Source organism: Numenius arquata, chromosome 33, assembly GCF_964106895.1.
Source record: "Numenius arquata chromosome 33, bNumArq3.hap1.1, whole genome shotgun sequence".
NCBI lineage: Eukaryota > Metazoa > Chordata > Aves > Charadriiformes > Scolopacidae > Numenius > Numenius arquata.
Window position 1 is genome coordinate 254858 of NC_133608.1, and position 66363 is coordinate 321220.

Genomic DNA, 66363 nt, shown 5'->3' on the forward strand with positions numbered 1-66363 from the left:
AGGCGAGATGATGGAGACCCAGCGAGTCGGAGAAATCTGGTTTTAGACCCAGGAAAACTTCCTTATCTGCCTTCGCGGCAGCAGCAGCTTCAGGTGGAAGAATTGCAGAAGCTCGAGGTGCTTCGAGGGAAAGAGAACTCGTGTTCTGCAGAAACGGGGTCCGGCTTCCCGGTGTCTTTCCCCGTTCCGGAACGGCTCTGTGCTGGTGGGCAAGTGGAAGCCCTAGCTGAAGGACCCAGAGCACGCGAGCTTCGCCCACGTACCCTGTTCTACGACATCCAAAATCTGGGTTACACCCAAAACCACCGTGAAATAAAAATGACAAAAATCGGTGCTTCTTGCAGCTGCCAGAAAACAAATGACCATTTGGGGACATTTTCTGTCCGAGATTGGAGTCGCCTCCTTCCTGGCTACGTCTCTCCAGCCCGGTGTCTGCCTTTCCTCTACTTCTCACCTCGTCCTTCGTGCTGAGCGGGGCACGTTCCAGAGAGAGAGCACCATTGGGTTTGTTCCTTATCGCTCATATGGGGTTTTTAAGGGATAAAAAGCAAATCCGGGGTTAGCCCAAAGCCTGCCAGGTAACTCACAGCAGCCTTTTCTCCAGCCGGCGTGGAAAATACAAATTGGACGGTATTTTCACCCCGTGGCTCTTCCTTCGTTGGGATTTCAGTCCTCTCTCCCTTTCCGTTGCTGTGATTTCTTATTCTTCAGGGGTTTTTTCCTATAGGTATGTCCCCGGGTTTTGCTCCTCTGCTTTCTCCGTCGACCCCGCGCTCTCGGGAGAAGGCTCGGGGGCGGCAGAGGCCTCATCGACCTTAAACTTTGAGACGATCCTGGCGGTTTCCTGCGTCATCTCGAAATGTTTGAGCTGCTGCCTCCCTCCTGGGCGCTGCCTGACGGCGTCGCTGGAGCCGTTCCTGCTCCTGCCGCTCTCCTCCGGCACATCTTTGGTGGCGGAGCCGCCGTCGGCCGGGTTGCCTTCTGCCCCAGCCTCCATTGCCGCGTTGGTTAACGCGGTGGTGGCCCTCAAGGGCAAACTGGAAGATTTGGGAATGACTGGCTTGGTTTTTGCCGGCGCTCGGATGTATTTCGCAGGCTGGCGGCTGAAATGGCACCGGGGCTGAGCTCCCGGGGCTGTGTCCGAGTCGCTGTCTGTCTTCTCCTGCACGGAGTCCTCCAGCTCCTCCGGCTCAGAGCCCACGCTCGCGTTCAGCTCTGGACAAAAAAAAAAAAAGAAATGAAAAAAATTAGATAATTGTCTTAGAACAGCGAGACAAGGCTATTACCACAAACCATTTGGGCTGCTGACTTCTTTTCTGGTTAGAAAGGATGCTGAAAAACCTCCAGCGTTAACAGGCTAGAACGCCTCCCTCTGAGGCTGAATTAACCTCATAAATTCAGCAAGATCCACCCTTGAAAGAGGTAGAAGATGTGAATCGGGATCCTGTTCTTAAAGCCCTCCTGGGGGCGTTAAAGCCGGGCGAGCGGGGTCAGGAGCTGAGGCAGCAGCGGGGGGGAAAAAACCTTCCTGAGAAGAGCAGGAAAAGGGTTTTCGTGCCAGCTGCGTGATGCGGAGGAGGGCGGGAGGTGTGAAACCCGGCAAAGAGGGTACCCCACAACCTCTAACCCCATCCCCATCCCTGCTTTATTTACCTGGGGCATCCACGCTGGACGGGGTGCGGGCTCCCTCCGGAGCCGGCTCGCTGATGGCTTCCCTGGAAGAGGAGCTCTCGGAGGCACAGTCCGCCTTTAAACCGTGCTTGGGGGAGAAATTCTGTTGGGGAAAAGGAGAAGGGGAAAAAAAAAAAAAAAAAACAACAAAGCCATGGGTGTTTATAAAGGACTCTTAGTCGAGGTGAAGAGACCGTCAGCTCCCAGTTCACCCTAAATCCCGTTAGAGGAGGCGACCGCTTGAGCTGAAAATGCCTTGACTTCTCTTAGACTGTCTGTAATGCCGGGGGGGGGACAGGGAGGGGGCTTGCAGAAGGTGACACGAGAGAAAAATCGTTAGTCAAGACCTGCCAGCTCCAGCGTCCGTGCCCTAAATGCCACAAAACTCACCCCAGAAAGCAGCTGTGGGTTGAGACCGATTCCCCCGCGTCCCGCGGGACACTCGAGTAGCCCGTTTGGGAGCAAAAAAGGGGAAACATTAATTATCAACATCAGTTATCGTCAGACTCAAAGGGGGGAGGATTGAGCGAAGGACCCGGGAGTCGCAGCCGGGATGGAATGGGTGTGGAATTGGATGAGGATCAGGTCGGGGGGGGGCTTTGCCTGTTATTAATGGCAAAACAGGAGTGCCCTTAGGAGCAGCTCCCCTTTTTACCGGTTTGTGACACTTTCTGTGCAGAAACAGGTAAAAAAAAAAAAAAAAAGCTTTGAAAACACTCAAAAGCAAGTCGTGCGTGTTTCTGAAAGTGCTTTCTCTGAGGGGTTAGTAATCCCGGCGGGTTTCTGCCCACGCAAAGTGAATTTTGGCTACCCCTGGTGATTTTATTTCCGCTTTAATCGTAGTTATTCCGATCCCTGCTTCCTCGGGGAGCCGGACACGCGGAGGAAGCGGCGCTGCCGGGTGTCAGGCCGTGAACGTGGTCACTGCAGACCCACAGTCGTGTCACAAGCACCCGGGACTCAAAAGCAGGAGGCAGAGAATCCCCGGACCCGGGTCTCACTCCCTTTGGCTTAACTTTAGGAAAGACATTTTCCTCTTCCTCATCAAACAACTGCGAAAAGCGGGGAAAAAACCCCTCCGTCTTCTTAAAGTGCCATGAAATACGGTGAGGAAAGAGCCGTGGGGCTGGGGAAGATGCAGAAGGGTCAGTAGGAGGGGGTGGGAAAACCGGGGTCCGCAGCAGCTGCTTGGGGGTGCAGCAGGATGGATGGGGTCTAGGTTTTTGGGACGGCCGGGATCTAAAGCCTGGAGCAAAACCACCGTCCAGAGGCGTCTGAGAAGCTGCTGAGCGATCTGCAGCTTAGAATTTCAGTTTTTCTGGTTCTCCCGCTCCACGTGCAGCAGGCTCCCTGCCCCTTCCTCTGGGAATAAACCTCTTGGTAGGAAACTGTTTCATTATCCGTGGAAAAAGAGGTTGTCTTTAATTGCTATCCCACCTTCCCGTCCCCACAGCAGGGTGAGTAAAGCCCGGCTCAGTGGCTGGGAGCTCTACCTCTAGCGTTAAACTCTGGCTTGTGTTTGGGCTCTGAGGTCCTTCATCCTTTTCTGTCGCCGCTTCTTGCGAGGGATTTTCGCATCCGAGGGATAAGGAGGGGGGCAGGTCGTCCATCCCAAACACCCGCTCGTAGTTCTGAATGAGAAACTCCACGATCTGGGCTTGATATCCGGAGTCAACAAGACAGGACATGGAGACGTCACTCCCCGAGCCCGGCCGGATCAGGGTTGGCCCAAACACTATGCCCAGGTTGTTTGGGGACATCTTGTTCTCTTCGTACTTCTCTGCCACCCTGGGGAAGGGAAACAGGACCGTTAGGGGCTGCCCAGCTCTCCCCAAACCCCCATTTCCCAGCAGAGAGAGAGAAACCCTGTTGACAGTAGGATGGCCACGAGCCAGCAATGTGCCCTGGTGGCCAAGAAGGCCAATGGCATCCTGGGGGGCATCAGGAAGAGTGTGACCAGCAGGCGGAGGGAGGGAGGTCATCCTCCCCCTCTGCCCTGCCCTGGGGAGGCCCCATCTGGAGCACTGGGACCAGTTCTGGGCTCCCCAGTTCCAGAAGGACAGGGAACTGCTGGAGAGGGTCCAGCAAAGGGCTACAAAGATGATGAGGGGCCTGGAGCATCTCTCTGCTGAGGAAAGGCTGAGGGACTTGGATCTGTTTAGTCTGGAGAAGAGAAGACTGAGGGGGGATCTGATCAACGCCTCCAAATACTTGAAGGGTGGGTGTCAGGAGGATGGGGCCAGTCTTTTTCCAGTGGTGCCCAGTGACAGGACAAGAGGGAACGGGCACAAACTGGAACATGGGAAGTTCCACCTAAACATGAGGAGGAACTTCTTGACTTTGAGGGTGTCAGAGCCCTGGCAGAGGCTGCCCGGAGAGGTGGTGGAGTCTCCTTCTCTGGAGACATTCCAACCCTCCCTGGATGGGACCCTGTGGGACCTGCTCTGGGTGCCCCTGCTGTGGCCGGGGGTTGGAGGAGATGATCTCCAGAAGGTCCCTTCCAACCCCATAGCATTCTGTGATTCTGTTTATAGGGAACAGAGCTCTGATCTGTGTGTGGAAACGCTGGAGAAGGATCTGGGAAGTTGCTGGGATCTGGCTGGATGGTGCAGCCCCAATGAGAGCGGCTGCTTCTGGTGACCCATGTTCAGAGCTGGGTGAGAGGGGCTTGACTTGTGTTATTCCTTGACCTCTTTCCTTTCCTTCACCACTTTAACTATGAAGCATTATCAGTGAGGACCTTCTGGTCCTTCTCGGTCATTAAGGCTGTCTCCTAATTGCTGCAAGATGGTCTTTTCCATGAAGGAATGTTTTACCCTCCTCACAACTGCCTGCTTGGCTCTACATCAGCCCCCTCCCAGCTCAAGGAAGCCCAGATGTTCTCCTCAAACACATCTGGTGCTCTGCTGGCAGCGGGGTCTCAATGGGGATCTCCTACAAGAGCTCAACAGGGATCCTGTGGGGACAGGCTGAGAGAGCTGGGGGGGTTCAGCCTGGAGAAGAGAAGGCTCCGGGGAGACCTTGGAGCCCCTTCCAGTCCCTCAAGGGGCTCCAGGAAAGCTGGGGAGGGAGCAGGGATGAGAGAGGGGAGCCATGGGATGAGGGGGAAGGGTTTTAAGCTGAAAAAGGGGAGATTTAGGAAGAATTTCTTTGCTGTGAGGGTGGTGAGAGCCTGGCCCAGGTTGCCCAGAGAAGCTGTGGCTGCCCCATCCCTGGAGGGGTTCAAGGCCAAGGTTGGATGGGGCTTGGAGCGACCTGGTCTGGTGGGAGGTGTCCCTGCCCAGGGCAGGGGGTGGACTAAATGGCTTTTAAAGGTCCCTCCAACCCAAGCCAGTCTGTGACTCGATGATCTCCTGTGGCCGAACCTGTCCCGAACCGTCATGACAACCATTGCGTTCCTCACCGGTAGAGGTGTGCGATGAGGTGCCGCAGAGTGTTGTAGTTGCTTCCAGGCAGTTTGCTCAGCAAGTCCTTCATGCTCTGGATGGGATCCAAAGGGAAGCCCCCGCAGTCCGTCTTCTCCTCCCCGGATTTTTGCAGATCTTTGGCGAGCGCAATGAGGTCGTTATAGAGGTGGGACAACAGCACCGGCACCGAAAGCTGCAGCAAGAGTGGAGGAAGACACCAATGTTTACTTCATCCTGCTGATCCGGCCCTGAGGAACGCGCTCGGCTGAGGTTTGGTACCCACTTCCTTCAGGAAATGCTTCAGGACGCCGGTGATGTCGTGGGGGGAGTGCTCGGAGAGCTCCACCAGGCTCCGGCCGTTCTCAAACGCCTGGCACAGCTTTTCCACCCGGGCTTTGGATCCACTTATCCGATAGATGCCCTGCGTGGATGAGAGCGGGGAGAGAGGTCAGGAGGCTTGGAGACGGAGAAGACCCAGAGAAGAATAACTGACCGCTCACCTGCACCCCGAGGGCACGGGCTTCGATTTCCGAGGTGCATTTCACCACGACAAAGGGAACTTCCTCTGGGAAGTCTCGAGGAACCTGCGTGAAGTCGATGCCGAAAAGGGGTACTCGGTTGGGCAGCTTCTTGTGGCCGCAGGTGATGAGCAGGTTCTCGAGGCACTTCTTGTGGCAGGCCAGGCAGCACTGCAACGGCAGAACCTTCCTGAGACACGCTCTGGTTGTGGTCCAGCATCGCAGCGGTGGCTGAACCTGGAGGACTCCTCCTCTTCCCTCAACCACCACCGTCCCACCAACCCCAAGAAGGTTGTCGTGGGGGAGTGAGGGTCACTCCAAGACAGAAAAATGGGCTTTGCGTAACGCAGAGGAAGGAAAAAGCACTGAATTTTGCAGAGGGGCCCCTTGTTCCCGCAGACCTTCAGCGGGAGACGATGGTCGCCCCAGGCTTCCACCTCTCCCAGCCCTCACCTCCTCGCACTCGAAGCCGCTGACCATGAAGGTGTCGCACTCCCTGCACTTGGACGGTCCCCGCAGCTTCCTGAGCCGGTGGGTCTGGGCCGCGCTGGAGAGGAGGATGTTCTTGAACTGCTGCTGGGACGAACCGTTTTCTGCAGAAGCGGCACGGAAGGGTGAAAAGGAAGCCATACGTGAGCACGGTTTCCACCTTTTGAGTCAAAAAAATGCGGGTGGCTCACCGTTTTCAAACGTCTGCAGGGAATCTCGCTCTTCAAAATCATCTGAGGAGGACATGGTGCCGGTGGACGGAGCCTTCAACAGCCTCCTATTAGAGTTTCCTTGAGGAGAGAGAAAATAATAAAGAGCTTTCTCATCCTCGTGGTGCACCAAGTGGGTCAGTGTGGGCTTTATGCCTCTTTCGGGTTTTTTGGGGCGATATTAGGCAAGAATTTTTTTGCACCTCTCACCTGGGCTAGAAGTGGGAGAGTCCAGGGATCGGGATTCACAGCTCCCACCGAGGCTTTCTGTGTCGCTGCAGAGGGATCTGTTGGCACCTGCGGAAGGTGGACACGGTGACGGACCACCCCAAGCCCTCCTGGGGTGCTTCAACATGGGGGTGACCGACCATCCCAAGCCCTCCTGCGGTGCTTCAACGTGGGGTTGACCAACCATCCCGAGCCCTCCTGGGGTTCTTCAACGTGCGGTTGACCAACCACCCCGAGCCCTCCTGGGGTGCTTCAACGTGGGGGTGACCGACCACCCCGAGCCCTCCTGGGGTGCTTCAACGTGGGGTTGACCAACCACCCCGAGCCCTCCTGGGGTGCTTCAATGTGGGGGTGACAGACTGTCCTGAGCCCTCCTGGGGTGCTCAACTTGGGGGTCAAGTCCAACCTGAGCTCCCAAGAAAATCCATAAATATTTTCTCCCAGCTTGAGCTGTGTCCTAAGCACAGCCCTGAGAAGGCGAGAACCTCTCCTGCCTCTTTGCCTAATAATCTAAATTAAACTACGGGGAATGGAGGGAAAATTGGGGCGTCTTTATGGAGTTTAACCTACTCTGGTCACCATTGGTGGGGAGCTGCCTCCTGGCTGTCTCCTCGGGTGTGCTCATGTCCCTCGCTGCAGAAGAGGCTCCGGAGGAATACAAGGCCACCTTCTTTCTGCTGCTGGGAGGGGACCTGGAAGGGGTCACAAACAATTTTCCAGCAGGGAAGACTAAGGGAAAAATATTGCGTGACGGAGGTAGCTTATAGGTGTCAGCTCATTTTTCCAGGAGACTATATAGAATAAAACCCCTGCACAAACCTAGGAAAACAAACTTATTCAATATAATTTCACCTTTTCCATCTGCAGGAGAAGTTTAGAGTTCAGGCAGCGCCCACATGAGAAAAGAGGGACCTAAATCTTTGGCAAATGATAAAAATAATGGAATGGACAGAACTGCTGCCCTGGTTTTACTGCTGTGGGTCCCGTGCTCGGCAGGAGGCACCAAGAGCATCCTTAGAGATGGGTTCTTCGTTAGTGGAGCCACCCAGAGAGAAAAGATCCTGGTATCTGAGGCCCTGGGCTTTTCTGTAATTAGCAATCACAGAATGCTCTGGGGTTGGAAGGGACCTCTGGAGATCATCTCCTCCAACCCTCTGCCAGAGCAGGTCCACCCAGAGCGGGTCCCACAGGGTCCCATCCAGGTGGGGGTTGAATGTCTTCAGTCATGGAGACTCCACCACCTCTCTGGGCAGCTTCTTCCAGGGCTCTGACACCCTCACAGGAAAGAAGTTCCTCCTCATGTTGAGATGGAACTTCCCCTGTTCCAGTTTGTGCCCGTTCCCTCTTGTCCTGTCACTGGGCACCACTGGAAAAAGACTGGCCCCATCCTCCTGACACCCACCCTTCAAGTATTTGGAGGCGTTGATCAGATCCCCCCTCAGTCTTCTCTTCTCCAGACTCAACAGACCCAAGTCCCTCAGCCTTTCCTCAGCAGAGAGATGCTCCAGGCCCCTCATCATCTTGGTAGCCCTTTGCTGGACCCTCCCCAGCAGTTCCCTGTCCTTCTGGAACTGGGGAGCCCAGAACTGGTCCCAGTGCTCCAGATGGGGCCTCCCCAGGGCAGAGCAGAGGGGGAGGGTGACCTCCCTCTAGCCACCTGCTGGTCACACTCTTCCTGATGCCCCCCAGGATGCCATTGGCCTTCTTGGCCACAAGGGTCCACTGCTGGCTCGTGGGCATCCTGTTGTCCCCCAGGACTCCCAGGTCTTTCTCCTCAGAGCTGCTCTCCAGCAGGTCACCCCCAACCTGTCCTGGTGCAGGGGATTGTTCCTCCCCAGGGGCAGGACCCTACGCTTGCCCTGGTTGAATTTCATCAGGTTCTTCTCTGCCCAACTCTCCAGCCTGTCCAGGTCTCACTGGATGGTGGCACCTCCTTCTGGTGTGTCAGCCACCCCTCCCAGTTTGGTGTCACCAGCAAAGGTGCTGAGGGTCCACTCCATCCCTTCACCCAGGTCATTGATGAATATATTGAAGAGGACTGGACCCAGTACTGACCGCTGGGGAACACCCATGGGCCTCCAACTGGTCTCTGTGACCTGAGCTCTGTCTTTCAGTGTCAATCACGATGCTGACTTCATAACTATGTTTTAACCCTTTTTTTTGTTTGTTTGTTTGTTCTGGGCAATAGTTTTGGGACCTTTCAGCTCGGATGGAAGTTTCCCACATTGTATTTTTTCATTTTTACCTCTGTCCTCCGTAAGCGAGTGGCTCGAACTCGAACACTTCCATGTGAATGTCTTTCTTCTGCAGAGCCTGAATGAATTCCAGGTATTTCTCGCCCGCTTTGTAGGGCTTGCAGACCTCGGAGAGGTGCTGGTACCCCACTGGAATCTGTTCTGACTGCGTCTGCCGCTGCTTGAACATCCGTAAAGTCACCTGACCGGGGAAAGAAAATGGAAAAATAACATTATCGGTCAAAGCCCGGGTGCTTTTTCCTCCCCTGGATCTCAAAATCTCTGGTTTTTCATCGCCTAAACTCAGCGTCCTCTTTTGTTTCTGCTTGTTGATAGTTCTACTTATCAAAAATATTTGTCGCTGTTTCTTTTTCTGGGATTTTCCCCCCCACCCCTCCCTCCCTAGACTTGTTCTGTGGACATCTGTGTCCTCAAAGCAGGAGTAATTGAAAATGTGATTTGTTTGCGATTTGATTGAAATGTGAAAATGTAATTGAAAATGAGGTATTTCTTTTTGGTAGCGGGTCGGTAACAAACGCGACGTCCGGGGACGCTCCCCGAATTGCAGCTGCTGGAGAATGGTCAGTTATAGGGTGGTTCAACGGGAAAACGGTGAAGAGCCTGGAGGTCTGATCCCAAAGAGCAGCTTCCCTGAAACGAGGATCAGAGGAGAAATTAAAAGGTTTGCACCTACCCACGTCAGCACCTCATCCCCTTGGAAAATGAGCTTCCGGACGTGGGAGACGATCCGCGCTCGTACTTTCTCCAGCTCTTGGCGCCGGAAGTTGGCGTCGCTGATGCACGTCTTGTACCAAGCTTCGGCCTCCTGAAGCTGCGAGTCACCAGAAAGGGAGGGAAAAAAAAAAAAAAAAAGAGGAGAAAATCAACCGGGATGGGTGGGAAGATGCGCCTGGGATGACTGGGAATAAATCCCGGCAGCCTGGTGGGAGCTCATCACCTTGGCTTGTGCCTCCTCGTAGGAACGGCGTCGCTTCTCCAGCTGCTTGTTGGCGCTGCCGGGGTTGGTGGTGGCCGCGCTCTGGAATTCCTCCTCGGCTTTGGTGCTCAGGTGCTTTGCCTTCTCCAGCTCCTCGCAGCGCTGGAGGTACTGCAGGCGGGACTTGCGCAGGGATGACAAGGATTCGTTCTGGAATGGGAGAAGGAAGAGGTTTGGGAAGCCCGATGAGGTGGTGGGAGGAACGAACCAAGGCGGTAACTCTGCTAATGAGGAAAATGCTGGTCTCTTGGTTCCAGTGGACGTCATGGTTCAAGTGGACGTCATGGTTCAAGTGGACGTCACGGTTCCAGTGGATGTCACGGTTCCAATGGACGTCATGGTTCCAGTGGATGTCATGGTTCCAATGGAGGTCATGGTTCCAGTGGACGTCATGGTTCCAGTGGATGTCATCTTCCAGCGTCAAACCCTTCCCCCTCGTCCCATGGCTCCCCTCCTTCATCCCTGCTCCCTCCCCAGCTTTCCTGGAGCCCCTTGAGGGACTGGAAGGAGCTCCAAGGTCTCCCCGGAGCCTTCTCTTCTCCAGGCTGAACCCCCCCAACTCTCTCAGCCTGTCCTCACAGCAGAGGGGCTCCAGCCTTCCCAGCATCTCCGGGGCCTCCTCCAGCCCCGCTCCGACACCTCCGTGTCCTTTCTGCTACTGCTTGTTCATAGACACTTATTTCCAGCATTTTGAGCTGTGTCAGACCCGTCTTTTGGCCTCTTACCATTCTCTTCTGCTCCTTTGTCCACTGATCTTTGAATTCTTTCCTCCACTTCTCAATTTCATTCTTCTTGGCTGAGAGAGGCTACAGAGGAATAATAATTAGGGCAGCAACAGCTCCTCATCAGGCAGGAAAAAGTGTCTGACAGCCGAGGGCGTGACATTAGAGAGCAAAATTTCCAAAACGCATCTTTTTCCCTTAAACTTGGTGTGTGTTTCCTTCTCCCTTCCCCTCCGCCCCCTCAGAAAAGGATCAATGACCTCGTCGGGTCTCTGCGATGTTCCCGTTGGCCTCGGGTCCCTGGGGAAATCCCGTACCTGGTAGAATTCCTTCTGTTGGAGCAACCCCACCGTCTCGCCCGCTGAATTCCCAACCTTGATGTCGTGTTCCAGGACCATGGTGTAGAGCGACCGGAGGGGCATGTTGTGCTGCAGACAAAAAAGCAAGTATAAAATGATGGATAATCGCCACGGATTTCCTAAATTTAAGGGCTTTTGGCAGCTACAACCAAAATCAATGACAGGAAGATGAGTGACTACACAGGTTAAATGAGGTGGGGTTATTTCTATATATTCCTATTTCTCTATATTTCTATTTCTTCCTCTATATTCCTAGTTCTCTATATCCTTATCTATTTCTCTATATCCCTATATATTTCTCTATATTCCTATTTCTTCCTCTATATTCCTATTTCTTCCTCTATGTTCATTCCTCTATATTCCTAGTTCTCTATATCCCTATTTCTTCCTCTATATTCTTAGTTCTCTATATCCTTATCTATTTCTCTATATCCCTCTATATTTCTCTATATCCCTATTTCTTCCTCTATATTCCTATTTCTTCTTCTATATCCCTATTTCTTCCTCTATGTTCATTCCTCTATATTCCTATTTCTCTATATTTCTATTTCTTCCTCTATATTCCTAGTTCTCTATATCCTTATCTATTTCTCTATATCCCTATTTCTTCCTCTATATTCCTATTTCTTCCTCTATGTTCATTCCTCTATATTCCTAGTTCTCTATATCCCTATTTCTTCCTCTATATTCCTAGTTCTCTATATCCTTATCTATTTCTCTATATCCCTATTTCTTCCTCTATATTCCTATTTCTTCCTCTATGTTCATTCCTCTATATTCCTAGTTCTCTATATCCCTATTTCTTCCTCTATATTCATTCCTCTACATTCCTCTATATTCCTATTTCTGTATATCCCTATATATTTCCCTATTTATTTCTCTATACTCAAGAGCTTTTATGCTGGGCAGCACCGCCCTGACTCCTCGCCGCTCCATCCTTCAATCCCATTTCCCAAATCGTCTCTCCGTGCCATAAACGGCATAGAAGAAGAAAAGGAACCGGCCCAATCCTGGGAGTTTTAGGTGGGTTTTTGGAGCCGTATTTGCTGCAGGATCGAAGCCGGGCGGAGAATTCCTCCTTCCTCCTCCTCCTCCTCCTCCTCCTCGGGGAGTGGGGCCGGTACCTGCTGGGCGATGGCGTTGCGTCCCCCCTCCGCGATCTTCACCAGCCCTTTGGCAAACTCCGTCTCTGTAGGAAAAAAAGGGCAGAGCCGGGGTTTAGACACCGGATTCGGATGCTCGGAGGAGAGTTTCTCAAAACCGGGGGTCGTTCCCCCTCAATGAGGATCATTCACGGAAGAAAAATTCCCATTTTGTGTCTTTATCTTCAGGGAAAAGCCCCAAAGGGTTGGTGTTTGGCCAGTGTCTCGCTGCTGCACTTTTGCTTGAAACTCCATGTTCTTAGCTATGATTTTTTTTTTTTTTTTTAAATAAAGCTCTCAAAGAGAGTACGGACTCCAAAAATGGACATTTTACGCCCAGCCTCACCGTAGCTCAGACGCTTTTCGATCCAGCTGAGCAGCTCTTTGACGTATTTACACCACATTTTGGCGTATTCCAGGGCCGCCTCGATGCCGCCTTCGCATTTTATCAGCATCTCGTCTGCCTCCTGAACTGCAAGAGAATAAACCCGGGTTCGGAACCGGCCGATGGGCAGAGGCTCCCCCCAAAAAGCGGCAAAATTGGGATTCTCAAGAGTCGATTCTGCAAAATACGGCAATAACAGTCATTACAAAAAAAAAAAAGGGGGTTTTCTCTGAATAACATCTTTATGATCTACTTCCCAGCGACCCCACGCGGTCCTGCCCACGGAACCACGCAAGTTCCAGGTAATTTAGAGACGTGTATTCCTCTGCCCTCCGCTTTTAATTAAATATCTTGATTTAATTTGCTTTGAAATCCGAAAATGAAGGACTTCACGGGTTACTGGGGAGTTGCAGAAAGGATTCTTGGTCCTTGGTGGAACCAAATACAGTTCATCACGTTGCAGTGAGCAAATTTAAACCCATTTCAAGCTGAAATCGGTGAGAAAGCAGCTTAGAAATATTATTTTTATCCCCCAAAAGTCCCATAGTGCCCGAAGGAAGTGGAAAAAAAAAAAAACAACCCCGTTAAGTTGTATTTTAAAGTCCTGGTGCCAGCAGAGACACCGGGGTTTTGTCATGGGGAGGCTGCTGGGACCGTTGCCGAGTGATTAAGTCTTCTCATGGATTTTTTAATTAGTGATGTTACCTGTCACGTCTGCCTGCACTTGCCTCTCTGAGCTGGTTTGGCTCTTGCAGAAACTTTCCTCCAACTGTAGAGGGAGAGAAAAAAAAGGGGGGAGGGAAGGGAGGGGAGGGAAGGGAAAGGGAAAAGGAAAAGGAAAAGAAAGGAAAAGGAAAAGGAGGAAAATGGTGAAAGAAAAATGAGTATTGAGAAATTTGGAGGATTTCATAAAAGGCCGTCTTTTTTTTTCTCTCACAGCCCACGAGAACAATGGCTCTCAGAGAAAAATTAAGTTCCCAGCCCCTTTGTTTATACAGAAAAGCATGAAATGAGGCTGATTTATCCCCGAAAGTCCCACCCTGCCCAAAGCAAGTGAAAAACATGAAGTTCTATTTTTAAAGGGCTTCTGATTCTTGGGGCCAAAATTTTGAAGGTTTTTGGTGCGTGACTCCGAAACGGATTTGGGGTTTGGGTCTTGTCTGGTCTTTTCCTTATCACACAAATCTTAAACCGGTAATTAATCCTGTTTTTTCAGGAAAATATAAATCCAAACAGCAAAAGGCTGAGTGTTTCCAGTAAATATTATCTGCTCCGTTGCCACCTCCGGCGCTGCTATAACCCAGAGTTGTGCAGTTCTCGTCTGTCTGGTCAAGTAAGAGTATAACTATATTTTTTTAAGATGAGCACCCAAAAAGCAATTTTAGTAACGTGGAATTCAATAACATAGAATCGCGCTCTTTGGCGATGGATGTGGATAATTTATTTAGGAAAATGGATCTCCTCCTTTGCCTACCGGAACCGCCTCGCTTTCTGCGGCCAGGTCTGGGTCGTCGGCGCCGTCGGCGTCACCAATGAACATATCGACTGTCCTGAATAACGAAAAAGAGGGCCGTTAATTCAATGGAGGCTGCGAAGACCCCGGCCAACGAGCTCTGCCCCGTTTCTCTACGTACGCGTTTCCAATTGAGATTTCTATGGCATCCAGGCTGCGGAATATCTCGCTGTACCTCTTCCTGGTTTCAGGCGTCCTCTCTTGGGTGTCGAGACCTGGAGTTGGAGAAGAAATTGTGTCACCGATTCTGCCCCTCTGCCCCGCTCTGGGGAGATGTCCTCTGTCTCTGGGGACATCAGAAGGACACGGAGGTGTCGGAGCGGGGCTGTAGGAAGCCCCGGAGATGCCGGGAGGGCTGGAGTCCATCTGCTGTGAGGACAGGCTGAGAGAGTTGGAGGGGTTCAGCCTGGAGAAGAGAAGGCTCCGGGGAGACCTTGGAGCCCCTTCCAGTCCCTCAAGGGGCTCCAGGAAAGCTGGGGAGGGAGCAGGGGTGAGGGAGGGGAGCCATGGGACAAGGGGGAAGGGTTTTAAGGTAAAAAGGGGAGATTTAGGGAGAAATTGTTCCCTCTGAGGGTGGTGAGAGCCTGGCCCAGGTTGCCCAGAGAAGCTGTGGCTGCCCCATCCCTGGAGGGGTTCAAGGCCAAGGTTGGATGGGGCTTGGAGCGACCTGGTCTGGTGGGAGGTGTGTGGGGGTGGCACTGCATGGTCTTTAAAGTCCCTTCCCACCCAAACCTTCCTGTGGTTCACTGTGCCTGACCCGAAGCTCACTGGGGGGGCAGCAGGGTGGGCTCTGGAGGTGCCGGGGAGTGCTGAGCCCGGCTCTCCTGCGCCCACAGGGAATCAGAGAATCATGGGATGGTTTGGGTTGGAAGCAACAAACCGTGATGCCCGGGCAAAGCCCAGCAAGGTGGGATTCCAGAGAAAACTTTGGGAGTGCTAAATTCAAGGAGGTTCCTTGGGTGGAACCCCCAGAAACCAAGTCTGTGGCTGCCCAGGGGAGACATCAAAGCTGATATTAGGGCTTGAATCAGACCCGGGATCAGCTGGGAAAACTGTGAGGAAACTGTCATCGTAACCACCCTGAGCCAAAATCCCGGTATCGTCCTTCACCCAGTGCTGCCAGAGCAGATGGAGGGGTGGAGGGGACATGGTGGCATGTCCCCTACCTCCCCCAACCCCTGAACCCAGAACCAGGTGCAGACAAGACACCATAGAATCACAGAATGCAATGGGGTTGGAAGGGACCTTCTGGAGATCATCTCCTCCAACCCCCTGCCACAGCAGGGGCACCCAGAGCAGGTCCCACAGGGTCCCATCCAGGTGGGGGTTGAATGTCTCCAGAGAAGGAGACTCCACCACCTCTCTGGGCAGCCTCTTCCAGGGCTCTGACACCCTCACAGGAAAGAAGTTCCTCCTCATGTTTAGGTGGAACTTCCTCTGTCCCAGTTTGTGCCCGTTCCCTCTTGTCCTGTCACTGGGCACCACTGGAAAAAGACTGGCCCCATCCTCCTGACACCCACCCTTCAAGTATTTGGAGGCGTTGATCAGATCCCCCCTCAGTCTTCTCTTCTCCAGACTCAAAAGCCCCAAGTCCCTCAGCCTTTCCTCAGCAGAGAGATGCTCCAGGCCCCTCATCATCTTGGTAGCCCTTTGCTGGACCCTCTGCAGCAGTTCCCTGTCCTTCTGGAACTGGGGAGCCCAGAACTGGTCCCAGTGCTCCAGATGGGGCCTCCCCAGGGCAGGGCAGAGGGGGAGGATGACCTTCCTCCACCCACCTGCTGGTCACACTCTTCTTGATGCCCCCCAGGATGCCATTGGCCTTCTTGGCCACCAGGGCACGTTGGTGGCATGGCCGGCGGCTGCGTTGCACAAGCCGTGTTGGGTGTGTGTCTGTGTCTGTCGCAATGTTCTACGCGCAGGAACCGTTTCTCAACGTTGGACGTCGATTTAGGGGACCCATCTACCCCACGCCATCCTGCACCTCCCTCAGTCCCCGGCAGGCAGGAATTTTTGGGCGTGCGATATGGAAATCGGGCTCGTCCCCACCTGAAGGGGGGGGACACACAATTCTCTCCTGCCACCCGCCTCTAAGCTCTGAGCGCGTCCTGCCCGCAGCCCCGCGTGGGTTTTTAACACGGGGTGATGGGAGCCATTCATCTCACTTTCGGCTCAGCGACGCCTCCGTCACCGGGGGGCTGAAACAAAAAATCGACTTGGGCCGCCGAAAGTTGCTGCAAAAAAGTAAAAAAAAAAAAAAAAAAAAAAAAAAAAATTTAAAATACGGAAGTGGGCACAATCAGTAAAAAAAAAAAACAAAACCAAAAGAAAAACTTCTTCACTCTTCTTTGTCCTTTTGACATTCCAGGAAACAGGATGTGGTTGACCTAAATCTAGAGTTGCTTCACTGGGGGGTGAGTTTTCGACAGCGAGAAGCAAGTGCCTCAAATGGGGCTGGGTGGAAAAGTCAGTTTGTGTCTCCTTAATTAGAGCCACTCCTGGGCCTCGTCTGGGTCCCAAAAAATAGAGATTTTTTTTTTTTTTTTTTCAAGTCAGGTGTTGACGAGGAGCTGGTTCTGCCGTTAAACCTACAGGCAGTCGCCGATCCAGACTTCGGGAGCCCATAACTCCGGGAAACTCCCAGGACCCGGCTGGGGAACGGTACGATCCTGCTCATCTCCCAGGCAAAATGGGGTAGAAAAGCACAAAACTGGCTTATCTGAGACCGTGAGCACATGTGTCTGCTTGCAGGTTCTTTTTTTAACTATATAAAGATGTCGAAAAGTGCAGAGAAAGCACTTGAATGTACAATTAAGGGAATTATTAGGGATTTTTTTCAAAATTCCCAAATCTCCTTGTTTGGTGTCCAATGGAAGAGCTCTCTGACAGTGACAGAGTCCCGGTGTCCAAGCTGTGAACATCAACCCCTCCGAGCCCATTGGCGTCTTAAAAATAGAAATAAGTGTGAAAAAGGCACAGAAGCCACGCTCCCACCCGCAGTCAGTGCTGAGCAATGATAAATAATTCGGATTTATGCTGGCCTCGTTCTTTAAAAGTTTTCTGAAGGTTTTACTCCGAAGCGGAACGAGATGCTGAAAATGCGTGAGGACACGCTTGGGTTTTTACCGTAAATCAGCGAAGCCTGAAGGAGCTGCAAGAAACGGCTCAGAAGGGCCTGAAAGGCTCGGGGAGGAGCCGGGGAAGGGATTTAAAAGCGGCGATGATGCCAACGGAGAGCTGCAAACCGAACCCAGCCCCTGCCCTGCTTCGTCGTGATAAACGGCGGTGATAAATCACCGTGTCGCACGCGGTGGGTGAGCGGAGACGGGGAGTTTCCCAACCGCCTCCTCCTGGGTTTTTTTCCTGGAAGAGACACGAGTTGTTGGCCATCCAAGACGCAACAAATCCAAGACTTCGTTGAGTTTGGATCCCAGCTCCCCTGGATCCTCGGGGCTGTCGCCTCCACTTGGTCCCCTTGTCCCCAGTGGAGGATTCTACGGCAGGAAGAAGCGACTCGATGCCACCGGCGCTGCTGGACGGGCAAAACGGAACAAATACTGGAGTTTTCAAAGCAGCTTATTGTCGGGCGCCAAAAGATAAAGCAAGAACCGCAGGTTCTCACAAGTCTTTTGCTTCATCTCAAGAAGAAAACGTTCCGTATTGTCCCATAAAAGTAGGAAGGTGGAAAAAATGGGACCCAGAAAATTCTCCTGGAAAGTGCTCCTGGACCTGGAAAGTTTTCCTGGACCTGGAAAGTTTTCCCAGCCCTGCTGGAGCTGGTGTTATTTTCCGCCGTTCTCGCTCCGCAGCAGCACCAGTTTGTCCCGTCCATTTGAAATCTCTCGAGTGGCTTTTTACTGGCACGTGGGGGGTCTGGGCCGAATGGTTCATTGTGGAATTGTTCATTCACCAAGGAAATTCATTGCCTCGAATGCGTCGCTCTTCATTGTCACAGCTGTCATCAGGTCACCGCCCGTTGGGCACCTTCAAGATGTTCCTTCCTGATGAATCCCAATTACTTCCTAAATTCCTAAACATCTATATCCCTTTTCCTGTACTGGAAGGAAAACGGAGCCTCCTGTAAACACCCATCAACTAATTAATCTTCCAACCCTACTCAAAGCTCTTTGCCTTCACCAGCAAGGGGGTGAGGGCGAGCAGAGCCCCCGCTGGGAGGTAGGACAGGAGGCTCGGAGAGACCCCAGCTCCATCCTGTGTCCATTCACTGCGACTCCCCAGCCTCAGTTACAAACGGAGCCTTCCATTTAAAACCAGTTATCTTACTGGGCAGCCCGCTGGCAGCGGGAGGGCTGGTCTAGAAAGTTACTCTCCCGGAGATTAAAAGGATGTTTCTTAAAGGATGGCTTGTCCTTGTTCTTCTTAACTCAGACAATTCCAGCAGAAACCCTTCCATCATGTCCTTATTCTTCTTTTCTTAGACAATTCCAGCAGAAACCCCTTCCAGTGTGTCCTTGTTCTTCTTTTCTTAGACAATTCCAGCAGAAACCCCTTCCAGTGTGTCCTTATTCTTCTTAACTCAGACAATTCCAGCAGAAACCCTTCCATCGTGTCCTTATTCTTCTTAACTCAGACAATTCCAGCAGAAACCCTTCCATCGTGTCCTTATTCTTCTTAACTCAGACGATTCCACCAGAAACCCCTTCCAGCCCCGTGCTAGACCCATGTCCTAAAGGAGAACATCTCTGCAGGGCCAATGCTCATGCTGGAGGTGACCAGCTCTCCTGCCAAGTCCCGGATGGACCATCCTTGGATGGACCAACCTGTGATCCCATCTCCATCCTCTACCTCCCGGAGAGCTCACCCTCTCCTCTGCCGCTGTCCCCGGGGGGGGTACGAGCTCCGGCAGCGGTGGGGGGGGGGGTAGCGGAGCAGGGAGGGTATTTTTAGGAGGAGAAATCTCTCGTTCTGCCGTTCAGCAGAAGCTCCACTTCCCTTTCAGCCGCAGTCACCGTGAAATGAGGTGAAAGGTCTAAAACCCCATGGTTTTGACCCACCTTGGCATCCCCACCCCAGTCCCGGCGGCTCCTTCCGTGCGTCGCAGCACCAACGGCTGCGTTTTTTTCCGCCGGGGTGAATGTCCCCTTTCTGCGTAAAAATGACTCGCGCTTCTTCGCAGCGTCTGAGGGAAAAAAAAACAAACCAATTTCCCAAGCCCCGCCGTGGGGTGAACCAAACAACACGGAATAAGTCTGAAAACTCCCGACTCCTGCGTGAAATCCTCCCTTTTTAACCAAAACACCCCCCCGGCGAGACCCTGATTGCGGCCGGCTCCGGCTGCTTGGATCAGCATCTCCCTTTATCAGAGGAATAATGGTTTTCGAACAAAATAATCCAAGTTCCTTGATAAGGGTTTTGCAAACCCGAGGCCGCTTCCCACCCGTCGCTGCCGTTTCTCACCCTCCGGTGGAACAGAGGCCCCGGCAAAAAGTGAATTAACAAAAACCAGCTCATTTTGGAGGCGGTCGGAACCGCCACCAAAGGGGTGCGATCGCCCCCCGGCAACCGGCAGGAAACGCTAATAAGGTCAGACGGCTTAAAGAGCAGGAGGTATTAACGAGGGGATTAATGAATCACGTTGCAGGGAGGAGGGGGGAAAGGAGAATTTCCACTTAATACATCGATTTACTGGGAAAGGAGGTGAGCACCCCGCAAACGCTCTGGCAGAAACGGAGCTGGAGTTTAGCGCGATACTTTGCAAAACCAAAACCGAGGCGATGGCCAACTTTAGGGGGAAATATTAATAAATCGGCCTCGTCTTGACAGATGGCAGCCCCCTGCGGCACTTCATGACTTGATAGCCCTGGCTTTTTAAGCAAGAAAAGTACAACTGCATCAAAATCCTCACTGCTTGTCTCTTCAATATTAAAAATAAGGAAACGTTGGTGATGGTGAGAAGAACTTAGGCTGGTGGAAGCCTAAATGCGGACGCTTCGGTGCTGGAAAGGGGTAAAAGGAGCTCCCAGTCGGCAACAGAAGGATGAATCTGGGATATTTAGTGGCTAAAAAAAAAAAATAATGGGACTGAACAAAATCGTTCATACCAGTCGTTTTGGTTTCGCAAAAGAGCTGTCAAATAAAACCTCCTTCGCTGAGGAGATCTCGCTGATGGGGCTACGGAAGCACTTGGATTTCTCAAGGGCATTTGACTTTTACAGTCGTGTCACCTTCGGGGTGGGATTCGTGGTTTCACTGTTTCACTGACGAACCTAAAAATAGGTCTTTAATCAATGTTATGGGGCTGTTTCTAGAGGGATCGAGGGATTCCTGCTTTTTTTGGTGGGTTGGTTAGATGATGGGGCTGGTACCACCGTCTCTCCTGGTCGCTGAAGGACACAAAAGGGGTCTGGAGGGTGAGGTGCGGGGGGGGGGGGAAGAAGACTGGTCCCATGGCACGGCTCCTCAACAAGCTCAGCTTATTCGGTTTATCAGAGACCCCGAGACTTCCTTTAACCCTCCCCGTGCGTGACCACGAGTCGCAGAAGCTCTGCCTTGGCCAACGGTTTTGCGCTGGTCGGGACAGAAGCACCACGAGACCTAGCTGCTGGAAGGCAAGCTGGAATCCAGGACCTTCCAGCTGCAAGGACAAGGACGCGTCTGAACGTGGCAGCAGGGAAAGGACTAACGTTGCTTCCCATTTTTCCTTGATTACAGGAATTTTTCCTTGATTATGGGACTTTTTTCCTTGATTACGGGATTTTTCTCCTTGATTACAGATTCTTCTCACCCCTCCGAAGCACCAGGGACTGGCCCCAGTTGAAGATGGGGCTCTGGGAGGAGGATTCATGCTCTCAGGGGGTCTGGAGACCTCTCAGCTGCTCGATGGGGTGAGTGGTACTACGATTCAAACTGATTATGTTCATAATTGAAAGTTCTCCCCTTTGAGAACAAGCAAACTTTGGGGTCAGAGGGACTTGAGCTGATGATGGGTGAGTCCCAGCACTGGGAATTTCCCACCTCTTAAGACAAAACACTGCACCTTCTGCCTCCCAAAATAGGGGTTTTACATCCTTTCCTCTTAGATAAGTTAACGTCTGGTATAAATTCATCAAATAACTCCGTCTGCCAGAGGAAGACTTAGAGAACTGAGCGGTTGGGACGGGGCTTTGAGCCCGGGTCTGGTGGGAGGTGTCTCTGCCCAGGGCAGGGGGTGGGACTGGAGGGTCTTCAAGGTCCCTTCCCACCCAAACCCTTCTAGGACCTTCATGGAAAACCCCGTTAGAGGAACTTAGGGCTCTTTTCTAGCCCCCGTATTTCTGAGGTGGCCGACAGGGCTGACCTGCGTCATACGCCCCACCGTGTCCCCAGAGCTCCCGGTACAACCCGTCCTTTCAAACGCCATCACCTACCACCGGCTTCTGGGTCTCCCATGGCCGAATCCTCCACCTTTCCGTCCCAAAGCAGCAGAATCCCAAATCCCCCAGCTTGGAATCACAGCCGAATTAAGTATTTAAAAAAAAAAAAACCAACCAAAAAAACACCCAATTCTCAGTCAGATCAGAGGTGAAGGAAGGATCTGGAGGCCCATGGCAGCCTCTGCCCGGGGTGAAGATGAACCTGCCCGAAACAAGCGGCAGAAGGTCCCGGGGGCGAGCGCGGCCGCTGCCGCCCGATCTGCTTCCTGCAGACACGCTTCCGTCTGAGGAACCCCTGCGCCGTGCTCGTTCGTGTGATGGGGCCATTTGCATACAACACCCGTGTCCCCGGGTGAAGAGCAGAGAAGGGACCATTTCGGAGCCCTCCTGCTTTTCGGAGCCAGTTTTTCCACCTGGGGAACGCTCTCTGCTTCCGAAGAGACGCCCTTCTTTCCAAATATCCCGAATAAAGCGCTGAGAAACGGCCGGCGGGGCAGAAAGAGGGCTGTTGGGTTAAAAGAGGGGATGGAAGAGGGGAAAGGATGAACTTCTCGGGCAGTGGTCCTTCCCTGAGCCGCCGTGCCTCCGTTCTCCTCGGCGGCGCCTGGCTGTAACGGGGACCCCAGGCCGGCAAAACCTACATCCAAACTCCGGAGGGGGTTTGTTCCTTAAATAAACCCAAGCCCTGAATTTTTGTGAGCGAGGAAAAAAGCTATCTCTTGCCTTAGGATGTTTTTCAGCCTTCTCCGGGCGGTGGATGGGGATGTCAGGCTTTAATTCCCAATATCCCTCACACGGGATGAGCCCAGCCCGGCAAAACCCACATCCAAACTCTGGAGTGGGGTTTGTTCCTTAAATAAACCCAAGCCCTGAATTTTTGTGAGTGAGGAAAAAAGCTATCTCTGGCCTAAAAAATAATTTTCAGCCTTCTCCGGGCAGTGGATGGGGATGTCAGGCTTTAATTCCCAACGTCCCTCATGCGGGACGACACGCTCCAGCTCACGAGGAGTCGATTTACTGGCCGCGAGCGTTGCCGTCTTTAAAACGGGTGAATTTTGCCCTTAGTCTAGGAATCCTGGTGGGGGTTTAATGGTGAAACTCTTCTATAGGGAATAGAAAACGTTTATTCCCAGGTGATAGCTCGAAGGGAGCAGAAAACCGAAGTGAACCCTTTTCCTCGGCAAATATTCAGGAAACCGGCAGCAAAAATGGTGAGGGTCATGTGCTGGGAGGTAAAACTATTGATTTTTCTTCTCTAAGTAATGAATAATTAAAAACCTTATGTTTTCTTCTGCAACCTTGTGGCCCTGGAGCCCCAAAACCACATGGTTTCCCTTCCCTCGGCGTCTGCTGGCGGCTCCAGAAACGCCGCCGAATTTCTTCCTTGAGTGTGATGAGCGGACCCTGCTTGCAAAGGGCTTTAATTACGGATAAATGCTACAAAAAGTGGTTTTTCTGGCGCAAAGGCCTTTCTAGCCAAAAGGATTGCAACGTAGGACAGCGACACCCCTCCAATTCATTCTATATATTTTAAAAAAAAAAAAAAAGCTAATAAGAGCTAACACAAAGCAGGGGAGGTGGCTCCTCATTTACCAGGAGAACTCAGGATCCCAATTCCCCGTCTCCTGGATGTTCCTCCTGGCTGAGTTTGTCCCTTTTTTTTTTTTTTTTTTTTCGCTTGGGGTTTGTTTTGGTTGGTTTTTTGGGTTTGGTTTTTTTTTTTTTTTTTTTGGTAAAAGCGGAGACGGTAAAACCTGAAACCCCCGCAGCAAAACTCCTCCTCACCCGGGACTTTTTGTTTTTAATGACTATTTTAGGCCACGCAGGATGGCAAGTGGCTACGGAGCCCTCTGACAAACCCCCCCGTGAAGTCTCATTAAAACTTCCCTTGACGTCACGGCTGCCGTTTTAGAAGGCGAAGACGTTTTCGCGCCGGCGTTTGCTGCGGGCAGGGCTGGGGAGGTGGGGGGGTTAGAATCACAGAATCATCTTCATGGTTGGAAGGGACCTTTGAGATCATCGAGTCCAACCGTAAGAAGAGAAGCCGGGGCTGCGGTCGGGGCACTTTCCTTCCTCCTTTGCAGGTGAGGATTTTCCACGGGGTTTAAGCAAATCTGAGCTGCCGAGAGACCAACGTGCAAAGCGGGGAGAGAAAGCGTTGAGGATCCATCCTCGAACCACCCCCACCGAGGTCGGTGTGGGGTAGGACACCCCCGTAACAACCCCGGGACTGTGTCAACCAGCCGTAACCATCATTCCGTGGGTCGGGATAACTCTCCCCCACCACCAGGCACTGACAAACCAACAGGCGACAGGATTTAGCAGGGGGTTCTGGAGGAATTTGGTGCCGAGAGAAGCCCTGACACGGGCCTGCTGGCCGCGAGGGGCACGGCCGAGCCACCAACAGCTCCCCGGAGCCTGGGATTTCCATTCCTTGGCTTTACCATCTGAACACATCCGTGGTTTTATTACCGGGAAGCAGAGGGAGCAGCGCGGTTTGCCAGGACGATGGCCAACCCCAACAAAAACCTCTCACCTCTAAGCCTTTATCTTGCTTTCACACAGAATCACAGAGTGATTTGGGGTTGGAAGGGACCTCTGGAGATCATCTCCTCCAACCCCCGGGCAGAGCAGGGGCACCCAGAGCAGCTCCCACAGGAACATGTCCAGGCTGGTTTGAATGTCTCCAGAGAAGGAGACTCCACCACCTCTCTGGGCAGCCTCTGCCAGGGCTCTGACACCCTCAAAGTCAAGAAGTTCCTCCTCATGTTGAGATGGAACTTCTCTTGGTCCAGTTTGTGCCCGTTCCCTCTTGTCCTGTCACTGGGCACCACTGGAAAAAGACTGGCCCCATCCTCCTGACACCCACCCTTCAAGTATTTGGAGGCGTTGATCAGATCCCCCCTCAGTCTTCTCTTCTCCAGACTCAAAAGCCCCAGGTCCCTCAGCCTTTCCTCATCAGAGAGATGCTCCAGGCCCCTCATCATCTTGGTAGCCCTTTGCTGGACCCTCTGCAGCAGTTCCCTGTCCTTCTGGAACTGGGGAGCCCAGAACTGGTCCCAGTGCTCCAGATGGGGCCTCCCCAGGGCAGGGCAGAGGGGGAGGGTGACCTTCCTCCCTCCACCTGCTGGTCACACTCTTCTTGATGCCCCCCAGGATGCCATTGGCCTTCTTGGCCACCAGGGCCCATTGCTGGCTCGTGGGCATCCTGTTGTCCCCCAGGACTCCCAGGTCTTTTTCCTCAGAGCTGCTCTCCAGCAGGTCACCCCCAACCTGTCCTGGTGCAGGGGGTTGTTCCTCCCCAGGGGCAGGACCCTACACTTGTCCTTTTAAAAGCACCGTCTTCCCTAATGGTGGGGTCTGGGCACGAACAAACCGGGGGGGATCCCCGATTTCTGCTCGGCTTCGGTACCGAGGTGCTCTCTGGGCGTGGGGACACTCGTTGGGTGGATTTACCAAAGGGCTATGGATTTACCATTGGCATTGGCGATGAGGGTGGCCACGGCAGGTTGGATGGCATCCCCGGTCAAAGCAGGGTGTGCGCTCCGGAGGGAGGAGATGGCTCGCAGTAACTCTGCCAGTTTGGCTTCCACAGAAGGTGAATGAACTTCTCCTAAAATTAAAAAGGGGAAAAAACATGGGTTTTTTTGCACGTGCAAACTCTTCTCCTCACCTCTCCCAGGAGGAGCTCACTCCAGCACGGCGGTAAAGGGACCCGGCTGTTCCTAAACACTCGAATTCTGCTCAAAACAGAAAATAACAAATGCTGGAGACTGAATCAAGCAGAAAACACCACTTGGAGCGATGGGATGGATGTGGAAATTGCCCGGTCACCAGGGCCAGGACCCTCCGTGAGGCTTCACGTGGCCTTTTGTCCAGGTTCTACTCCATGCACCCAAGCAACGAATGTCCCTCCCTTCCTTCTGCAGGACCATCCTGTGCCATCGTGTCTTTGCATCCAAAGCTCCAAGGGAAAAATCCTCATCCCAAGATGAGCACTTGGAAAAACACTCGTCGAGAGAACCAGCCGGGGCAGGTTGAATTTCCATGAGCAGCCGGCGTTGTTTGATGGCTCTTGAAAGCCCAACGTCTGGAAGCCAAGAGCCCCGCGGCAGTTAGGGGCTGGCTCCAGAAGCTTGGCCAACCCAACTGGTTGGGTGTGCTGGGGGGAAGGCTGTCACCGTGACCTCCAGCTACAGCTTGCGGCCGTGGGTGGGGAGAGCAGGATGAGAGGGATCTCTGGATGCTTCGGTGGGCAGGACGGCATTTCTCCAGGAGGTTTTTTCTCCCAGCAAGTGGTGGAAGGGATTTTGTTAAGGCTGCCGTGCTCCTGGAGCAGCACCGGCCCTGTCATCACCTTGTCTTAATTCCCATTTAGGTCTAGTTACTGGGCTCCAGCCTGGAGTGTCCTGCAAGGACAGAGGCTCTCCTGGGAAAAAGGAAAGGGGGAAAGCACCAGAGCCCGTTTCTAGGCTGTGACACACGCTTGGGATCCCACCACCGTACCCTTGGGATCCTACCACCCCACGCTTGGGATCCCACCACCCCACACTTGGGATCTCACCACCACATGCTTGGGATCCCACCACCCCACGCTTGGGATCCCACCACCGCACCCTTGGGATCCCACCACCCAATACTTGGGATCTCACCGCTGCACGCTTGGGATCCCACCACCCCTCAGAGCATCCCCAGCTCCGGCCTCTCCTCCACTCGTGACATTTGGGCTCCTTCCCAGGCAGGAATCCCAGTTTTCCCAACGGAAAGCTTTCTTCCAGCCCGTTTAACTCAACTCGCAAGTAATTGCAGGTGCTGCCAACGGCACTCGAGGGGGATTTTGCATCGCTTTTGGAGGAAACCCGTGCGCTTAGATGGTTAAAGTGCTCCAAAATTTTATCTGTTGATGCAATTCATTACAGGAAACGACGTTTACATAATTTAATATCTGCCCGGCGAGAAGCCACTCTCACCAGAAGTGTCTAAATCCATGGTTTTAAATAAATAATGCAGCAAGAACGAGGCGGGATGGCCTCTGCTGGACACAATCTGCTCGGGTTTTTAAGGAAATTAAGTGGATTGAAAAATAAATCTTTACCTTTTTGGAAGAGCTGGCGGAAGTCCTGAAGTTTCCCGTCGATGTTCCTCAGGTGTGTGGTGATGAGGAGGACCTCCGGGGGAGCCGGGGGGCCGGTGCCACCCCCGGGGCTCTGGATGGAAGCCGGCCACGGGCCGTGGGGCCGGTGGCCCGGCGGGAGGGGTCTGTCTGGCCGTCCCCCGGCGCGGTCCCCAGCTCCCGACCCGTCCATGGCGAGGTGCGGGGCTTCCCGGCTGGGTCGAGCCTTTCCCTCAGGCTTCGTTTTGGGGGGCAAACCCCCCCGGGGAGCCGTCAGCCCCGCTTCCCCTCATCCAAAGGAGGACGCCGCGGCATTCTGCGACCACCACCAGCGAGGCGAGACGAAAAAAACTGGGAAAAAAACCAGAAGGTGAGGGATGAATTCTCATCCTCTCAACGTTTATCCATTTTCTGGTTCCGTAGACTTTGCAACCAGGGTTTTCTGAGAAACGACCGAAGCCGGTTTTAATTACGGAGTGTCTTCACATCCTTTCACTTGGAAACCCAAGTTTGGGATGCTTTTTTTCTTAGTGAGGCTTTGAGATGGAAAACGAGCCCCCAGTCTGGGCGCGCGATAGTATTTACCAGAGCACCGTCTGCAGGTGAAATCGCGGCTTTGGGGGAGCTGCAGGGAACGGCTTCCATCCCCTCCCTTCTCCGTCCCGGGCTAAAACACGGGCAAAGCCATCCCCCCTCCTCAGAAATCCCTCGGTTTATCCCGGTTCATTGGTGGAAGCAGAAAATCGCGCCGTTGCTGGTGTCCCCAGTGCCTTGGGCTTCCAAATCTTGGTGTCCCCGGTGTGTTGGGCTCCCAAATCCCAAATCTCGGTGCCTTGGGCTCCCGAATCTTGGTGTCCCAGTGCCTTGGGCTCCCGAATCCCAAATCTCAGTGCGTCGGGATCCCGAGTCTCGGTGTCCTGGTGCCTTGGGCTCCCAAATCCTAAATTGCAGTGTGTTGGGCTCCCAAATCTTGGTGTCCCCAGTGCGTTGGGCTCCCAAATCCCAAATCTTGGTGTGTTGGGCTCCCGAATCTCAATGTCCCCAGTGCGTTGGGCTCCCAAATCTTTGTGTCCCCAGTGCGTTGGGCTCCCAAATCCCAAATCTTGGTGTGCTGGGCTCCCGAATCTCAATGTCCCCAGTGCGTTGGGCTCCCAAATCTCGGTGTGTCTGGGTGCGTTGGGCTCCCGAATCCTAAATATCAGTGTGTTGGGCTCCTGTATCTTGGTGCGTTGGACTCCCAAATCCCGAATCTCAGTGTGTTGGGCTCCTCAATCTCAGTGTCCCCAGTGCCTTGGGCTCCTGAATCCCAGTGTCCCAGTGTACTGGGCTCCCAAATCCCAAATCTCAGTGCGTTGGGCTCCCAAATCTCAGTGTCCCCGGTGCCTTGGGCTCCCAAATCCCGAAGCCCGGTGCTTTGGGCTCCCAAATCTCGGTGTCCCGGTGCATTGGGCTCCTGAATTGCAGTGTCCCGGTGCGTTGGGCTCCCGAATCCCAAACCTCAGTGCGTTGGGCTCCTCAGTCTCAGTGTCCCCAGTGCCTTGGGCTACCAAATCCCAAATCTCAGTGCGTTGGGCTCCCAAATCTCAGTGTCCTCAGTGCCTTGGGCTCCTGAATCCCGGTGCCTTGGGCGCAAGAATCTCTGTGTCCTGGTGCGTTGGGTTCCCAAATCTCAGTGTCCCCAGTGCCTTGGGCTCCCAAATCCCGAATCTCAGTGTGTTGGGCTCCCGAGTCTCGGTGATGCCGGTGCATTGGGCTCCCAAATCTTGGTGTCCTGGTGCGTTTGGCTCCCAAATCCCGAATCTCGGTGCGTTGGGCTCCCGAATCTCAGTGTCCCAGTGTGTTTGGCTCCTGAATCCCGGTGTCCCCGGTGCCTTGGGCTCCCAAATCCCGAATCTCAGTGTGTTGGGCTCCTGAATCCTGGTGCGTTGGGCTCCCGAATCCCGGTGCCTTGGGCTCCCAAATCTTGATGTCCCAGTGTGTTGGGCTCCCAAATCCCGAATCTCGGTGTGTTGGGCTCCCGAATCCCAAATCCCGGTACGTTGGGCTCCCAAATCTCGAATCTCGGTGTGTTGGGCTCCCGAATCCCAAATCCCGGTACGTTGGGCTCCCAAATCTCAGTGTCTTTGGTGCGTTGGGCTCCCAAATCCCAAATCCCTGTGCCTTGGGCTCCCGAATCTCGGTGTCTTTGGTGCGTTGGGCTCCGGAATCCCGAATCCCGATGCCTCTGCTGCTCCCTGCGTGGGACGAGACCAGTCTGTAACCTGGGGCAGGTGTCAGGCCTGGGTGTGGATTTTCCACATTCCTCTTGGGAGTTGTGAAATTACTCACTCACTTCCCAGCCCTATCTTTGGGATCAGACCCAGCCTCCTCACCCGCCTCTCGTTAACCCTCCGCTGCCCGAAACAGGGGAAGAAGCCTCAGCGGGATCCTATGTGCACGGGTATATATTATATATATATTTTTTTTTTAATATAAATATATTTTTTAATGTTTTTTATTTTATTTTATTACATATATATATATATTTTATACAGCAAGGCCCTGCCTAAGGAGATTGTGCGACACAGGGAAAAGGCAAAGCAAACCTTACACAGACTCATTCCCCCAAATTACTCAGACCAAGCGGAAGGTGGCATCTTTGAAAAAGTAAATCGATCAGAAATAGATTATTTGCCCTAAAGGGCGCTTAGACACTGCCCTGAAGCATTAAATCCCCTTTGTTCTGCGTCCTATAAATATATATTTATTTTATATATTTTTTTTATATTTATACATATTTTTATATAAGTATATATTTTTTATATATTTTATATATATAAAAATATATAATTTATAATTACATAATATAATTTTTTTTATATTTATTTATCTATTTCCGCGTGAAAGCGGAGGTGAGGATAGAACAGGGCCGTGGGATGCGTCCGTCGGGAGGGTTTTCATCTGGGATGGAACCAGAAATGAAGAAATACAGTTTGTGGCTGGGTTTTTGTGGGGTTTTTCTGCCCCTCGCAGCCGAGGCTGCGCTCGCTCCCCAGCCCGAGCATCTTTGGGAGCATCGGTGGGACCTGGTCCTCTTAGAGGTCTCTTCCAAGCAAAATGATTTTAGGATTCTACGATCCACAGGCGCTGCCTCCCCTCGTCCATGGTCCTTTCTTGGCTTCCCACCTGTTGTCGTAGAATCACCGGATGGTTTGAGTGAGAAGGGACCTTGAAGACCGTTGAGTTCCATCCCTGGACACCTCCCACCAGACCAGGTCGCTCCAAGCCTCCTCCAACCTTGGCCTTGAACCCCTCCAGGGATGGGGCAGCCACAGCTTCTCTGGGCAACCTGGGCCAGGCTCTCACCACCCTGAAAGGGAAGAATTCCTTCCTAAATCTCATGTACATCTCCCCTCTTTAATGCCCCGTCCCTGGGAACCTTCAAGGTCAGGTTGGACGGGGCTTTGAGCGACCTGGGCTGGGTGGAGATGGCCCTGCTGATGGAATCATGGAAGGGTTTGGGTGGGAAGGGAGGTTAAAGCCCCTGGAGTTCCATCCCCGGACACCTCCCACCAGACCAGGTCGCTCCAAGCCCCGTCCAACCTTGGCCTTGAACCCCTCCAGGGATGGGGCAGCCACAGCTTCTCTGGGCAACCTGGGCCAGGCTCTCACCACCCTCAGAGGGAACAATTTCTTCCTAAATCCCACCTAAATCTCCCCTCTTTCAGTGTCAAACCCTTCCCCCTCGTCCCATGGCTCCCCTCCCTCATCCCTGCTCCCTCCCCAGCTTTCCTGGAGCCCCTTGAGGGACTGGAAGGGGCTCCAAGGTCTCCCCGGAGCCTTCTCTTCTCCAGGCTGAACCCCCCCAACTCTCTCAGCCTGTCCTCCCAGCAGAGGGGCTCCAGCCCTCCCAGCATCTCCGGGGCCTCCTCCGGCCCCGCTCCGACACCTCCGTGTCCTTCTGGTGCTGAGGAACATCTCGTGCTTTATTAGTTACGAGAAAAGAGCGACTCCGTCTCTGGCTGTGCCACCCCTAAGCGTCACGTCTTCTTTTACTGGGGAAAAAATTAATCCAAATAATCAAGAAGGGGAACTAAAGTGCTTGTTTCTCTCTACCGTGATGATGATGATGATGGTGGTGGTGATGATGATGATGATGGTGGCACAGCAGATTCCCCTTTCCCCATCGCCCCGTCTCTCTCCCTTGGCCTGTTCTTCCCCAAAGCCACCGAGAAAAGGGGCAACTTTGGGTTTTGAACAGAGGAAAAGGGGACGGTTAAATAAAAAAAACCCGGTTAAATAAAAAATAAATTTAAAAAAAAAATTAAAAAATAAAAAAAAAAAAAAAAAATTTTAAAAAGTGGGTAGGGCTGGTCCAAGTCAACTTTTAGTCTTATGGAGCTTTACGTAAATTGGGGTGGAGAGGGTCTTTTTATTGACATGAGATTGTATTGACACGGAATTAAAAGTCAATAAAACGCCGTTGGGTGCGAGCGAGGAGCAGCCGGTCGATAACGGGGCGAAACGTCGCCCTTTGCCTCCCTCCCGGGTTCCCAATTTCTCCTTTATAAATTTTTTTAAAAAAAAACCAAACAAACCAAAAACAAACAAACAAACAAACAAACAAAACCACAGCCGTAAGCTGCTGGAAATCGCCCGGGGCAAATGGAATATTATTTCCTCGGAGACCGTCGGCCAGCACAGCTTCGCTCCTCCACCTGAAAAAAAACAACCCTTTTGGGTTTAATTTAGGCTTTTTCAGGCAATGTCCGTGCTCCGAAGAGCATCCTGGAGGGAATGCCCTTCTCCTGCCCGGCACGGAGCCTTTATTTTACAGGATTTTGCCTCCCTCCCTTCCTTCCTCCGCCCGTCGGACTCGCTGGGCGAAGAGAGGGAGGATTTTGGTGAGAAAACGAGTCCAACGAGCCCCTTCCCTTCCCACATCCTCCCTGGAGCCAGCAAAGCTTTTCCCAATCCTCTCCTCGGCTCCGCCGCGATTCGGGACCAGAAATGAGCAAATTAATGCCCCTTTTCCCCCCCTTTTTCTCCCGCTTTTCAAACCCCTTGATTCGGGAAAGGGGAGGGGGGGGGTGCGCGCGTGGCAGGATTCCACCTCCGTAAACGAGATCATTTTATTTTTTTTTTTGGCTACGGAAAGAGTCGGATTTATAAAAATCCGTTGGATTTGAGAGGACGGAGCGGGGCGACGTTCTCCGAGGATTTCTCATATGGCACGGGGGTTTCTGTCTCCTAAAAAACACCCCCCACCCCCCACCTTGCATCGGCTTCTCCTGGGGATTCCCTTCCCGCTGCCGTTTCCCGGTGGCTCCGGAGCAGCGCCCGGAAACGCCGCGGGGTTTTTTTTAAATCCAATTCCCATTTTTACAAACTCTTTAGCCGGTCGTTCGCCGAATGCCGGCCTCCAACAGTTAGTTTTCTTCTCTTTTTTTTTTTTTTTTTGGTAAATAAATGACAAAAAAAGGTCAGGGTGAGATTATATTTTTTTATCCCGCCGGGTCCTGGGGTGATAAAAAGGGAAACGTAATTTCCTTCCACCGGGGGCCGGAATATCCTTATTGGGACCAAACCAGTTTTCCAGGTACAGGGAAAGGAACAGGGGAGTTCATTTGCCTTCAAAGAATTTGATTTATTTTATTTTTTTTTGGAAAACTAAGGTGGATTTTTAGCGGAATTCTAGAAGAGGGAGAGATGCGGCGGGTGGAGACGGCTCCTAAGGAGATTCTTCCTCCTTCCTGCCCTTCTTCTCCTCCTCCTCTTCCTCCTTCGTCTTCTCCACCCTGTACTTGAGGCGGCGCAGGGGGTCGGTGATGCTTCTCCGGCTCCACTCCTGGAAATCCTCGGCCAGGAGGAAATTCCGATCCACCAGCTCGGCCGCCTCCTGCCAGTTGCGGAAGCAGGCGGGTCCCAGGCGCCGGATCTCCTCCACGGCGTTGCCCAGGATCACCTCCCCCGTGGGCTTCAGCACCACCACGGCCGGCACCTCCGCCACCCCGAACCGCAGCTCCAGCTCCCTGCGGGACACGGGGGAGAAACCGCACGTCGGGGAGGGGGGCTCCTCTTCCTCCCCGCTCCTCGTCCTCCTCGCTGCTTCCTCATCCTCCTCCCTGCTCCTCATCCTCCTCACTGCTTCCTCATCCTACTCCCCGCTCCTCGTCCTCTTCGCTGCTCCTCATCCTCCTCCCTGCTCCTCATCCTCCTCCCCGCTCCTCATCCTCCTCACTGCTTCCTCATCCTCCTCCCTGCTCCTCATCCTCCTCCCCGCTCCTCATCCTCCTCACTGCTTCTTCATCCTCCTCCCTGCTCCTCATCCTCCTCCCTGCTCCTCATCCTCCTCACTGCTTCCTCATCCTCCTCCCTGCTCCTCATCCTCCTCCCTGCTCCTCATCCTCCTCACTGCTTCCTCATCCTACTCCCTGCTCCTCATCCTCCTCACTGCTTCCTCATCCTCCTCACTGCTTCCTCATCCTACTCCCTGCTCCTCATCCTCCTCACTGCTTCCTCATCCTACTCCCCGCTCCTCGTCCTCTTCGCTGCTCCTCATCCTCCTCCCTGCTCCTCATCCTCCTCACTGCTTCCTCATCCTCCTCCCTGCTCCTCATCCTCCTCCCTGCTCCTCATCCTCCTCACTGCTTCCTCATCCTCCTCCCCGCTCCTCATCCTCCTCACTGCTTCCTCATCCTACTCCCCGCTCCTCATCCTCCTCCCCGCTCCTCATCCTCCTCCCCGCTCCTCATCCTCCTCGCTGCTCCTCATCCTCTGCCCCACTCCTCATCCTACTCCCTGCTTCCTCATCCTCCTCACTGCTTCCTCATCCTCCTCCCTGCTCCTCATCCTTCTCCCTGCTTCCTCATCCTCCTCCCCGCTCCTCATCCTCACCACCCAGCGGGCTTCCCGCGGCTGTCCCGGTGCAGAGTTAGGCAGAGCCTCTTTGCTGAGCGTAACCCGCTCGTTTGCCCGTTGCTGCTAATTAGAGCCTGACGCGGATCCCTGCGGGGCCGGGGCTTTGGCCGTCACCCCGGGATGCGGGAGACGCGGGACGGCTCCTGGGACCCGTTTTACCCACTTGAAATTTTAACCACCTCCGATTTGCCCTCAAAAGGAGCTGGAAATAATTCCCGGGTATTAATGGCAGCTGGTTCTGTCGCTAATGAGGTTACAGTAATTACGCCGAGCCTGGCTGCCCCCGTCCATCTGCGGGGGGGGGGGGGAGGGGGGGCACGGCTGACGCGTCTGTTAGAGTTATAAATAAATACGTTATAAAAAAACCACAACAAATCGAAATACAGAGATATCAGCAAAATAAAAGTGAGATGGGAGGAAAAGGGGAACACACGAGTTTTGCTTTATAAAGAGGCGCAGCCAAAGGGACGTAGCATTTTTTTTTTCCCTCGACGCGCGGCCCCGAGGGTCCCAGCGGGGACGGAAAACGAGGGGGAAAAACCCCCGGAAAAGGGATCGTAAAAACTTGGGAGCGAAACCGGGCCGTACCTTTTGAAGGCGTCGCCGAAGGGAAGGGCCAGCCAGCGCCTGGGCATGCTGCGGAGGAAGGCGCTCTGCTGCTCCTCCGTCTCGTCCCGCGACACGTAGACCAGGCCCAGCTGCGACGCCCGCTCCACGTAAAACTCTTCCGTCAAACGGAGGAAGAAATCCTTGAGGATGGGGGAGAACTGCCGGCACCGGGGGCACTGCCCGGCCCCGAAATAAAGCAACAGCACCTTGTTCTCCAAAGCCCGGCTCAGCTCCCGTTCCGTCTCCACTTCTTCCCGCTCCCGGTTGACCATCAGGACCTTCCCGGTGAAGAGGGAGGCCATGGAGGGCGCCGACGGAGCCACCCGGTGGGTGCTGCTCGGTGGTGGGAAAGGGTGCGGAGACCACCCACCCCTACCCCCCCCCCACTCTCTTCCCGGAGCACCCCCAGACCCCGGCTGCCCGCCCCCCCCCCCCCTCTCCCCACCGCCGGCGATTGATGAGCCCGGAGCCGCCGGTAATCGGCTTAAAGGGGAGGTCGGTGCCTACGGGGGCGGTGTCGGTCCCCGGGGGTGTGCGGGGCTCCGGGGTGCGGGGCTCGGGCCGTGGGAAGGTGGGCTGTGGCGGGCCCGGAGGTGCGGGTCCCGGGTGTGTGCGGGTCCCGGGTCGTGCCCGGTCCGGTCCCGGAGGTGCAGGTCCCGGTGTGTGCGGGTCCCGGGCAGTGCCGGTGCAGGTCCCGGTGTGTGCGGGTCCCGGCCCGTGCCCGGTCCCGGGTGTGCAGAGTCTGTGGGGTCCCGGGCAGCGCCTGTCCCGGGGCCGTGGGGTCCCGTGGGTGCGTGTCCCGGGCTGTGCCCGGTCCCGGAGGTGCGGGTCCCGGGCAGTACCGGTCCGGTCCCGGAGGTGCGGGTCCCAGTGTGCGGGTCTCGGGCCATTCTGGACCCGGGGGTGCAGGGAGGGGGGGGGAGTGGGAACCCGGTTGTGTGGGTCCCGAGGCCGTGAGGTCCCGGGGGTGCGGGACCCGGGCAGTACCGGTCCCGGACCGCGGGGAAACAGGGCGTGCGTGTCCCGGGCAGTGCCGGTCCCGGGTGTGTGCGGGTCCGGGTAGCGCCGGAGAGCACTGGGGGTGCGGGTCCCGGACGGTGCGTGTCCCAGGGGTGCCAGTCCCGGGTGTGCGGGTCCTGGACGCTCCCGGTCCCGGGTGTGCGGGTCCCGGTGCTGGGGGTGCGTGTCCCGAGGCAGTGCCGATCCCGGGCGGTGCTGGTCCCGGGGCAGTGCCGGTGTTGGGCGGTGCGGGTCCCGGCCGGTGCCGGTGCTGGTCCTGGGTGTGCGGGTCCCGGTGCTGGGGGTGCGGGTACCGGAGCAGTGCCGGTCGCGGGCGGTGCGGGTACCGGGTGTGCAGAGTCCGTGGGGTCCCGGGTGTGCGGGTCCTGGACGCTCCCGGTGCCGGGTGTGCGGGTCCCGGTGCTGGGGGTGCAGGTAGCGGAGCAGTGCCGATCCCGGGCGGTACTGGTCCCGGGGCAGTGCCGGTGCCAGGTGTGCGGGTCCCGGTGCTGTGGATGCTGGTCCCGGGGCAGTGCCGGTCGCGGGCGGTGCGTGTGCCCGGTGTGCGGGTCCCGGATAGCCCCGCTGCGGACACGAACGAGTTTCCCCCACCGCCCGTTGACCCCCGGGTGGGCACAGAACACCCCGCACACCCCCGCACCCCGGTTTTGTCAGTCCCGGCCCCTCCATCGCAGCGCCCGCCACCGGCACCGGCACCGGCACCGGCACCGGCACCGGCACCGGCGCCTCGCCCCGCCCCTCCGCGACGACGGCCCCTCCCTCACACCGCCCCGCCTCGCCCAATCCCAGCCCGGCAGCCGCCCTCTCGGCCAATAGAATCCCGCGTTTCCCGGCGTCCCGCCCCCTCCGTGAACGCGTGCGTACGGGGTGGGGCTTCACCTCAGGCGGCGGCTGAGGCGGGAGCGGGCGCTGCCGGCGGTACCGGGGCCGGGCGGCGGCGGCGGCCTCCTCCTCCCCCCCTTGGTCCCATGCACCCGGCGGGGGTCTGCGCCGCCTCCCTGGGCTCCCTGGGGCTGCTGCGGCTGCTGGGCGCTCCCTGGCCATGGAGCCTGGCCGCCACGCTAGGCGTCTGCCTGGGCGGCGGGGGATGGCGGCTGCTGCGGCTGATCTACAGGACGGCGCCCAGGGACCTCTTGTGAGTGCGGAGCCCTGGGCGGGGAGGGGGGGACCCGGTGGATCGCAGCCCCACGACAGCTTTGTTTTGGGGGGGTGGAATGCCGGCCGTGAGCCCTCGACGTGCGCTGGTGGCCCGGAAAGCCCCCGGTAACCTGGGCTGGAGTTACCGGGGGGGGGGGATTCTGCCCCTCTGCCCCGCTCCGGGGAGATGTCCCCTGTCTCCGGGGCCATCAGAAGGACACGGAGGTGTCGGAGCGGGGCCGGAGGAGGCCCCGGAGATGCTGGGAGGGCTGGAGCCCCTCTGCTGGGAGGACAGGCTGAGAGAGTTGGGGGGGTTCAGCCTGGAGAAGAGAAGGCTCCGGGGAGACCTTGGAGCCCCTTCCAGTCCCTCAAGGGGCTCCAGGAAAGCTGGGGAGGGAGCAGGGATGAGGGAGGGGAGCCATGGGACGAGGGGGAAGGGTTTTAAGCTGAAAAAGGGGAGATTTAGGGAGAAATTGTTCCCTCTGAGGGTGGTGAGAGCCTGGCCCAGGTTGCCCAGAGAAGCTGTGGCTGCCCCATCCCTGGAGGGGTTCAAGGCCAAGGTTGGACGGGGCTTGGAGTGACCTGGTCTGGTGGGAGGTGTCCGGGGATGGGACTCAGGGGGCTCTAACCTGTCTTCCCACCCAAACCCTTTCATGATTCCATCAGCAGGGCCATCTCCACCCAGCCCAGGTCACTCAAAGCCCCGTCCAACCTGACCTTGAAGGTTCCCAGGGACGGGGCATCAAAGAGGAGAGAATGAGATGAGATTTAGGAAGAAATTCTTCCCTGTGAGGGTGGTGAGAGCCTGGCCCAGGTTGCCCAGAGAAGCTGTGGCTGCCCCATCCCTGGAGGGGTTCAAGGCCAAGGTTGGAGGAGGCTTGGAGCAATCTGGTCTGGTGGGAGGTGTCCCTGCCCAGGGCAGGGAGTTGGAACTGGATGGTCTTTAAGGTCCTTTCCCACCCAAACCCTTCTGTGATTCGAAGGGGTCAGTGGGAACCTGGGTTTGCTGCCTTTAAACCTGAGCCACGTTGGTTTTTAACCATTTTAACTCGCTGGCCTGCACCCAGATGGCGGTTGGAAGGGCTCAGCCTCGAAGGGAGCGAGCAAACGGACGCGGGATGCTCCCAGGATGCACACCATGGCTCACCTGAGGAAGAGGAGTCACTGGGCTTAAAGAGAGTCCAAACTTAAGTATATAATCTGAACTAAGGGGTGTAGAGAGCGGTAAGCCTCCCCCAGCTCCTGGGAGTCCCTCGCAGTCGCATTTAGTTCGTTGTTTTTTAGGATGTGCCTTTATTCCGAAGGATTTAGGGCTCCTGCGATTGCCAGCTTCGCTCTGGCTGTCACTCCGCTTTGAAGAGCTGTTTCCTCCCGATCGCCCGGCAAGCTGGGAATAATGACAGCAAATAAACCGGGGCAGAATAAAGCCCTTTAAGTATCTGGAAAGTGCAGCTCAGCAGTGAAAAGGCTCCTCTGTTCTGTATTTGGCACAGCCCAGGGTAAGGTCACCGTGAAAGCCCCGGCCACCGCCAACAACTCGTTTCTGGAGCTCTCCCTTCCCTTCCCCCCTTCTGCCAGGCTCTGCTGAGCCTTCCTGCTCTCCACATTCTATCCGGAGACTTGTGGGGGTTATTTTTTTAATTTGTTTTTTTTTTTTTTTTTTTAAGCGCTAATATTAAATGACCTTTCGAGTTTCTGGGGCTTCTTCCAAACCCTCGTTGCGCAACAATTTCCTATTTTAATGGTGGAAAATTACCGCCTCCATCTTCCTACCTCGGGGAAGGAAACAGGATCCCCAGACCCGCTGTCCTCCTTTTGGTGGCGGCGTTATGGTTATGTACTCTAATAAATTTATTTTTATATCAAAGTTATTACTGCGAGCCAACGCGCCCCTATAGATAGTTTCCTCCAGGACAACACGAGACGCTTCAAATTCAGACAACAGCTTCTCGCTGCCGCCCAGCTTGAACCGTGTCGAGGACTCACGTGCAGCTGCTGCCTTGGAGACTTAAAATAATTATGTAAATTATGGAAGAGAAAGAAAGAAAGAGAAAAAAGCCCCATTAGAACAATCTGGTTTGTTCTTTTATTCAGCAGTCGCTCTTTGGGGTATCAGATATCCACGGAGGCAGTAATTCTTTCCTTGGTGAGGCTTTAAAGGAGCCTGACACCCAAGAATTATTATTATTTATTAATTATTGTTAAAATCTGTGGTTTCTGCTGGCTGGTATTTCGATAGCTTCACTTCCTATCGTCCCAGGGCAGGGACTGACTCACAGGAAAACACGCCTGTGAGCAACACGCCGCCCGTCCTCTTCTCTCCCGGGTGAAAGGGGAAGCCTCCGGCTTTGTTTTCTGGGAGCCCGAGGTTGTCCTTATCGAAGGGGTGGGTTGTCTTGGTCCTCCCCCTCTGCTCTGCCCTGGTGAGGCCCCATCTGGAGCACTGGGACCAGTTCTGGGCTCCCCAGTTCCAGAAGGACAGGGAACTGCTGCAGAGGGTCCAGCAAAGGGCTACCAAGATGATGAGGGGCCTGGAGCATCTCTCTGCTGAGGAAAGGCTGAGGGACCTGGGGCTTTTGAGTCTGGAGAAGAGCAGACTGAGGGGGGGATCTGATCAACGCCTCCAAATACTTGAAGGGTGGGTGTCAGGAGGATGGGGCCAGTCTTTTTCCAGTGGTGCCCAGTGACAGGACAAGAGGGAACAGGCACAAACTGGAACAGGGGAAGTTCCATCTCAATATGAGGAGGAAGTTCTTGACTTTGAGGGTGTCAGAGCCCTGGAAGAGGCTGCCCAGAGAGGTGGTGGAGTCTCCTTCTCTGGAGACATTCCAACCCCCGCCTGGATGGGACCCTGTGGGACCTGCTCTGGGTGCCCCTGCTGTGGCAGGGGGTTGGAGGAGATGATCTCCAGAAGGTCCCTTCCAACCCCAGAGCATTCTGTGATTCTGTTTCAATGGAATTGTAAGAAATTGCCCAAAGATGCTGCGAAACGTCCTGGGCGAGGAAGACGCTTCCCACCTGAAGCGTGTGTTTGCTCCCTTTGGAGCTCAAAGCGATGGTTGCCGAGTCCTTTTTATTTTATGGATGGCACAAAACATCGTTAAGAGGTGGAATTCACCCTCTCGTTTGAATCGCTATCCATGTGAGGGTGGATTCGCTGTGATTTATAGCATAAAAAGGAGCGGAAGGGTTGCTGTGTACTGTTTATTTACCCTAACGTTAAAACACCCGTCCCTTGCTGCGGAGCAGCAGCGATTCCAAGTTTTAGGATCACACTTCGACTCTCCAAGGGCTGGGGGGCACAAGGGGACGCGTGGAGCACGTGCGTCCCGTCCACTTCCCTTCTAATTCAGAAATTGTGCCGAAAATGAAGTTTTTCTGCTCTTTTTTCTTTTTTTTTTCTCTCACCGCAGCGGCCTCTCGGTGCTGCTCCGAGTCAAGTACAAGTTGCGAAGGCATCAAAAAGCCAAGAGCACCATCCCCAAGATGTTCCAGGAGGTCGTCCGCAGGCACCCCGACAAAGTGGCCCTCGTTTATGAGGCCAGCGGGGAGCAGTGGACCTTCAGGAGGCTGGACGAGTATTCCAACGCCGTGGCTAATTACTTCCACCAGCAAGGCTTCCGCCCGGGGGACGTCATCGCCATCTTCATGGAGAGCCGCCCCGAGTTTGTCGGCCTCTGGCTGGGGATGGCGAAAATCGGCCTCGAGGCGGCTCTCATCAACTTCAATTTGCGCTCGGATTCTCTGGTTTATTGCGTGACCACGTCGGGGGCGAAAGCCGTGATTTTCGGAGGGGAGCTCTCATCGGGTGAGTCCCTCGGCGGGGAAGGAAGGGGGGCTCGTGCGCCTCTCGGGGGCGTTCGCTCGGTCCTGAACGAGGCAGAGATTGAGCGAACTTGAAAAACAAAAAGGGCAGCTGGTTTAAAAGGGAAGGGAAAAGGTAAATCCCCTGATTACAAACGGGAGGAGCCTTCAGTTAGCGCCCGAGGCTAAAAGGGTGTTTTGAGTAGAGCGGTCAGGAGCTCGGTTCCGTCTGCCGGCATCTCCCTGATTTTTGGGTGCCCAGAGTGGAGATTAGCTCCGCTAATTAGCTCACTAATTTGCTCTTGTTTCTTGGGATCTGGAAGAGCTGCATCAGGAGCTTCATCGAGAAGGGGCGTATTTTCCTGCCCCAAGGGGTATTTTTCTCTTTTGCTCTCTTAATACTCTGCTTAATGCCACACTTTCTGCCACAGGGTAGCTCTGTCAGGGGCTGCCGATATAAAATACACCCCCGCTTCTCTAACGAGCCCCCTTCCGATGGTTGGTGTTGGATCCGGTGGGTTATTATTCCGAATCCTCTTCTTGGAACCCTTCTGGATCAGTTTGTGACGCGGTTACGGGGAGAGGCAAATTCCACGTGGTTTTTTTTTTTTTTTTTTGTAAGGATTTTTACCGGGCCCGGGTCAGTCCAACCGCACTGACGTTATCTGGACGGGTGTGAATGAAGTATTTTAAAGGTTCTTCGGGTCCTTCTGCGGTTTCGGGGCACAATAAGACGTTAACGCGGGTTATTCTTGGCGTGTTGTGGTTGTTGCAAAAGCGACTCGCTTGCTTCGTCTTGCAGCGATATCCGAAGTGAATGGGATGTTGGGGAAGAACATGGTGAAATTCTGCTCCGGCGACTACAACCCGGGGGTCGTTCCTGGGGAGACCAAACACCTTGATCCTCTCCTGAGCAGCGCCTCGAAATCGCCCCCGGCTCAGATTCCCCTCAAAGGCTTAGATGGTAATTTTATCCGCGGGTTTTATTTCTCGGGGCCGAGAGCTGGAGGAAGCGACAGCGAAAAGAGAAAACGAAGCGGGATTGGAGGGATTAAATCAACCCAATTTGGGCTCAGAAATAGAAGAAAGGAGGAAAAAAAAAAAATAGGGGGGAAAAATATTAATATGGGTTAAGTTTCTCATTGTTTGAGACTTCCAAGCTTTGTGTATCTGATGTATTTAGTACCTGAAGGAGGAGATGGGTCAGTCCCATTTGTCTGTGGCCTTTAACAGCCCGTGTTACCTTCCCCCCCAGCCCACTCGCGTGTAATTAAAATCTTTCCCTGTGATATGGCTGGGGGGGAAGATGGGTTTTGGTGGGTTTGGGACTCGGGAGAGGGAAAGGTGAGACCTCACCTGGAGTACTGTGTGCAGGTCTGGAGCCCTCCGTATGGAAAGGACATGGACCTGATGGAGCGGGTCCAGAGGAGGCCACTAAAATGCTCAGGGGGTTGGAGCCCCTCTGCTGCGAGGACAGGCTGAGGGAGCTGGGGGGGTTCAGCCTGGAGAAGAGGAGGCTCCGGGGAGACCTTGGAGCCCCTTCCAGTCCCTGAGGGGGGCCTACAGGAAGGCTGGGGAGGGTCTGTTTCCAAAGGCCTGCAGTGACAGGATGAGGGGCGATGGCTTTAAGCTGGAGAAGGGGAGATTTAGATCGGATATTAGGAACAAGTTCTTTCCTCTGAGGGCGGTGGGACACCGGAACGGGTTGCCCAGGGAGGAGGTTGAGGCCCCTTCCCTTGAGATATTCAAGGTGAGGCTCGACGAGGCCCTGGGCAACCTGGTCTAGTTGGGGGTGTCCCTGCTGACTGCGGGGGGGTTGGACTAGATGACCTTTGGAGGTCCCTTCTGGCCTGGACCAATCTATGAATCTATAAAGGAAGATGCTGCTTGGACTCCAGTCTGTATTTTGTACTTTAGGACAATTAAGAGCGTTTGAGATCCCCGAGACTCCGTTTTGGTACTTTGTTTAATGATGCTGCTTGAAGCTTTTTCCTTTAAATGATTACTATTTTTTTATTTAAATCATAAATAATACCTGATATTAGATACCTGCCCCGCCATCGAACGCAGGTCGAGACCTTCCCAACCCCTAGATTGATTGGAGTTAATTCCCGACCCGGGGAGCTAATCTAGTCCTGGGATAATTTGCGTGGAGGTTGTGTTCTCAGAGCTCTGCGTGCTCTTGGTGACCCGTCCCCGTCCCTGCCGTTGGGAACGACACGGGCATCCTCCCTCAGGCTGTAACTCCACGCTCGCTGTCCCCTGTGCCGTCACCGTTTCGGAGCCGTTCCTCTACCAACAAAGCCTAAAACACAAACCAAACCTTGTGGGTTTTTTGGTTTTTTGGGTTTTTTTTCCAAGCAGAGAACGTTCTGTCTGACGCCCGTTTCCGTTCTTTTAGATCGACTCTTCTACATCTACACGTCCGGCACCACGGGAATGCCCAAGGCTGCCATCGTGGTGCACAGCAGGTGAGGACCTGAGGGGGTTCTTCCCTCTCGAGGCGCGTTTCTCATCACGAAACCCTCCATTTCACCCTCCCGGCTCGCTCAGCGCCCGCTGCCTTCTTGCAGGTATTACCGAATCGCTGCCTTTGGCTACTACGCCTACAAAATGTCCCCGGAGGACGTTCTCTACAACTGCCTCCCCCTCTATCACTCTGCAGGTAAGTGTCCACCTCCTCGGAGCACCAGAGGCTCCTTCCTCCGTTCCTTGGGAGCGAAAGGGCCCCGGGACGGTGGGAGCTTTCCCCACGATCCTCGTTTTCCAGGTAACATCATGGGAGTTGGCCAGTGCCTAATCCACGGCCTCACCGTGGTCATCAGGAAGAAGTTCTCGGCCAGTCGCTTCTGGGACGACTGCGTGAAATACAGATGCACGGTGAGGGCTCTTTGCCGCTCCGCTCCACAGCTTAATTAGTCATCTCCAGTTAATTCCCTGTCCTTTCTCCCACATCTCGCCATGGCATTTTCAAATTCCCTGGCTGCAGGACTTTAGGAAAGGTCTTTCATCAAGACCAGCTTTTTAAAACGCTGCTTTCTATCCCCTCGCTGTTGCGGGAAAGCTCTGCCGGAATCCATCCGCGTCGGGAATCTCTGCAGAGGAATTCTCCTGGCACTTCATAGCCAATAAACATCCATTCGTCTTTGTGTCAACGTTAAACTTTCTAATTTAAGCAGCTTTCTCCTCCCGGGTGTTTATCTTGCCCTTCCCCACCCCACCCCCCCGGCGGTATTTATAGCTGGTAATTGGATCTCTGCTCTTGACGACGTTTCGCTGGGTCAAGCTGGTAGTTTTTTGATTCACCCCGAATCTTTCCCGAGCTCTTTTAGTCACCTGTTAAAGCACGAGGGCTTATTCTTTATATGAATATCTTCATTCCCGCTGAGGGATCCCTCCCGTGCTCTTTTCCAGCGGGTTCCAGGAGGCCCTGATTTACCTTTGCCTATTTTTTTTTTTTTTTCTTGTGGGGAGAAATTCCAACTTGAACTTGCCAAAACCTCTCGGTTTATTAAAATGCCTGACGTGTCTCACGCCACGAGGTCCACGCTGATGCCGGTGGCCTCGTGGTCGGCTTTTTTCCGGGGCGTTGTAAGCGTCGCCCGAAGCCTGAGCTGTGTTTTTGTGTTTACTGCTTCAGATTATTCAGTATATCGGGGAAATCTGCAGGTATCTTCTGAACCAGCCGGTCCGAGAGTCGGAAACCCAGCACCGCGTGCGGCTGGCGGTGGGCAACGGTTTGAGACCCACCATCTGGGAGGACTTCACTAAGCGCTTCCGAATTAAGCAGATCGGAGAGTTCTACGGAGCCACGGAGTGCAACTGCAGCATCGCCAACCTGGATGGGAAGGTGAGGAGGAGGAGGAGGAAGATGGGGAAGGGGAGGAGGAAGATGGGGAAGAGGAGGAGGGTACCACAAGGCCTGGGAGCAGACACAGAAGGGGAAAAAAAACCAACCTCTTCTGGCTTCCCTGTCACTTCCTCGTCCTCTCGCAGGGAGCTAAATTGATAATTAGGGGCGTCATGCACAAAAACCTGGGGAAAATCTCAATATTTGGTTGTTGTTTTTTTTTTTCCCCCCCTCCCCATCTTTTGGAAGGTGGGCGCCTGCGGTTTCAACAGTCGGATTTTGCCCAATGTTTATCCCATTCGTTTGGTGAAGGTGAACGAGGACACGATGGAGCTGATCCGGGATTCCAGGGGGCTGTGTATCCCCTGTCGCCCAGGTGAGCCTTAACCCCAAACCCATCAATTTAGCTTTTTGTTCTAAAAAAAAAAATAAATATATATCTCTCTTAAGTTCTGGTTGGTTTAAGGGGTTTCTAGCGTCGTGTCCAGGTTTCCCCTTCAGTTCTTTCCTCCAAAAAAAAAAAGGATGAGTTTGGCAACTCATCCTGTTTGTCAGGGAGAGGAGCAATGGGATGAGGGGCGAGGGTTTGACAGTAAAAGAGGGGTTGCCCAGAGAAGCTGTGGCTGCCCCATCCCTGGAGGGGTTCAAGGCCAAGGTTGGATGGGGCTTGGAGTGACCTGGTCTGGTGGGAGGTGTTGGAACTGGGGGGGTTGGAACTGGATGATCTTTAAGGTCCCTTCCAACTCAAACCGTTCCATGATTCTATAACTGAAGGTCTTTTGGGTGGGCTCAGAGTGTAGGTTTGGGTGTCACCTCCGTTCCCCGCAGGAGAGCCGGGGCTGCTCGTGGGGCAGATAAACCAGCAGGATCCCCTGCGGCGCTTCGACGGCTACGTCAGCCAGAGTGCCACCAACAAGAAGATCGCCTACGACGTGCTGCGCAAAGGGGATCAGGCCTACCTTTCAGGTAGGGATGATTGCAGACCTTCCCGGTGCAGAGGGGGTCTCCAGAGACCGAAATCTGGGAATTTTCAGAGGAATCACGGAATCTCAGACTGGTTGGGGTTGGGAGGGACCTTCTGAGACCATCTCCAACCCCTTGTCCCCCCTGGGAGGGACCTTCTGAGACCATCTCCAACCCCTTGTCCCCCCTGGGAGGGACCTTCTGAGACCATCTCCAACCCCTTGTCCCCCCTGGGAGGGACCTTCTGAGACCATCTCCAACCCCTTGTCCCCCCTGGGAGGGACCTTCTGAGACCATCTCCAACCCCTTGTCCCCCCTGGAAGGGACCTTCTGAGACCATCTCCAACCCCCCTGCCCCCCAGCAGGGGCACCTGGAGCAGCAGAGAGGGTCTCGAGAGACCGAAATCTGGGATTTTTCAGAGGAATCATGGAATCTCAAACTGGTTGGGGTTGGGAGGGACCTTCTGAGACCATCTCCAACCCCCTGCCCCCCTGGAAGGGACCTTCTGAGAACCATCTCCAACCTCCTGCCCCCCAGCAGGGGTACCCGGAGCAGGTTGAACGGGATCACCTTCATGGATATTTGGAATATCACCAGAGAAGGAGACCCCCCACCCTCTCTGGGCAGCCTCTTCCAGGGCTCCAGCACCCTCAAAGTGACATCCTCCTTATTTCCTGTATCCCAGTTTGTCCCCGTTGCCCCTTGTCCCCTCACTGGGAGCCACTGGGAAGAGTCTGGTCCCATCCTCTTGCCCCCTGCCCTTTAGATGTTGCTCAGCATCCATGAGATGATCTTCAAGGTCTTTCCCAACCTAAATGATTCTATAATTAACCGATGTGTTAACGTTTTGAAGTCGCCAGCTGTTGAGCTGTTCTGGATTTAATAAAAAAAAATAACATTTTGAAGAGGGAAGGCATTTTTTTCCCCTCTCCTTTTCCTACCGCTGCGTCTCTCCCCTGACGAGGAGACACGGTGGATTTAATAAAATTAACATTTTGAAGAGGGAAGGGATTTTTTTCCCCTCTCCTTTTCCTACTGCTCCTGTCTCCCCTGACGAGGAGACACAGTGGATTTAATAAAAAAAAATGAATATTTTGAAGAGGGAAGGGATTTTTTTTTCCCTCTCCTTTTCCTACCGCTGCGTCTCTCCCCTGACGAGGAGACACGGTGGATTTAATAAAATTAACATTTTGAAGGGGAAAGGGATTTTTTTTTTCCCTCTCCTTTTTCTACCGCTGGGTGTCTCCCCACAGTGTATTTAATAAAAATGAATATTTTGAAGAGGGAAGGCATTTTTTTCCCCTCTCCTTTTCCTACCGCTGCGTCTCTCCCCTGACGAGGAGACACGGTGGATTTAATAAAATTAACATTTTGAAGAGGGAAGGGATTTTTTTCCCCTCTCCTTTTCCTACTGCTCCTGTCTCCCCTGACGAGGAGACACAGTGGATTTAATAAAAAAAAATGAATATTTTGAAGAGGGAAGGGATTTTTTTTTCCCTCTCCTTTTCCTACCGCTGCGTCTCTCCCCTGACGAGGAGACACGGTGGATTTAATAAAATTAACATTTTGAAGGGGAAAGGGATTTTTTTTTTCCCTCTCCTTTTTCTACCGCTGGGTGTCTCCCCACAGTGTATTTAATAAAAATGAATATTTTGAAGAGGGAAGGGATTTTTTTTCCCTCTCCTTTTCCTACCGCTGCCCCTCTCCCCTGACGAGGAGACACGGTGCGCCGTGGTGGGACCTCACCGAGGCGTTTCTGCGCTCCCCCGGGGAGGAAAACACTGAGCGGAGGGTGATGAGGCAGCCCCCTGCCCTAACGAAGGGGGTGTTGTGGTTTTTTTTTTGGTGTCCCCCCCCTCCTTTCCCAGGAGACGTGTTGGTGATGGATGAGCTGGGCTACATGTACTTCAGAGACCGCAGCGGGGACACCTTCCGCTGGCGAGGGGAGAACGTCTCCACCACCGAGGTGGAAGGAGCCCTGAGTCACATCCTCAACCAGACGGACGTTGCCGTGTACGGAGTGGAGGTACCAGGTAAAGCATCGACTCGGAGCCCTCAGGACCTGGGGAGGAAGGAAAAAATATTAGGCAAAAAGTACCAGATTCGTGTCAGAACGGGTGGAAATCGGTTGCTTTTATTGTAACCAGGCACCCAAAAATGTAAAGGTATAACGGGGTCAAACGGGGAATTTGACGCGTTTCTTCTGAGCAGGAGAATTAACTGCTCAGAAATAACCCATCCAGAGGCACGAGCTTTATTTCAGCCTTAAAAAGGAAGGTTTTTAGGATGTTGTCACCAAAGGAGGTGGTCAGTGGAAGGTCCAACTGTAGTTAAAAAATCTTTATTTGAAAAAGGAAAGCATATTGTCATAGGATTGAAAAGCAGAAAAGAAGACAAAAGGGAAAAGAAAAGTGGCAGCAGGAGCTGATTTTCAAGCTTACTCATGTTGGCCACGGAAAAAAAGTGCTAATTTGATCATTTGTCTTCACTAAATTCTTAAACACGGCAGGTGCAAAGTGAGGATTTTTCTCAGGTTACGGTTTTCTTCAGATCTTTACCTCATGGTTCCACTGGTGAAGGTTTTTTACCGGAGCTTTACAGAAGCTCTTGGTGTGAAAAGACCATTCCGTGGGTGTGTGGTGACCCATAAATAGAATCGCAGGAGGGTTTGGGTGGGAAGGGACTTTGAAGGCCACCAAGTGCTACCCCCTGTCCTGGGCAGGGACACCTCCCACCAGAGCAGGTCACTCCAAGCCCAGTCCAACCTTGGCCTTGAACCCCTCCAGGGATAGAGCAGCCACAGCTTCTTGGAGCAACCTGGGCCAGGCTCTCACCACCCTCAGAGTGAACAATTTCTTCCTAAATCTCATCTCATTCTCTCCTCTTTGATGCCCCGTCCCTGGGAACCTTCAAGGTCAGGTTGGACGGGGCTTTGAGTGACCTGGGCTGGGTGGAGATGGCCCTGCTGATGGAATCATGGAAGGGTTTGGGTGGGAAGGGAGGTTAAAGCCCCTGAGTCCCATCCCCGGACACCTCCCACCAGACCAGGTCGCTCCAAGCCTCCTCCAACCTTGGCTTTGAACCCCTCCAGGGATGGGGCAGCCACAGCTTCTCTGGGCAACCTGGGCCAGGCTCTCACCACCCTCACACCAAAGAAGTTCTTCCCCACATCTCATCTCAATCTCCCCTTTTTCAGCTTAAAACCCTTCCCCCTCATCCCATGGCTCCCCTCCCTCATCCCTGCTCCCTCCCCAGCTTTCCTGGAGCCCCTTGAGGGACTGGAAGGGGCTCCAAGGTCTCCCCGGAGCCTTCTCTTCTCCAGGCTGAACCCCCCCAACTCTCTCAGCCTGTCCTCACAGCAGAGGGGCTCCAGCCCTCCCAGCATCTCCGGGGCCTCCCCCGGCCCCGCTCCGACACCTCCATGTCCTGATGTCCCCAGAGACAGGGGACATCTCCCCAGAGCGGGGCAGAGGGGCAGAATCCCCCCCCTCGCCCTGCTGGGGATCCAGCCCAGGGTGGTGAATCTTGGAGTCCTGCAGGAACAGGGGGGTTGAGGAGGTGACGGGGAGGAGGAGGCTGAAGTTGACAGGTTGAGGGGGACACGGGGATGGAACCGAGCGCGTGTGGGGGACGTGTTGCCCAGGAAGGTGCCCATCGAGGCACTTCGAGTTTTTCATCATGCCACATGCGAGAAAAACCCGAAGAAATCAAGAATCGGGTTAACTTTGAGGGGCGGCCTCCACTGAGGGGTCCTGAAATTGGGTTCTTCTGGCCTGAAATTGGGTTCTTCTCTTTTCTCCTTGAAGAGACAGGAGGGGGGGACACGGAGGGAAGGCGGGGGAAATACCTTCATCTCCTGAAGGTTCCGTATCTCTCCTCTTCCCTCTCCTCTTCCCTCTCCTCTTCCCTCTCCTCTTCCCTCTCCTCTTCCCTCTCCTCTTCCCTCTCCTCTTCCCTCTCCTCTTCCCTCTCCTCTTCCCTCTCCTCTTCCCTCTCCTCTTCCCTCTCCTCTTCCCTCTCCTCTTCCCTCTCCTCTTCCCTCTCCTCTTCCCTCTCCTCTTCCCTCTCCTCTTCCCTCTCCTCTTCCCTCTCCTCTTCCCTCTCCTCTTCCCTCTCCTCTTCCCTCTCCTCTTCCCTCTCCTCTTCCCTCTCCTCTTCCCTCTCCTCTTCCCTCTCCTCTTCCCTCTCCTCTTCCCTCTCCTCTTCCCTCTCCTCTTCCCTCTCCTCTTCCCTCTCCTCTTCCCTCTCCTCTTCCCTCTCCTCTTCCCTCTCCTCTTCCCTCTCCTCTTCCCTCTCCTCTTCCCTCTCCTCTTCCCTCTCCTCTTCCCTCTCCTCTTCCCTCTCCTCTTCCCTCTCCTCTTCCCTCTCCTCTTCCCTCTCCTCTTCCCTCTCCTCTTCCCTCTCCTCTTCCCTCTCCTCTTCCCTCTCCTCTTCCCTCTCCTCTTCCCTCTCCTCTTCCCTCTCCTCTTCCCTCTCCTCTTCCCTCTCCTCTTCCCTCTCCTCTTCCCTCTCCTCTTCCCTCTCCTCTTCCCTCTCCTCTTCCCTCTCCTCTTCCCTCTCCTCTTCCCTCTCCTCTTCCCTCTCCTCTTCCCTCTCCTCTTCCCTCTCCTCTTCCCTCTCCTCTTCCCTCTCCTCTTCCCTCTCCTCTTCCCTCTCCTCTTCCCTCTCCTCTTCCCTCTCCTCTTCCCTCTCCTCTTCCCTCTCCTCTTCCCTCTCCTCTTCCCTCTCCTCTTCCCTCTCCTCTTCCCTCTCCTCTTCCCTCTCCTCTTCCCTCTCCTCTTCCCTCTCCTCTTCCCTCTCCTCTTCCCTCTCCTCTTCCCTCTCCTCTTCCCTCTCCTCTCTCGCAGGGGTGGAGGGCAAAGCCGGGATGGCGGCCATCGCCGACCCCACGGCCAAAGTCAACCCCAACCTCCTCTACCAGGAGCTGCAGAAGGTGCTGCCTCCCTACGCCCGGCCCGTCTTCCTCCGCCTCCTCCCCCAGGTCGACACCACAGGTACCGATCCCTCGGAGAACCCCCTTTTGGTCTCCTTCAGGGCCAGAAAACCGCCATCCCAGCTCCGGTTTGGAAACACCACTGGCCAAAATGATATTTTATTATTTATTTATTTATTTATTTAAGTCTTAAACAAGAAATCCGCTCGTTCCACCCCCTTATAGAAAATATTTCTATTAACTCTCCCGCTCGCCATCCGTTCCCTTTCCTGAGGTTTTTATTCCATATTTATCGGCCCCCGTCAACCCCTGTTCGGCCGCTGCGGTTTCGGTTTTCCGTTTGCCAGGAATTTTACCGGGTTTTTTAACCAGCCCCGTGCCCCAGGGGAAGTAAAAATTACACAAAACCCAGCCCCGTGCCCGAGGGGAAATAAAAATTACACAAAACCCAGCCCCGTGCCCGAGGGGAAATAAAAATTACACAGTTGATGTAAAAACGCCGGTAACATTAACGAGTTGCTAAATTTCTTAGGCAAAACAGTGAAGTAGAAGAAACAAATCCTCCCCCGTGACACTTCCTCCTCGCTCTACGCAGGCTTTTTGAGGCCAAATATCTTTAATTTTTTTTAAAATTTTATTTTTTTTTCCCCCTCTTTTTGAAGGTACATTTAAGATTCAGAAAACCCGCTTGCAGAGGGAAGGATTCGATCCAACCTCGGACCGCTTGTATTTTCTGGATCTAAAGTTGGGAAAATACGTTCCGCTGGACGAATGCCTTTACGAAAAGATTTGTTCTGGAAAAGCCGCTTTATGATCTGGTCGGATTCAGCCTTTTTTCTGAGGAGGGGGGGGAGAAAAAACAACCCCCACCCCCCCGACTAATGGCGCGGGGCCACGGCGCTGGTGGGAAGCCGTGGATTCCTGCACCCTCCTTCCGTGGGGGGGGTCTCCCTCCCCTCAAACTCATTAACCCGCCGCCTGCTGACGCCCCCGTTAACCTGCCCCGCCGCCCCTAGAGAGTATTTTTGTAACCACTACCCGCCACGGCCATATTTATTTACGGAGATACCTGTGCCCCGTGGGGAAGGGGGGGTGGGGGGGAGGAGAAGGCTTCTCTCTGCTCCTTCTCCCGACTTAACTGGTTTAGACCGTTTTTTAACTGCACTTGGCGATAGTTTTAACGACCCTTAGGGCTGGGGATGTGAGGATATTAAAAAAGAACAAACACAAAACCAAAAGACTTCGATGGGTGCTGTGGTGGAGGGGAGCGGCTGCTGGGTTTTACCCTCCCTGGAGGCTGGTGCCTGAGGCCTTATGGAGCCCGGCAGGGGGAGGGGGGGGGGGCTTTGTGCTTGGATGGTGGAAAACCGAGTAACGGGGTGCAGCTGCGTGAGCTCAGCCCGCTTATGTCCCCCCTTTTTCCGCTGGGGTCGGGACGCGGGGCCGGGGCCTGTGGGGGCGGGCTAGGCCGCAGGCTGCTAGGCCGCGGGGAGGCTGCTAGGCCGCGGGTTGCTAGGCGACGGCGCGTCGCGCGGAGTGCGTCACTTCCGGCGCGACGCTCCCTGTAGTGCCGCCGTCGCCATGGCTGCCGCTGCCTGCCGCGTCTCGGTGTTCCCCTCCCCGCAGGAGCTGGGCCCGGCCCTGGCGCAGCTGGTGGCCGAGCGGGCGGCGGCGGCGGGCGGCGACCGCTTCTCGCTGGGCCTCTCCGGAGGGAGCTTGGTGGGGATCCTCTCCCGGGACTTGCCCCCCGCCGCCGTAGGCCCCGCCGCCCCGGCCCGCTGGCTGGTGGCCTTCTGCGACGAGCGGCTGGTGCCGCCCGACCACCCCGAGAGCACCGGCGGGGCCTACAAGGTGAGCGGGGCCGGGGTGGCGGAGCTCTGCCGCCCCGCGGACCGGCCCTGATCGTTCCCCCTCTCCGCAGGCCCAGCTGCTGCCGCGGCTGCCCGGCCCCGGGCCGCGGCTGCTGGCCCTCACCCCCGGGCTGGCCCCCGCCGCCGCCGCCGAGGACTACGCCGCCCAGCTCCGCCAGGTACGGCCGCGGAGGGGGGTGGTGTGATGCCGGGGGTCGGCTGGAACCGTTCCCCGCCCCGGTTCCATCTCCCGGTCTCTCCCCTCAGGCTTTCCCGGGCGAGGAGGTGCCCGTCTTCGATTTGCTGGTGCTGGGGATCGGGCCGGACGGACACACCTGCTCCCTCTTCCCTGGGCACCCCCTGCTCCAGGTGAGCTCGGCCACCGGTGCCCAGCTCCCGCCGGTGTCCCCCGGGGATGCCGTTACCCCGGGATTCTCATCGGCGACTCCCCAGCAACGTCCGTGCGGCGGTTCCTGATCGGGGGGTGGTGCGGCTCAAAAAATACAGAGCAGGGAAAAGAAGCTGTTGCAGGGGGGAAAAAAAAAGAAGCTGTTGAGGTTGGCTTATCCCCCTGCTCGATTCTTACAGATTTCTCCCAATTTGGGGAGTTTGGGGGGAAACAAAAAAGGAGATTTTGAGTTGGGTGGGGATGCGGAGGGGCGGAGGACCCTCGCTCGCCCTCGGCACCCGTTGCTCGCCCTGGTTGTGGTCAGAGCCTGGATTGCTCCCCCGCTTTGGGGTTTTTTTTTCCCTATTTTCATAGGTTTGGGGATTTTTTTTCCGCTCTGATAGGAAAAAGAGAAAATCGTTGCTGCTATCACTGACTCTCCCAAGCCGCCGCCGGAGCGGATCACGTTAACCCTGCCCGTGCTGAACGCCGCGCGGATGGTCGTGTTCGTGGCTACGGGGGAAGGCAAAGCTGCCGTTTTAAAGGTTCGGACCCCAATTCTTCATCATCTTAATTAAAATCCAAGGTGTTTGGAGGCGGAGTGGGGGGGTAACGAGCGACGGAGAGGCCTTCGGTCGATTGGGGAAGCGTTTTGGGCTGCGGTTTGCGCTTCCCGCTGGGCTGAGGCGCCGTTCCCTCTCTCCCGACAGCGCATTTTGGAAGGCGACGAGGAAAACCCCCTTCCCGCCGCCCGCGTCCGGCCTCGCTCCGGGCAACTCCGCTGGTTCCTGGACGAGGCGGCGGCCAAAGAGCTGACAATTCCCCTCGAGAAACATTCCGTCTTGTAGAGCCACCGGCCAGGCTCCGGCGACGGCAACATTCCCGGCTGCGTGACATTCCAGGTGACGAACGCCACGTTTGATCGTTAGCCCTGGGTGGTGGTGGCCCAGAAAACACACCTTTTTATGTTGTTTTTTTTTTTCTTTCCCCTTTTCTCTTTTTTTTTTCTTTTTTTCCTGGAACAAAGGGTGTTTTTGCCCAGCAGGAATTCCCCCGTAGGAATTCCTTCGCTTTGGGTTGGGAGCTGGGTTGGAATCGTGTGCGGCGCCGCCGCCAGGCGCTTCCCTTCGCTTGCCGTGACGTCGGTCGGGTTACGCGGAATTAAACGGACGGATTTGGCCTCTTCTGGTTCTTTTTCCACGCTCTTCCCTGAGCGAGGGACGGGAGGAGCCGGTGGGAGGGGAAGGACGGACAGACGGACGGACGGACGGATGCGGGTCTGGAGCAGCTCCCGGCTTCCCTCGGGTTCCCTCGCTGCTCTGTTGGATTTGTCTGTGTTAATCCTGATTTAATTGTGATTTATTTCTTGGCTTAAAACTCCCTCTGGGTGGCTCCTGCCTGGTTTTTCTCTGTGTCGTGGTGAGGTTTGAGCTTTCGGTGGCGAAAACCCTTTTGAGAGGTGAAAAAAAAACCCCTTTGAGAGGTGAAAAACCCCTTTGAGAGGTGAAAAACCCCTTTGAGAGGTGAAAAAAACCCCTTTGAGAGGTGAAAAACCCCTTTGAGATCGCCCGGCGTCCGTTGGCGCAGCGGGAGAGGAACCGTGTCCTGCGTCCGTGGCTGAAGAATCCGAGTCAGAAAAGGCAGATCCTCTGGGAGCACAGCGCTTCTGTGCCAGATTTGGGGAAAAAAAAAAACCAAACCCAAGAATGTTGGTTTCTGGGCTGGATGGGGATATTTAAGAAGCTGGATGGAGCTTGGAGCGGCACAAGGCGCCGACGTCCCCCTTGATGGCATCTTTCCGAGCCGTGGAGGAGCCGATGACAACCCGAGGACGAGCGATTCCGCCTTCGTTGGTGGAGTATCCAGGGGGCTGGTTTGTCCCGAGTCGCTTTCCTGGGGAAAAACTGGGAAACAGGCCGGGGGGAGAGGCTGCTCCCGGGGCCCCTGAGATCCGTTTTAAGGAGATCCCGATAGAAAACATCAGGATTTGTGAGTTAAACGTGAAGGGAACGAAAAATCGCCTTTTTATCTGCCCGCTCGCCGAGCTCAGCACCTTAAACACGTGAAGCGAAGCAGATGGACACGGAGGAGACTTTGAAACTTCGAAATCCAACACGAATTTAAAAGAATATTTAAAATAACAACGCGGTTCCCTCTTCTCGGACCTGAGAAACGCCATGAGTTTTAATGAGATGCTTTCGCCAACGTGATGTTCTTTCCTCGCCGTGTTACCCCTCGGGGAATTCCAGCCCCTTTTTCCCTCTGGCTTCATGGTGGTTTTTTTTTCTAACCCCCCCCCCGCGTTGGATTTCCTTGGATTAAAAATCTCTGGGCTTTTTTTTTTTTTTTTTTCTGGATGTTTCTGCTGGGAGTTTCCTGTTTCTGCACGTCCCGTGGGGCGCGAAGGGCGTCAAAACCCGTTGGTTGTGGAATGGGAAGAAGGGCAGGTTTTGTTGAGCTTGATCATAGAATCATGGAAGGGTTTGAGTTGGAAGGGACCTTAAAGATCATCCAGTTCCATCCCCGGGCACCTCCCACCAGACCAGGTCGCTCCAAGCCCCGTCCAACCTTGGCCTTGAACCCCTCCAGGGACGGGGCAGCCACAGCTTCTCTGGGCAACCTGGGCCAGGCTCTCACCACCCTCAGAGGGAACAATTTCTTCTCTAAATCTCCCCTTTTTCAGCTTAAAACCCTTCCCCCTCATCCCATGGCTCCCCTCCCTCATCCCTGCTCCCTCCCCAGCTTTCCTGGAGCCCCTTGAGGGACTGGAAGGGGCTCCAAGGTCTCCCCGGAGCCTTCTCTTCTCCAGGCTGAACCCCCCCAACTCTCTCAGCCTGTCACAGAATCACACAGAACGGTTTGGGTTGGAAGGGACCTTAAAGATCATCGAGTTCCAACCCCCCTGCCCTGGGCAGGGACACCTCCCACCAGACCAGGTCACTCCAAGCCCCCTCCAACCTTGGCCTTGAACCCCTCCAGGGATGGGGCAGCCACAGCTTCTCTGGGCAACCTGGGCCAGGCTCTCACCACCCTCACAGGGAAGAATTTCCTCCTAATATCTAACCTAAATCTCCCCTTTTCCAATTTAAAACCGTTACCCCTTGTCCTGTCACTACATCTCCCGACAAAGAGTCCCTCTCCGGCTCTCCTGTAGACTCCCTTCGGATATTGGAAGGCTGCTGTGAGGTCTCCCCGGAGCCTTCTCTTCTCCAGGCTGAACAACCCCAGCTCTCTCAGCCTGTCTCCATAGGGGAGGTGCTCCATCCCTCCGATCATCTTCGTGGCCCTTCGCTGGGCCCGTTCCAACAGCTCCATGTCCTTCCTGTGTTGAGGACTCCAAAGCTGGACACGATATTCCAGGTGGGGTCTCAGGAGCGCAGAGTAGAGGGGTAGAATCGCCTCCATGGACCTGCTGGCCACGCTTCTCTTGACGCAGCCCAGGATGGGGTTGGCTCTCTGGGCTGCCCAGCGCACGTTGCCGGCTCACGTTGAGCTTCTCATCCACCGACACCCCCAAGTCCTTCTCCTCGGGGCTGTTCTCCAGCCCATTCTCCGCCCAATCTGGATTTGTGCTTGGAATTGCCCTGACCCACATGCTGGACCTTGTACTTGGCGCCTGGTTGAACTTCACGAGGTTCACACGGATCCAATTCTCCGGCCTGTCCGGGTCCTTCCGGATGCCATCTCTTCCCTTCCATCGTGTGGACCGTGGCCACCCAGCTCGGTGTCATCGGCAGACGTGCTGAGGGTGCGCTCCGTCCGTCCGTCCGTCCGTCCGTGTCTCCGGCAGAGATGTTGGAACAGCGCTGGTCCCAGTACCGACCCCTGAGGAGCTCCATTCCTCACCGGCCACCAACTGGACGTTGAGTCATCAACCACAACCCTTTGTGGGGGGGTCACATCCAGCCGGTTCCTGATCCATCCAGCGCTCCGTCCGTCCGTCCGTCCGTCCGTGTCTCCGGCAGAGATGTTGGAACAGCGCTGGTCCCAGTACCGACCCCTGAGGAGCTCCGTTCCTCACCGGCCACCAACTGGACATTGAGCCGTCGACCACAACCCTTTGTGGGGGGGTCACATCCAGCCGGTTCCTGACCCACCCAGCGTTCCGTCCGTCCGTCCGTCCGTCCGTCCGTGTCTCCGTCCAACCCACGACTTCCCCATTTTGAGACCAGGATGTCGTGCGGGACGGTGTCCCACGCTTTGCGGAAGCCGGAGGAGCGGGCTCAGGGACGGGAGCGGGTGCTGCCGCCCGATGCCCTGAATCCAGAAATAGCTCGGAAATAATTCCCTTGCTCCGTCCCGCTCGGGCGTTTCGGCCCCGTTCCCGAATTCCTCGCTCCTGAATTCCCCCTTTTTCCCTTTCTATCCGCCTCCCCTCTCCCCGTTTCCCCTTTTCTTCCCCCCTTTTCCTCTTTCCACATTCCCCTGCCCCCCCACTTCCCCAATCTTTCCCCCCATCCCCTTTTCTCCCTTCTCCTTTCTTTCCCCCCCCGACTTGTCCCATGTTCCCCCTTTCCCCCCCCTCGTCCCTTCTCCCCACCTTTCTTTCCCCCCGTCCCGTTATCCCTTTCCCCCTTTCCTTCCCCCCAACCTCTCCCCCCTTTCCCCACTTCCCTTTTCTTCCCCCCCATCCCACATCCCCCCTTTCTTTCCTCGTTCTTCCCCCATCTCATGTCCCCCATTTCCCCTTTCTTCCCCCCCCGTGTCCCCTTTTGCCCCTTCCCCCCCCGTGTCCCCCTTTGCCCCTTTTCCCCTTCCCCCCCATCCCGTGTCCCCCTTTTCTTTCCTTCCTCATTCCCCCCCCCCCCATCCCATGTCCCCCATTTCCCTTTTCTTTCCCCCCCACACCCCCCCTTTGGCTCTCCCCCCCCCGTGTCCCCCTTTCCCCCTTCCCCCATCCCTCTTTGCCCCTTCCCCCCCCCCCATCCTTCTTTGACCTTTCCCCCCCACGTCCTCCCTTTGCCCCTTTCCCCCCCGTGTCCCCCCCCAGGCTGCCCCTTCCCCCCCCCCCCCCCAGGCTGTCCCAGCCCCCTCCCCACGTCATGCCCCCCGCACCGGGCAGTCCCAGCCCCCTCCCCACCTCATGGGACCCCCCCGGGCTGCCCCAGCCCCCTCCCCACCTCACAGGGACCTCGCCCCCCCCTCCCGTCCCCCCCCTCATCCCCCTTGTCCCTTCGTGTCCCGTCCCCCCCCCATCCCCCTCGTCCCCCCCCATCCCCCGATCCCCCCTCCCCCCCCAGCCCCCCTTATCCCCCTCGTCCCCCCTCATCCCCCTTGTCCCCCTGTCCCCCCCCCGCCCCCCCTCGTCCCCCGGTCCCCCCTCCCCCCCCCGGCCCCCCTTATCCCCCTCGTCCCCCTCTCTTCACACCCCCCCCAGCCTGGATTTGGGCTCAGAATTGCCAAGTTTGGGTTTTTTTCCATTGAATCACCCTCTTCGCCGCGTTCCGCCCCCCCCCACCCCCCCCCCGTGGTGAGGAAGGGACCGATCCCTTTTGGAATTTAATTGCAGAGTTTTGTGGTTTTCTCGGGGGGGGGGGGGGGGGGGGGCGGCTCGCTCCGGATTTTTCCTCCCTTTTCCACTGAAACGTGGATTCTGGGTGTAATCTCCGGGGGGGGGGGCCGCGATGGGTCTTTTGGGGGGGGGACACGGACTGGGAGAAATGGGCTCAAACCAGCGGGTTTTAGTTTCGGGGAGGGGATTCTCCGCAGAAAAGAGCTTTTAATTCCAGGGGGGGCCAAACCACAGCCCCCCCACGCACACTCCTGGGGGGGGGGGGGCCACATCCCCAAAAACCTCCTCCCGACGCACAGAGCCCCCCTCCCCCCCCCCCGGGGTCCCCCCCTTCACCCGCTCCCCACAACCTTCTCCTCTTGTTTTTACTCTTTATTTTGATTTTTATTCCTTTTTTTTTTTTTTTTATTTTGGCGTTTTCCCCTTTCTATTCCCTCCGTGGTTTGGGGAGGGGGGGGGGGGGGGCGGGGGGCAAAGTTGGGGGGGGGGGGGGGCTCCTCTGGGATCCGAGGGCTCTTCTCTCCTCTCTGCTCTTGCTCTGCCTGATTTTTTTTTGGGGGGGGGGGGGCTTTACCCAATTCCCATCGATTTCCTGCTTTCGCAGCCTCTGAAGGCACCAACGCTTCCCCCCCCCTTTTTTTTTTGGCCCCCCCCCCGGGGAGGAGCTGCCCAAACAGAAGAGTTTTTGTGTTCCCCGACATCCTCCTCAACCTGGAAAATATTTGGGAAGAATCCGCTCCGGCCGCGTTCCCCCCCTCCCCGTCAAAATATTTACAGTCCCCCCCCCCTCCCAACCCCCCCTCCCCGGCTTTAGCAGAGATTTGGGGGGGGGTGGGGGGGTGGGTGTATTTATTTTTAAGCCGTTAAACAGCCATTTCCATGTTTGTCCCTGGGAGTTTAATTCCAGCTGTTCCCCCCCCCCCTTCCCGTTCCCTTCCAAAATCCCAAGGCCTCAATTAAGGTTTTTTAATTCCTGCCAGTTTTCCCTTCCCTCCCCCTTCCCGGGGGGGGGCGGGGGGGGGGGGAAAATCAGCTCATTTTCCAGGCCCTGATGTCATGGGGGGGGGGAGGGGGGACGGCTGCGTGTCCCCCCCCCCCCCGGGAACAGGGAGGGTGACTCAGGCGGGGGCGAGGGAGACTTGAACCCTCCTTAAATCCCGAGGGGGGGGGGGAAAGGGGGGGGGGGGGGGATGATGTTTCCCGTTTTTTCTCAAAAAATGAAGGGTTTTCCGTCGGCCGAGCGGGAAATGAGGGAGAAAACGGGGAGAGCTGGGAACGTGGGGGTTTGGGGGGGTGGAAATACGGGAATGTGGGGGTTTGGGGGGGTGGAAATACGGGAACGTGGGGGTTTGGGGGGGGTGGAAATAGTTGAGAGTAGAATTTTGAGGGTGAAAATAGTGGAAAGTGGAGTTTTGAGGGTGAAAAGGGTTGAAAGCAGAATTTTGAGGGTGAAAATTCTCAAAAGTGGAATTTTGAGGGTGAAAATAAGTGAAAGTGAAGTTTTGAGGGTGAAAATACTCGAAAGTGGAGTTTTTTGAGGTTGAAAATATTTGAGAGCGGAATTTTGAGGGTGAATATAGTGGAAAGTGGAGTTTTGGGGGTAGAAATACTTGAGAGTAGAATTTTGAGGGTGAAAATAGTGGAAAGCAGAATTTTGAGGGTGAAAATTCTCAAAAGTGGAGTTTTGAGGATGAAAATACGTGAAAGTGAAGTTTTGAGGGTGAAAATACTCGAAAGTGGAGTTTTGGGAGCGGAAATACTTGAGAGTAGAACTTTGAGGGTGAAAATAGTGGAGTTTTGGGGGTGGAAATACTTGAGAGTGGAATTTTGAGGGTGAAAATACGTGAAAGTGGAGTTTTGAGGGTGAAAATAGTGAAGTTTTGAGGATGAAAATACTCAAAAGCGGGATTTTGAGGGTGAAAATACTCGAACGTGACGTTTTTGGGGTGGGATTCGGGTGGAGGGTGATGGATATGGTGGGGGGAGAAGGGCGGGGGGGGAGCCCCGGTGGCGACCGCCCCGGCCCCGCGGTCGCCCCGTCCTGGCCCCGGCCCCGCGGGTGGGGGGGGGGGGCGGGGAGCGGGAGGGGGCGTGGCCACAGCGCGGGGAGGCGTGGCCGGAACGGTGTGACACCGAATGGGGGTGTGTCCATAGATGGGCACGCCCATTAGGGGCGCGGTCACAGCGCTGCCCGGCCATAGAGGGCTCTGCCCGCGGCGGGGAGGCGTGGTCCGGGGAAGGGGGTGTGGCCAGACGGTGTGGGCGTGGCCAGAAGGGGCGGAGCCGCGGGCGGCCCAGGATGGCGGCGCGGCCGTGGCCGCTGCTGCTGCTGGCGCTGGCGGCGGGGCCGGGCCCGGGGCCGGGGGGGGGCCCGTGGCCGGTGCCGGGCCCGTGGCCGGTGCCGGGCCCGGTGCCGGCGGGCGGGTACTTCCCCGAGGAGCGCTGGAACCCGGAGTCGCCGCTGCGGGCGCCGCGGGTGATGGTGGCGCTGCTGGCGCGGAACGCGGCCCACGCGCTGCCCGTCACGCTGGGGGCGCTGGAGCGGCTGCGGCACCCCAAGGACCGGACCGCGCTCTGGTGGGGGGGGGGACACGGGGGGACACGGGATGGGAGGGGGAGAGGCGGGGGGGGTGGGGGACACGGGGGGGGGACGTGGGGGGCCGTGGGATGGGAGGGGGGGAGGTGGGAGGGGGAGAGGTGGGGGGGTGGGCTTGAGGAAACACGGGACGGGGGGGGGACACGGGGGGGGGACACGGCGGGACGTGGGGGGCCATGGGATGGGAGGGGGAGAGGTGGGGGGGGTGGGCTTGAGGGGACACGGGGACGGGGGGGTGACATGGGGCGTGGGGGGGACACGGGGGACGGGTGTGGGGGGCCATGGGATGGGAGGGGGAGAGGTGGGAGGGGGAGAGGTGGGGGGGGTGGGCTTGAGGGGACGGGGGGGCGACATGGGGCGTGGGGGGGACACGGCGTGTGGGGGGGACACGGGGGACGTGGGGGGCCATGGGATGGGAGGGAGAGAGGTGGGGGGGGGGGCTTGAGGGGACACGGGGGACAGGTGGGTCACGGGGCGTGGGGGGGGGACATGGGGTGTGTGGGGGGGACACGGGGAACGGGGGGGGGGGACACAGGGGACGTGAGTGGACACAAGGGACGGGGGGGGACATGGGGTTGTGTGTGGGGGACATGGGGGACGGGAGGGGACGTGGTGGATGTGGGGGGGGACACGGGGGACAGGGACACACGGGGCATGGGGGAACAGGGGGGTGGGAGGGGGGGTCCCGGTGGTGAGACGGGGGGGTCCCCGCAGGGTGGCCGTGGACCACAGCGAGGACAACACGACGGCGCTGCTGCGGGAGTGGCTGCTGCGGGTGCGGGGGCTCTACCACCGCGTGGAGTGGAGACCCATGGAGGAGCCCCGGTGAGCAGGGGGAGGGGGGGGGGGGGGGGGCAACGTGGGGGGGGGACACGACACGACACTCGGGGGAGCCCCATGGGCTTCGGGTCCCCACGGGTTGTAGGTGCCCAAGTTTGGGGGGTCCCTGAGGGTGCCCAGGTTCAAGGGGAGCCCCAGGGGCTGCGAGTGCCCAGTTTTGGTGGGGGGGAGGGTGTCCTTTGGCTGTGGGTGCTCAGGTTTGGGGGTGCCCATGGGCTGTGGGGCCACAATTTTTGGGGGGGGGGTGTCCTTTGGCTGTGGGTCCCCAGCCTGAGGGGGTCCCCATGGGTTGTAGGTGCTCAAGTCTAGGGGGGTCCCTGAGGACCCCCAGTTTTGGGGGGTCCTTTGGCTGTGGGTGCTCAGGTTTGGGGGTGCCCATGGGCTGTGGGGTCCCCACTTTTTGGGGGGGGGTGTCCTTTGGCTGTGTGTCCCCATCCTAAGGGGGTCCCCAGGGGTTGTAGGTGCTCAGGTTTGGGGGGGGCTCCTTTGGCTGTGGATCGCCAGCCTTAGGGGGGTCCCCAATTTCGGGGGGGGTGTCCTTTGGTTGTGGGTCCCCAGCCTTAGGGGGGGTTCCCATGGGCTGTGTGTCCCCAGTTTTGGGGGGGGTGTCCTTTGGCTGGGGGTCCCCAGCCTTAGAGGATCCCCATGGGCTGGGGGTCCTGAATTTTGAGGGGGGGGGGGGGGGCAGGGTGTGTCCTTTGGCTGGGGGTCCCCAGCCTTAGGGGGGGTCCCCGTGGGCTGTGTGTCCCCAATTTCAGGGGGGGTGTCCTTTGGCTGTGGATCGCCAGCCTTAGGGGGGTCCCCGTGGGCTGTGTGTCCCCAATTTCAGGGGGGGTGTCCTTTGGCTGTGGGTCCCCAGCCTTTGGGGGGTCCAAATGGGCTGTGGTTGTGGGTCCCCAGCCTTAGGGGGGTCCCTGTGGGCTGGGGGTCCCCAATTTCGGGGGGGGTGTCCTTTGGTTGCGGGTCCCCAGCCTTAGGGGGGTCCCCATGGGCTGTGTGTCCCCAATTTCAGGGGGGGTGTCCTTTGGCTGTGGGTCCCCAGCCTTTGGGGGGTCCAAATGGGCTGTGGGTGCCCAATCTCGGGGGCAGGGGGGGATCCCCACAGAGCGGGGGGGGGGGGTGGGGGGTGCAGGGTTGGGGAGGGGGGGGTGGTGGCGGCTCTGGGGGCAGGAAGGCAGTGTCATGCATGTCCCGTCCCCCCCCGCCCCCCCGCCAGGTCGTACCCCGACGAGGAGGGTCCCAAGCACTGGACCCCCTCCCGCTACGAGCACGTGATGAAGCTGCGTCAGGCGGCGCTGGAATCCGCCCGCGCCATGTGGGCCGACTACCTGCTGGTAAGGGGGGGGCCACCACCACCCTTGGAGGGGAGGGGGGACACACACACACACCCCCCCACACAGAGCACCCCCCGAGGTGGGGGGGGGAGCCGGCGGTTTCGGGGGGCTGACGGGGCCGTCACGGGTGTCTCGGTGTGTGTGTCCCCCCCCCCTCCTTTACCTCCCCGGGCAGTTCCTGGACGCCGACAACGTCCTGACCAACCCCGACACGCTGGGGCTGCTGATGGCCGAGAACAGGACGGTGGTGGCCCCGATGCTGGACTCCCGCGCCGCCTACTCCAACTTCTGGTGCGGGATGACGGCCCAGGTGAGTGTCACCTCCCCCTGGTCCCCTGGGTGCCACCTCTCCTGGGTGCTGGGTCCTCTGTGTCCTCCAGCTCCCCTGGGTGCCATCTCCCCTTGGTCCCCTGGGTGCCACCTTCCCGGGTCCTCCGGTGCCACATTCCCTGGGTGCCAAGTCCCTTGGGTCCTCCAGGTCCCCTAGGTGCCACCTCGCCTGGGTGCTGGGTCCTCTGTGTCCTCCAGCTCCCCTGGGTGCCACCTCCCCTTGGTCCCCTGGGTGCTGGGTCCTCTGTGTCCTCCAGGTCCCCTGGATGCCCTTTCTCTGATCCCATGGAGGTCTTGTCTTCCTGGCACTGGGTCCTCTGTGTCCCCTGGGTGCCATCTCCCCTTGGTCCTCCGGGTGCCACCTTCCCGGGTCCTCCGGTGCCACATCCCCTGGGTGCCAAGTCCCTTGGGTCCTCCAGGTCCCCTAGGTGCCACCTCGCCTGGGTGCTGGATCCTCTGTGTCCTCCAGGTCCCCTAGGTGCCACCTCCCCTTGGTCCCCTGGGTGCTGGGTCCTCTGTGTCCTCCAGGTCCCCTGGATGCCCTTTCTCTGGTCCCATGGAGGTCTTGTCTTCCTGGCACTGGGTCCTCTGTGTCCCCTGGGTGCCATCTCCCCTTGGTCCCCTGGGTGCCACCTTCCCGGGTCCTTCGGTGCCAGATCCCCTGGGTGCCAAGTCCCTTGGGTCCTCCAGGTCCCCTGAGTGCCACGTTCTCTCGTCCCATGAAGATCTTGTTCTCCTGGCACTGGGTCCTTTGTGACCCCTGGGTGCAAAGTCCTTTGGGTCCCCTGGGTGCCACCTCCCCTGGGTGCCAAGTCTCTTGGGTCCTCTGGGACCTCCAGGTCCCCTGGGTGCCACATTCTCTGGTCCCATGGAGGTCTTGTTCTCCTGGCACTGGGTCCTCTGTGTCCCCTGGGTGCCAGGTTCTCCAGGTCCCCTGGGTGCCACGTCCCTTGGGTGTTGGGTCCTCTGGGTGCCGTGTTCTCCTGGCACTGGGTCCTCCGGGTCCCCTGGGTGCCAAGTCCCTTGGGTCCTCCGGGTCCCCTGGGTGCCACGTTCTCTGGTCCCATGGAGGTCTTTTTCTCCTGGCACTGGCTCCTCTCTGTCCCCTGGGTGCCACATTCCCTGGGTCCTCCATGTCCCCACGGTCCTTGGGGTCCCCTGGGTGCCGGCTCCTCCGCGTCCTCCAGGTCCCCGTGGTCCCCCCCCTCCACCCCCATCCGGCCACCAGCCGTGGCCGAGCGGTTGCCCAGTTGGGTCCTTCCGTGCCCAGGGCTACTACCGGCGCACGCCGGCCTACCTGCCCCTGCGGAAGCGGGAGCGGCGGGGCTGCTTCCCGGTGCCCATGGTGCACTCCACGCTGCTGCTGGACCTGCGCAAGGAGGGCTCGCGGGCGCTGGCCTTCTACCCCCCCCACCCCGACTACACCTGGGCCTTCGACGACATCATCGTCTTTGCCTTCTCCTGCCGGCAGGCCGGTGAGCCGCGGGGACTCGCAAAAGTGGGGTTGGGGCTCGCGAAAGTGGGGTTGGGCTCACGAAACTGGGTTTGGGGCTCGCGAAACTGGAGTTGGGCTCACGAAACTGGGGTTGGGCTCACGAAACTGGGTTTGGGGCTCGCGAAACTGGAGTTGGGCTCGCGAAAGTGGGGTTGGGGCTCGCGAAAGTGGGGTTGGGGCTCGTGAAACTGGGGTTGGGGCTCGCGAAAGTGGGGTTGGGAGTCGCGAAAGTGGGGTTGGGGCTCGCGAAACTGGGGTTGGGCTCGCGAAACTGGGGTTGGGGCTCGTGAAACTGGGGTTGGGGCTCGCAAAACTGGGGTTGGGCTCGCGAAACTGGAGTTGGGGCTCGCGAAACTGGGGTTGGGGCTCGCGAAACTGGGGTTGGGCTCGTGAAAGTGGGGTTGGGGCTCATGAAAGTGGGGTTGGGCTCGCGAAAGTGGGGTTGGGCTCGCGAAACTGGAGTTGGGGCTTGTGAAAGTGGGGTTGGGCTCGCGAAACTGGGGTTGGGGCTCGTGAAAGTGGGGTTGGGCTCGCGAAAGTGGGGTTGGGGCTCGCGAAACTGGGGTTGGACTTGCGAAACTGGGGTTGAGGCTCGCGAAAGTGGGGTTGGGGCTCGCGAAAGTGGGGTTGGGCTCGCGAAAGTGGGGTTGGGCTCGCGAAACTGGAGTTGGGGCTCGCGAAAGTGGGGTTGGGCTTGCGAAAGTGGGGTTGGGGCTCGCGAAACTGGGGTTGGACTTGCGAAAGTGGGGTTGAGGCTCGTGAAACTGGGGTTGGAGCTCATGAAACTGGGCTTGGGGCTCGTGAAACTGGGGTTGGGCTCGTGAAACTGGAGTTGGACTCGCGAAAGTGGGGTTGGGGCTCGCGGAATTGGGGTTGGGGCTCGCGAAAGTGGGGTTGGGGCTCGCGAAAGTGGGGTTGGGCTCGCGAAACTGGGGTTGGGCTCGTGAAACTGGAGTTGGGGCTCGCGAAAGTGGGGTTGGGGCTCGCGAAACTGGGGTTGGGCTCGTGAAAGTGGGGTTGGGGCTCGCGAAAGTGGGGTTGGGCTCGTGAAAGTGGGGTTGGACTTGCGAAACTGGGGTTGAGGCTCGCGAAACTGGGGTTGGGGCTCATGAAACTGGGCCTGGGGCTCGTGAAACTGGGGTTGGGCTCGTGAAACTGGAGTTGGACTCGCGAAAGTGGGGTTGGGGCTCGCGGAATTGGGGTTGGGGCTCGCGAAAGTGGGGTTGGGCTCGCGAAACTGGGGTTGGGCTCGTGAAACTGGAGTTGGGGCTCGCGAAAGTGGGGTTGGGGCTCGCGAAAGTGGGGTTGGGGCTCGCGAAACTGGGGTTGGGCTCGTGAAACTGGGGTTGGGCTCGCGAAACTGGAGTTGGGGCTCGCGAAACTGGGGTTGGGGCTCGCGAAAGTGGGGTTGGGGCTCGCGAAAGTGGGGTTGGGCTCGCGAAAGTGGGGTTGGGCTCGCGAAACTGGAGTTGGGGCTCGCGAAACTGGGGTTGGGCTCACGAAACTGGGTTTGGGGCTCGCGAAAGTGGGGTTGGGGCTCGCGAAAGTGGGGTTGGGGCTCGTGAAACTGGGGTTGGGGCTCGCAAAACTGGGGTTGGGCTCGCGAAACTGGAGTTGGGGCTCGCGAAACTGGGGTTGGGGCTCGCGAAACTGGGGTTGGGCTCGTGAAAGTGGGGTTGGGGCTCATGAAAGTGGGGTTGGGCTCGCGAAAGTGGGGTTGGGCTCGCGAAACTGGAGTTGGGGCTTGTGAAAGTGGGGTTGGGGCTCGCGAAACTGGGGTTGGGGCTCGTGAAAGTGGGGTTGGGCTCGCGAAAGTGGGGTTGGGGCTCGCGAAACTGGGGTTGGACTTGCGAAACTGGGGTTGAGGCTCGCGAAAGTGGGGTTGGGGCTCGCGAAAGTGGGGTTGGGCTCGCGAAAGTGGGGTTGGGCTCGCGAAACTGGAGTTGGGGCTCGCGAAAGTGGGGTTGGGCTTGCGAAAGTGGGGTTGGGGCTCGCGAAACTGGGGTTGGACTTGCGAAAGTGGGGTTGAGGCTCGTGAAACTGGGGTTGGAGCTCATGAAACTGGGCTTGGGGCTCGTGAAACTGGGGTTGGGCTCGTGAAACTGGAGTTGGACTCGCGAAAGTGGGGTTGGGGCTCGCGGAATTGGGGTTGGGGCTCGCGAAAGTGGGGTTGGGGCTCGCGAAAGTGGGGTTGGGCTCGCGAAACTGGGGTTGGGCTCGTGAAACTGGAGTTGGGGCTCGCGAAAGTGGGGTTGGGGCTCGCGAAACTGGGGTTGGGCTCGTGAAAGTGGGGTTGGGGCTCGCGAAAGTGGGGTTGGGCTCGTGAAAGTGGGGTTGGACTTGCGAAACTGGGGTTGAGGCTCGCGAAACTGGGGTTGGGGCTCATGAAACTGGGCTTGGGGCTCGTGAAACTGGGGTTGGGCTCGTGAAACTGGAGTTGGACT

The 66363-nt window shown here is 56.2% G+C and overlaps 5 protein-coding genes across 7 annotated transcripts in view; 3 read left to right on the plus strand and 2 right to left on the minus strand.

The window, feature by feature from the left end:
• Positions 1–721: 721 nt before the first annotated feature.
• On the minus strand, positions 722–21530 carry GMIP (GEM interacting protein). The gene is made up of 21 exons (XM_074165125.1): positions 21239–21530; positions 13996–14089; positions 13836–13911; positions 13067–13130; positions 12323–12448; positions 11959–12023; positions 10793–10903; positions 10479–10559; positions 9715–9903; positions 9451–9588; positions 8768–8958; positions 7093–7214; positions 6505–6591; positions 6277–6375; positions 6050–6189; positions 5579–5767; positions 5362–5499; positions 5075–5271; positions 3165–3459; positions 1654–1774; positions 722–1215 (listed from the first exon to the last, which is right to left on the minus strand). Exons 1-21 carry the CDS (start codon positions 21258–21260, stop codon positions 722–724), a joined length of 3039 nt encoding a protein of 1012 aa, XP_074021226.1. The 5' UTR covers positions 21261–21530.
• A 10537-nt stretch (positions 21531–32067) lies between these two features.
• Positions 32068–34168, minus strand: NXNL1 (nucleoredoxin like 1). The gene is made up of 2 exons (XM_074165166.1): positions 33846–34168; positions 32068–32368 (listed from the first exon to the last, which is right to left on the minus strand). Exons 1-2 carry the CDS (start codon positions 34166–34168, stop codon positions 32068–32070), a joined length of 624 nt encoding a protein of 207 aa, XP_074021267.1.
• Positions 34169–35769: 1601 nt separating this feature from the next.
• On the plus strand, positions 35770–50786 carry SLC27A1 (solute carrier family 27 member 1). 2 transcript variants are annotated; one of them, XM_074165130.1, is made up of 12 exons: positions 35770–36021; positions 39437–39831; positions 40630–40791; positions 42229–42298; positions 42401–42492; positions 42598–42707; positions 43468–43677; positions 43927–44053; positions 44506–44643; positions 46510–46674; positions 49489–49635; positions 50237–50786. In XM_074165130.1, exons 1-12 carry the CDS (start codon positions 35855–35857, stop codon positions 50386–50388), a joined length of 1935 nt encoding a protein of 644 aa, XP_074021231.1. In that variant the 5' UTR covers positions 35770–35854; the 3' UTR covers positions 50389–50786. The 2 variants fall into 2 exon arrangements, with proteins under 2 accessions (XP_074021231.1, XP_074021232.1); XM_074165131.1 differs by having other exon boundaries at positions 49563–49635.
• A 369-nt stretch (positions 50787–51155) lies between these two features.
• Positions 51156–52998, plus strand: PGLS (6-phosphogluconolactonase). Its single transcript, XM_074165161.1, has 5 exons — positions 51156–51425; positions 51496–51603; positions 51692–51793; positions 52217–52357; positions 52523–52998. The coding sequence occupies exons 1-5, from the start codon at positions 51156–51158 to the stop codon at positions 52658–52660; spliced, it is 759 nt and encodes a 252-aa protein (XP_074021262.1). The 3' UTR covers positions 52661–52998.
• A 4081-nt stretch (positions 52999–57079) lies between these two features.
• The window catches only part of COLGALT1 (collagen beta(1-O)galactosyltransferase 1), a 21070-nt gene continuing 11786 nt past the window's right edge, over positions 57080–66363 (plus strand). The window contains exons 1-6 of one of the 2 annotated variants that reach the window (XM_074165138.1): positions 57080–57107; positions 59724–59901; positions 60635–60745; positions 61977–62094; positions 62270–62404; positions 63695–63899. In XM_074165138.1, coding sequence (XP_074021239.1) covers positions 59804–59901; positions 60635–60745; positions 61977–62094; positions 62270–62404; positions 63695–63899 — 667 coding nt within the window. In that variant the 5' untranslated portion in view covers positions 57080–57107; positions 59724–59803. Of the gene's footprint in view, positions 57108–59623; positions 59902–60634; positions 60746–61976; positions 62095–62269; positions 62405–63694; positions 63900–66363 lie in introns of those variants that run through there. The other variant, XM_074165137.1, reaches the window with a different exon arrangement.

Bases quoted from the DNA above. Each gene is read 5' to 3' on its own strand.
- SLC27A1 (XM_074165130.1), top strand. From the start codon at position 35,855: ATGCACCCGGCGGGGGTCTGCGCCGCCTCCCTGGGCTCCCTGGGGCTG. The intron at 39,832-40,629 runs GTGAGTCCCTCG...TTCGTCTTGCAG, and splicing joins CGGAGGGGAGCTCTCATCGG to CGATATCCGAAGTGAATGGG. The intron at 49,636-50,236 runs GTACCGATCCCT...CTCTTTTTGAAG, and splicing joins CCCCCAGGTCGACACCACAG to GTACATTTAAGATTCAGAAA.
- PGLS (XM_074165161.1), top strand. From the start codon at position 51,156: ATGGCTGCCGCTGCCTGCCGCGTCTCGGTGTTCCCCTCCCCGCAGGAG. The intron at 51,604-51,691 runs GTACGGCCGCGG...CTCTCCCCTCAG, and splicing joins ACGCCGCCCAGCTCCGCCAG to GCTTTCCCGGGCGAGGAGGT. The intron at 52,358-52,522 runs GTTCGGACCCCA...CTCTCCCGACAG, and splicing joins GCAAAGCTGCCGTTTTAAAG to CGCATTTTGGAAGGCGACGA.
- GMIP (XM_074165125.1), bottom strand. From the start codon at position 21,260: ATGGGAGACCCAGAAGCCGGTG. The intron at 6,592-7,092 runs GTAGGTTAAACT...CACCTTCCGCAG, and splicing joins CCCCACCAATGGTGACCAGA to GTGCCAACAGATCCCTCTGC. The intron at 3,460-5,074 runs GTGAGGAACGCA...TCCCTTCCCCAG, and splicing joins CTCATCGCACACCTCTACCG to GGTGGCAGAGAAGTACGAAG.
- NXNL1 (XM_074165166.1), bottom strand. From the start codon at position 34,168: ATGGCCTCCCTCTTCACCGGGAAGGTCCTGATGGTCAACCGGGAGCGG. The intron at 32,369-33,845 runs GTACGGCCCGGT...CGTGTCCCGCAG, and splicing joins TTCGGCGACGCCTTCAAAAG to GGAGCTGGAGCTGCGGTTCG.